The sequence below is a fragment of the Bos indicus genome, chromosome 13, assembly GCF_029378745.1.
Source record: "Bos indicus isolate NIAB-ARS_2022 breed Sahiwal x Tharparkar chromosome 13, NIAB-ARS_B.indTharparkar_mat_pri_1.0, whole genome shotgun sequence".
Lineage (NCBI taxonomy): Eukaryota > Metazoa > Chordata > Mammalia > Artiodactyla > Bovidae > Bos > Bos indicus.
The window spans coordinates 60,369,924-60,440,242 of record NC_091772.1 but is presented as its reverse complement, the minus strand read 5'-3'; the positions used below and the strand labels follow the sequence as shown (position 1 = coordinate 60,440,242).

The window sequence follows — 70,319 nt, the reverse complement described above, 5'->3', positions numbered from 1 at the left end:
AAGGTCAGCAGAACTGCCCAGATGAGTCCAGCCCAAATTGCTAACCCACAGAATTGTAGACAAATAAACAACTTGTATTTAGCTGCCAAGTTCAGGAATTGTTGGTTTCTCAGCAAAGGCTAACTGATACACAATTTCTTATTTCTCTCTTGGCAATGGGATTCCAGTATTTTTTAGGAGGCTGTGTGACAGTTCTAGGAGATGGGATATGATTGATCTACTCAACTGTGACAATTGTGTTCCTGCTGTCTTAGTTTTCTTTGCAGCTAGGGGTGGCTTCTGTACCTGGTTTGGGCCAAGGAGATCTAAGTAGAAATACACGGGGGAAGACAGCAGGAAACAGGCCTCTGAAAAGTCCTGAATTTATGATAGAAGCTGATCGGTCCAGCTGGCTGGGCCCTTTCTCCTCCCTGACTCCCTTCTTCCTTGGACATAGCCACGATTGCTGGAGGTACAGCAGCCATCTTGTGACTGTGAAGTGATAAGCAATGAGGGAAAGGCTGAAAGGATCAGAGATGTGTGCCCTAACTTTGCTGAGTGGTTTAACCAGTACCATTAGCCAACAGTCTCCAGAATTCATGCTATGTGGAAAAGCAAACTTCTCTTTGTTTAAGTCACTGTAACCTAGGTTTTCCTTCACTTGCAGATGAATGAATTCACATGATACAAGGACAGAAATGCAGAAGGATCTTTGTCCTTGGGAATCTGGAGCCAGGGGCATATGACTCTCCAAATCCGTCTCCTTTCTCATTTCAGCCTCTCAATAATTTCTCAAGAGCAAACACAGGACCCCATTTTCCCCAAGGTGGGAAGTGGGACCCCACACTGTTCAGTCATGAGTCCAAGGTCTTGAAGCTAGCTAAGAGGGTGCTTCACGCCAGACCCACCTGCCACGCACAAATGGAACGCACTCCTGCTACACCTTTGCACGGCCTAGTCCACTGGAGGCCAGGTGTCTTCCAGCTTCCTGGTAGTGGTGGCAAGTGCCAAAGAGGCTGCTACTGCAAGTCCGGCGTGGAAGCGCCCAGGTACACCCTTAGGTCCGAGAGGGTGGACTGGACAAGCTTGGCGGGGATGGTCTCTCGCTGCAGCTGCTGGTAGGCTGCATACCGGTGGCAGCCCCCAAAGGAGTAGAAGTAGTCACCGCCCTGGGCCCCTTTGATCCAGAGGACGTCGATCGGGGGAACGCTGTCTGGATTCTCCTGGCGGCAAGAGGACACAGGGTGAATGAGCGTGGCATGGTGTTGGACAGTTAACCTGGGCTGAACTCCTCCAGGTGCTCACGCTGGTTTGTGAAAGGCAACAGTTACATGGTCAGTTTTGTGAGCTGGCTGACCTTGGCAGCATGAAAATCAGTCATGGTAAGAGTATTTACACCAAGGAAATTGGCAGATACTACAAATCAGGGCTTCTTCCCACCCCCAGGTTGTTAACCATTTATCACACCACATGTATATTACCTGGCACTGTTCTAGACTCTGGGAATAAGGTACAGACACAGCCCCTGCCACCATGGGGCACATGGATGCTAGAGTGATAAATGCTAAGAAGACAATAACACAGGTTGTCATGACAACGATGGGAGTGACAATGAAGCAGAGACCTGAACACAGAGAACTCCCCTGGGGAAGACAGAGAGGTAGAATCTTTAGAGAAAGAGTCTGACTGCCAAGTTCAAATCTCAGCTCTGCTACTTAATTGCTCTGTGACCTTTGACAATTCATATTTGTGCCTCAGTTGCCCCAGATGGGGATGAAGATGACACAACCACCTCATAGAACTGTTGGGTTTAATGAGTTAACAGACATACAGTGCTTCAAACAGCACTTGGCACATGGACTAGGCTCAGTAAGGCACAGTGTGTATTACCCGTGGGAAGGGCGTTCCAGGCAGAGGGAATAGCAAATGCAAAATGCCTGAGGCGAGAACAAGCTCGCTGTATTGCAGGCAAGGCAAAGAGGCCAGTGTAGCCAGAAGAGACTCAAGGGTCTGTGGAGCAGAAGAGGCCAGAAAGGTTTTATTGAGATAGAACTGATGTACAGCACGGTATAAGCTGAAGGTATAAATACAATGATTTGACTTAAAACATCATGAAATGATGACTACAATAAGTTCCGTGAACATCCATCATCTCATATACATACAAAATTAAAGAAATAAAAAACTTTTTTCCCTTGTGACTAAAGTATTCGTCTCTCAGTTGTGTTAGTCTCTCTCTTTGCAACCCCATGGACTGTAGCCCGCCAGGCTCCTCTGTCCATGGAATTCTCCAGGCAAGAATACTGGGTTACCATTCCCTTCTCCAGGGGATCTTCCCAACCAAGGGGTTGAACTCAGGCCTCCTGCATTGCAGGCAGATTCTTTACCATCTGAGCCACCAGGGAAGCCTCCTTGTGATGAAAGCTCTTAGGACTTACTCTCTAAACAACTTTCATACATAATGCACAACAGTGTTTATTATATTTATCATGTTGTACTTTACATCCCTGGTACTTATTTATCTTATAATAGAAGTCAGTGCCTTGTGACCACCTGCATACAATTTTCCTTCTCTTTACTCTCCCCCTCCCACCCCTACCTCTGGTAATCCCAAATCTGGCCTTTTTTCTATGAGTTTGTTTGTTTTTGAAGTATAATTGATGTACACCACTATGTTAGTTCCTGGTACACAACGCAGTGATTGGATATTTCTATACATTTCAAAATGATCATCATGATTGAGTCTAGTTACCATCCATCAACATATAAAGATATTATGTAGTTTTTGACTATCTTTCCCACACTGCACATTTCATACATGACTCATTTATTTTATAAATGGAAGTTTATACCTCTTAGGTCCTGGAGTGTTTTAAACAGGAGAGGGTGACATGATATGAGGGACATTCTAGAAAGGTGTGACGAGAAAGCAGCCTTGGTGAGGTGGACAAAGACAAAAGCAGGGAGGACAGAGGCGAGTCCCCAGCAGGTACGCAGCAGAGGAGGCTGTCCTGGGTTAGGGCGTTCAGAGGACAGGGAGAGATGGACAGGTTAGCGACATGTTCAGGGGGCAGATCCCAGGGGAGGGGCGAATGTGAGGAGAAGAGAAGAAGAAAATCTAAGCTGACTTCCTGTTCAGGGCCTTAGTAGCCAGATGGAGAGTGGGTGGACCTCTACATAGGGAGAGTCTGGGGCAGGGTGGGATGGAGTAGGGGGAGATGGAATTAAGTGAGTTGCTAGAAGGCCTTCCACACTGGCCCTAAAGCGGTCTCTTCTTAGGCTGCATTGATGGATTCGTTTTTCCATTTATCCCAGAAGTTATTATTAAGCAGTAAGGCCCAGCAGTTATGAGCTGGGGTTCTTGCACAAGGCAAACCTGAATTTAAATCCCAGCTACTCCACAGAGCAGCAGGAGCGGGGAGGGAGGTGGCTGGGTAGGGAGGGAGGTGTAAGCAAGGGGCCTTGCCACTGGGCATTGTTCCTTATCTGTAAGATGGGAATAGATACCCTATAGGCTGTTGATGAAGTTGGGAAGCTGATATAAGTTAGGCGTGGAGCACAGCCTCCCTGACAGTTCAGCAGCAAAAGAGGCAGTTGTGCCAGGCAAGCCTTGTGCTGGGTGTCAGGGCTGTGATGATGGGTGGGCAGGATAACAGCCCCCAAAGATGTCCACATCCTAATCCCTGGAACCTGTGAATATGTTACTCCCAAGGGATAGGAACTTTCCAGATGGAATTAAGTTAAAGATCTTGAGATGGAGATATTATTCTGGGTTGTCCAGATGGGCCAAAAGTAATCACCAGAGACCTTAAACGTGGAACAGAGAGGAGCAAGAGGAGATCTAATATTGCTGGCTTCTGAGGTGGAGGAAAGAGGTCATGAGCCAAAATGTGGGTGGCCTCTAGAAGCTGGGAAAAACAAGGAAATGAATTCTCCCCCAGAGACTCCAGAAAAGAATGCAGCCCGGCTGATACCTTGACTTTAGCCCAGTGAGACTCATTCTGGACTTCTGAACTATAGAACTATAAAGTAATAAAATCTTGGCTTTAAGTCACTAAGTTTCTGGAATTTGTTACAGTAGCCATAGAAAACTAATACATGCCATAAGCAAAGACAGGCCTGGTTTTTGCCTCCCAGAAGGTATGGTGCTGGTGTGGAAGACAGGTGTCTGAGGCCATTACACCCCAGTTGTACCGGATCAGAGGTGTGCTGACAGGTATGGAGGTGGCTGGGGGCCATCAGGAGGCCCCTAACCTTACAGGGGCTGTCAAGGAAGACACTGACACTGAAAGAAGACCAAGAAGGAGTTAGAAACAGTAAAGAAGAGATGAAGGAGTGTCTCTGGCAGGGGGGAAGCTTGTGCAAAGGCCCAAGGGTAGGAGAGAGTATCCCTGGACAGATCTATCACAAACAGCCAGGCACCGTGCTCGTGCTATGACCAGATAAAACCCCAGCTCCTTGGAGTTCAAATGAGATGGGGGAAGGGAGACAATAAAACACAAACACATAGATAACATAACTCAGGTGTTATCCTGAATTATGCTTTCAAGGTGAACTACTCAGGTTAATGGGAGACCTAGAGAAGCCAGGGCTGCTGGGAGGCAGGCACCTGACCCAAGCGAGGGACCAGTCCCTGCGGCTCTCTGGGAAGCAGTTCCAGACAGTGGAAGCAGCAGTGTAAACTCTAGGACTGAAAGACAACAGGCAAGCAGTAGAGAGGTTTTGTGGGGCCTCGGGGTCTCCTGTGGCCACTTCTGAGGGTCTGGGGGCTGGGGATATGATGCTGCACAGGCCTAACCTGACACTCATGTCCCCTCCCTCCAGGATCACCCCGACCTTCCTGAGCTCTCTCTGAGATGTGGCTGACCCCATTCTCTCCCAATTCCAGTTCAAACAAGGTCTTCCCAGCACAGGACACCCCCAGTCCCACTGCCACAGCCAGAAGTGACCACACAGGTTATGTGGTGGCCATGCAGCTGGGCACTGGGGCCAGGCTGTGCCACTTTCTAAAATGCCTGACCTTGGACAAGCTGCTTGGATCCTCCTGGGCCTCATTTCCTTGTCTGTAAGAGGAACAATAGTAGTATCTACCTTACAGGGTTGGTATGAAGAAGCTGCTGCTGCTTAGTCGCTTTAGTCATGTCGGGCTCTGTGTGACCCTATGGGGTGCAGCCTGCCAGGCTCCCCTGTCCATGGGATTCTCCAGGCAAGAATACTGGAACGGGTTGCCATGCCCTCCTCCAGGGGGTCTTCCCAACCCAGGGATGGAACCCGGGTCTCCTGCATTGCAGGCAGATTCCTTACTGGGAGCCACCAGGGAAGCCCATATCAAGTGCTATCTTTATAGGAGTCAGAGAGAGTTATTTTAATGACCTCCTCCAGTCTCCTTGCTCCATGACGAAATAGAGACCCAGAGAGGCCCAAACTCTTGCTCAAGGTCACAGAGCAAAGGCTAAACTCCGGCTGAAACTGAACTAGTCCCTTCTCGCGTCCAGCGCGACTTCCCTCCTCCGAAGCCTTCCCAGCAGCCGGCTTCCCCGGGGCCTCACCCGGATCGTGTCCACGAGGCTTTGCACCTTGGCTTGGTCCAGCACAGACGGCAGAGGACGGATGAGCACGCTCAGCGGCACGTTGTGCACGGCGGTGATGCAGCCCGAGTGGATGCTGCCGCCCTGCGCGCCGCCGCTCGGCCCAGGTGCCTCGGGCGCCCCCCGGCCCGCCCCGGCTCTGCTCAGCGCTCCTCCCGCGCGGAGACCCATCATTCCGCCGTCGCCGCCGCCTGGGCCGTCGCGGGACTCGGCACCTCCACCCCCGGGCTTTAACCTCGGCCGGGCCGTACCATTCCGCGCGGGCGGAGGGGGGCGCAGCCGGGCAGCGCGGAGCGTCTCTCTCCCCTGGCCCCAGGGTGGTCCCGCCCACCAGCGAGCGCCCCTGCGGGACCTCTGCTCCGCTCGCCCCCGGCTGCCCGACGCGCGCGGGGCTTCGGCCCTCCGCTGGGGGGCGCCTCGCCGCCTGCCCTCCGCCGCGCGGCGTCCCGGGAGTGGAAGCGGCCGGGCAGGCTGACTCAGGGTGAGTCTGCAGGTCGTGGAGTGGGAGGGGCGCGGGTGACGCACATTCCGGGGTGACTCAGGCCCATGGCGGGGGCACAGGGTAGAGGGGGCAGGACCTGCCCAGCGAAGGTGAGTCGGCAAAACTCGCCGCTTGGCCGCCCAGCCCTTGGATTGCTAGTGGTGATAGCTGCAGAGGTGGTACTAATACCAAAGACAGTCATTCTAGGAATCTGCTGAATGTGGTGCTGTGTCAGGCACTGTTCTAAACACTTAGCATGTACATCACCTATTTAAACCTCAAACAACCCTACCAGCTAGGTATGATTATTATTTCCATTTTACAGATGAGGAAACTGAGGCACAGCGAGCTTTAAGTGGTTTTTCCCCAAGGTCATGGGCTTAGTAAGTGGCTGAACCAGGGTTCCAAGGAACATTTTGTAAGTATTTATTTGGCTGCTTTGGGTGTTAGTTGCAGCATGCGGAATTTAGTTCCTCAACCAGGGATGGCCCAACCAGGCCCCTTGCATTGTGCCCGTGGAGTCCTAGCCACTGAATCACCAGGGAAGTCCCAGGGAGCCTTTTGGAAGGATGCTGACAGTGTGTGGGCACTGCCCTGAACCTCCACAATAACTGCTTTCATCCTCACAGCGCCTTGAGGAAGTTGACACGGTTGTTGAAGCACTTGTCCAAGGTAGGGCCCTGGAAATGAAATGCTGAGCTCAGAGTCTCAGGCCACTAAACACCTGCTTACAGATGAGGACACCAGGGCTGCAAGGGGTGGTGGTGATGTGAAGTGAAGTGAAAGTCGCCCAGTCATGTCCGACTCTTTGCGACCCTATGGACTATAGAGTCCATGGGATTCTCCAGGCCAGAATACTGGAGTGGGTAGCTGTTCCCTTCTCCAGGGGATCTTCCCAACCCAGGGATAGAACCCAGGTCTCCTGCATTGCAGATGGATTTTTTACCAGCTGAGCTATCAGGGAAGCCCATGACTTAGGTCCAAACATGCCGACTGGTATCCCCACTCTCTTCTGTTTAAAGCTCTCTATTTCCTTGATCCCAGATTCAGCACCCAGTGTCCTCTGGAGCCAGAGGGAGGCAGGCAGAGGCTCCCGGTTTTAATCTCTGGTGTTTATAGCATCTGTGGCAACAGTAAGACTTTGGCACAGACTGGCCTGGGTTCAGATCCCAAATGGCCACTCCCTGGCTGTGTGGTCTCAGGGAAGATGCAAGAGCATCAGCCTTCTCTTTTGTAAAATGATAGTGAGGGAACTGTGAAAACATTTGGAGATAATGGGTGTTAGAGGGTGATGTGCGTGCTAAGTCGCTACAGTTGTGGTTGACTCTTTGCGACCCTGTGGACTGTAGCTCGCCAGGCTCTCCATCCATGGGATTCTCCAGGCAAGAATAATGGAGTGGGTTGCCATCCGCTCCTCCAGGGGATCTTCCTGACCCAGGGTTCGAACCTGCATCTCCTGCATTACAGGGGGATTCTTTACCACTGAGCCACCAGGGAAGCCCAAATCAGTGCTTACATAGTGATAATCAAGGAAGGTGACAGGTTTCATCACGACACCCAGAGTGCTGAAGGAGAACCAGGAAGGGCTTCCTGGAGGAGGGGTTATTCACACTGGAAAGTGGCTTGGTTCTGGAGAGGGAAAACAGGGAAGAAGCAGGTGATGGTTTAGGGTATAGGATCTGGAGTTACTTGAATGGGATGGATTTAAGTCCTGGCTCTGCCACCGACTAGCCAGTGTGGTGTGTGTGTGTGTGTGTGTGTGTGTGTGTGTGTGTGTGTGTTTGTGGTGGGATACCCAACTTCTCTGTGTCTTGGTTTCCTTTCTCAATTGCCAGGGAGAGTAAATGAAAATAACATATAGTGTTTAGAAAGGAATCTGGCACGTGTGTGTGTGTTCAGTCACTCAGTCATGTCTGACTCTTTGGGACCCCCATGGACTGTAGCCTGTTGCCATTTCCTTCTCCAGGGTGTCTTCCCAACCCAGGGATCAAACCCAAGTCTCTTGTGTCTCCTACGCTGGCAAGTGGATTCTTTACTGCTGAGCCACCTGGGCTTCCCCTCAGCCCCCAAATTACTGGTAATTAGAGAATTTCATCAAGAGGGAAGTTGTTCCTTTAGAACCACTTCCTTCTTTCAGAAAGTAAGAAGAAATGAGGGAACAGCTTCTGGGATGGGAAAATGGAGAATTGTCCTGAATCTTTCATCATAGTTTGCCCAGTGAGAACCCCCCACTCCTGGTAACAAATTCTGTATGTTGAGACACCTGTAGTTCAACTCAAAATTGAATTTTAAGCCTTAAGAAGACTTGTATTTCCACATAATTAAGATTTCTGGAGGCAGGTATATCCATGATTGGTAAAGAGGTAATTGAACAATGTCAGGTTCTTTCCAGCTTTTTGTGCCATCATCCTCCGTGTTCTTGTTTTTATCCTCATGCTTGCCCCTCATGGTCCCAAGATGTTTTGCTGTAGCTTCAAGCATCGTATACAACGGCTTTCAAAGGTGGAAGTTAGGACATTGACATCCCTTTGCCCCTCTTTTTAAGACTGAAGAAACCTTTAGTAACCATCCTCTGCCTGCCCACCCTTCTGCCCAGGAGTGTTTTCCTCATGTCTCATCGTACTTCCATGCCTAAACCAGTCCCAGGCAAGGAGACTGGAACTACCCTGATTGTGTACATGCATGCTCAGTTGCTCAGTCGTGTCCAACCCTTTGCAATCCTGTAGACTGTAGCCCACCAGGCTCCTCTGTCCATGAGATTTCCCAAGCAAGAATACTGGAGTGGGTTGCCATTTCCTCCTCCAGGGGATGGCAGGAGGAGGGATCTTCCCAACCCAGGGATTGAACCTGAGTCCCCTGCATTGGATTATTTACCCCTGGATTCTTTACACCTCGGAAGCTTTACACTGATTGGTTTAGCTTAATTGGTGTTCACCTCTGGGCTCAAGAAAGTTTACCCTCCCTTGAAGTTCATGGCCTCTGATCCTTGAACAGAACTGGCAAAGCCTGGTACTTCAACCTTGTTTTCCTGTGTGGTTTTGGGGAAGATTCCATGAGAAAGGAGGATTGATGGGGGAAGAGGACCTGGCTAGTCAGCAGTTCTATTATTTTGGCCCATCTATCCCTAAACTATCCATGGCATCACCAATGCAATGGACATGAACTTGGGCAAACTTTGGGTGATGGTGAGGGACAGGGAAGCCTGGCATGCTGCAGTCCTTGGGGTCACAAAGAGTCAGACACGACTCAGTGACTGAACAACACCACCCATAAACTAATGACATGAAGACCTGACCCTTGTGTTGGGATTAAGATGAGGTACCTTCCACTGAGGCTAATGTAAGCGTGCGACTGGAAGCTGGAGAAATTCTGGGATCTAACAATATTCTTTTGTTTTAGTTTGGGTTCTTCCAAAAGTAGACTGTGAGACTGGGACTTGTGTGCAGGCACTTTCTTGGGGAGCTGCTCTAGTTATTATATCACTGTAACACAAACCACTGAAAAATGCAGTGGCACAGTTCAGTTCAGTCGCTCAGTCGTGTCCGACTCTTTGTGACCCCATGAATCGCAGCACGCCAGGCCTCCCTGTCCATCACCAACTCCCGGAGTTCACCCAGACTCACGTCCATCGAGTCAGTGATGCCATCCAGCCATCTCATCCTCTGTTGTCCCCTTCTCCTCCTGCCCCCAATCCCTCCCAGCATCAGAGTCTTTTCCAATGAGTCAACTCTTCGCGTGAGGTGGCCGAAGTACTGGAGTTTCAGTTTTAGCATCATTCGTTCCAAAGAACACCCAGGACTGATCTCCTTTAGGATGGACTGGTTGGATCTCCTTGCAGTCCAAGGGACTCTCAAGAGTCTTCTCCAACACCACAGTTCAAAAGCATCAATTCTTCGGCGCTCAGCCTTCTTCACAGTCCAGCTCTCACATCCATACATGACCACAGGAAAAACCATAGCCTTGACTAGACGGACCTTTGTTGGCAAAGTAATGTCTCTGCTTTTGAATATGCTGTCTAGGTTGGTCATAACTTTCCTTCCAAGGAGTAAGCGTCTTCTACTTTCATGGCTGCAGTCACCATCTGCAGTGGTTTTAGAGCCCCCAAAAATAAAGTCTGACACTGTTTCCACTGTTTCCCCATCTATTTCCCATGAAGTGATGGGACTGGATGCCATGATCTTCGTTTGCTGAATGTTGAGCTTTAAGCCAACTTTTTCACTCTCCTCTTTCACTTTCATCAAGAGGCTTTTTAGTTCTTCTTCACTTTCTGCCATAAGGGTGGTGTCATCTGCATATCTGAGGTTATTGAGATTTCTCCCGGCAATCTTGATTCCAGCTTGTGCTTCTCCCAGCCCAGTGTTTCTCATGATGTACTCTGCATATAAGTTAAATAAGCAGGGTGACAATATACAGCCTTGATGTACTCCTTTTCCTATTTGGAACCAGTCTGTTGTTCCATGTCCTGTTCTAACTGTTGCTTCCTGACCTGCATACAGATTTCTCAAGAGTCAGGTCAGGTGGTCTGGTATTCCCATCTCTTTCAGAATTTTCCACAGTTTATTGTGATCCACACAGTCGAAGGCTTTGGCATAGTCAATAACAAACGACCATTTTTATTATCCTCACAGATTCTGTGGGTCAAGAATTCAGGCAGGGCACCGTGGGCACTGGTTGTCTCTTCTCTGCAATGTCTGGGCCATCAGCTGAGAGGTGATTCAATGGCTGGGGGTGACTTGATGGCTGGGGCTAGAATCATCTCGAGGTGTCTTCACTTACACATGCACTGGACCATCCTGCTTGTCAGCTGGAACACCTCCACGGGGCCTTTCCATGTGGCCTGGGCGTCCTCATAGCATGGCAGCTGGCTTTCAAGAAGGAGTGTCCCAAGAGAACTTGGCAGAAGCTTCATGGCCTTTTCCAGTCTAGTCTTGGAAGTCCCATGGCATCATTTCTGTGGTGTTCTATTTGTAGGAGCTGTCACACCACCACCCTGCCCCCAACCAGGCTCAAGGGAAGATATGGAGATTCCATGTCTTGATGGAAAGAGAAGCAAGGTCCTAAAAGAGCTTGTTCCCACAAACGAGATATTGTTGGGACCATCTTTGGAAGACAATCTGCTGTAGGAAGTGAGCCCAGGAAGGACTGGGGAAGGGAGAAATGCCAGTATAGAGGACACTGATGAGCAGTTAACATGATGGTTAACTGGGGTCACTTCTGCTGGAGACCCTGTGAGGAAACATCATGCATCAGAATCATCCCACCCTCATGACCTAATCACCTCCCCAAAGTCCTACCACCAACTACCAGCACGCTAGGGATTAAGCTTCAACATATGGACTTTTGGGGGATATAAACATTGAGTCAGGAAGCAACAGTTAGAACTGGACATAGAACAACAGAATGGTTCCAAATTAGGAAAGGCTTACGTCAAGGCTGTATATTGTCACTCTGCTTATTTAACTTATATGCAGAGTACATCATGCAAAACGCTGGGCTGGGTGAAGCACAAGCTGGTATCAAGACTGCCGGGAGAAATCTCAATAACCTCAGATATGCAGATGACACCACCCTAATGGCAAGAAGCGAAGAGGAACTAAAGAGCCTCTTGATGAAAGTGGAAGAGGAGAGTGAAAAAAAGTGGGCTTATAACTCAACGTTCAAAAAACTAAGATTATGGCATCCAGTCCCATCACTTCATGGCAAATAGATGGGGAAACAGTGGAAACAGTGAGAGATTTTATTTTGGGGGGGCCTCCAAAATCTCTGCAGATGGTGACTGCAGCCATGAAAGTAAAAGACACTTACTCCTTGGAAGAAAAGCTAATGCCAACCTAGACAGCATATTAAAAAAAAAAAAAAAGCAGAGACATGACTTTACCAACAAAGGTGCATGTAGTCAAAGCAATGGTTTTTGAGTAGTCATGTATCGATGTGAGAGTTGGACTATAAAGAAAGCTGAGTGCCCAATAATTGATGCTTTTGAACTGTGGTGTTGGGAGAAGACTCTTTGAGAGTCCCTTGGACAGTAAGGAGATCAAACCAGTCAATCCTAAAGGAAATCAACCCTGAATATTCATTGGAAGAACTGATGCCGAAGCTCCAGTACTTTGGCCATCTGATGCAAAGAGCTGACTGAATGGAAAACACCCTGATGCTGGGAAAGATTGAGGGCAAAAGGAGAAGAGGATGAGATGGTTGGATGGCAGACTCGGTGGGCATGAGTCTGAGCAAACTCCAGGAGATAGTGAAGGACGAGAAAGCCTGGTGTGGTGTGTAGTCCATGGGGTCACAAAGAGTCAGACACGACTGAGTGACTGAACAACAACCACCCGGACGTACCATGTGCTGAGTTGCTTACGTATGGGTGCTAGAACCTGTCACCCACTGGGATGACTCTGCTTGTGTTGGAGGAGACCAATCAGCCACACCCATGGGGTCAGCCCCCTTTGAGCCCCCTCGATGGGTTAAGTGATGAATACATGTCTGAACAAATGTGAGCTTTGTCGACAAGGAAAGGGTAGACCAAAGACCTGGATATCAGTGGGATGTCCCCTTGGATCTTTTGATCTCAGCTAAAATTGTGGTGGGAAGTACTGTGCAAACCCAGACTCACTAGCACTGCTGGCTTCCCAGCCAAGGCTTCCGGTGTCTTCCATATTTTCCATCCCTGTGGGAGCCTCCTAGAAGTGTTGAGGTGTTCACCAGTGGCAACCAGAGCTGGTGAGTAAAAGTGTGTTACGTTGTCACAGGTGGAGAATTGTGAGAAACATCCCAGACCGTTTGGACCTTTTTAGGATCCTTCTCAGAAAATAGCAGTACCAGACCCATTGCTACAGCCACAACCCCACTAACACACCCTCTGTCTCATTCTTCTTGCCCCTGCACTCCTGCTTCCTGAAATCAACTCCCAAATAAACTACCTGCACTCAAGACTTTGCTACTGGGAAGTCAAAACTAAGGCAAGGGGGGAGTTTCATGGATCATCCTCAATAGTTCTGAGCCTTGCCTGTGTTAAAATTATACATGTCTTGTTAGACAGCCGTGGACCAGGCACCTGTCTGTGCCTTGTTTTCCTAACTTTCAAAATGGCCTTCATAATGGTGCCTAACTTGTAGAGTTGTTGAGAGAATAAAGAGATGATGTAAGTAAGTTTCTTAGAACGGTGCCCAACGCACTGTAAGTGCTCAATAAATATGATAATGTGTCGATATCATATTGTCAAATATCAAATCAAATATGTTTGGTAACATTTTAAATTTATAATAGATCTCAAAGGTCTCTCTGTGTTTGCACTTTTAGACTAGTCCCAACATATTAGCCCAGGCTCCTGTTTGCAGGTGTAGAAAGCCAGTGTGAATCAGCTTAATGAAAATGGAACACTTGGCCACTCCCTTGACTGCAGGGTGGAACTAGGCCTTAGAGAAAAGTGGGTTCAGAGACTTTTTTCTGTCCCTCCCTTGGCAGAGGGATTACCTCTGTGTGATAGGAACGCGGCTATCAGCAGGGGTTATCTTTGGCTTTTAGTAATAGATACCTGACAAGCGAGGCTTAAAATGCCCCAACACGTTTCCTCTCAGGAAAGAGAATCTGGAAGTGGGCAGTCCAGGACTGGGGTGGCTGCTCCACCGTCACTAGGGGCACAGGCCCTTTCTATCATCAACTCCATCCTTTTAGAGTAGGGTCACCTCCTAGTTCAAGGGTGTTGCTGAAGTGCCTGCCTGGAAGAGGGTGGAGAAATGGAAAGGCAAAGGATATGACCCCCTCCTTTTCCGGGTGTTGTCTCAGAATTCCATGTAACACTCTCCTTGTGTGTCATTGACCAGAATTTGATCACATGGCCACCGCTGGTGGCAAGGGCAGCTGGGATATGTAATATTCCACAATATGCAATGTGGCAATGTGCTTGGCAAACAATGGAGTTCTCTTACTAAGGAAGGAGAGGGTGGATATTGATAAGTAGCTAGCAATCTGAGCCACAGCTCTCAAGTTACAGGTCTTATGATTTGGAGAGAAGGAGAGAGGAAATTTCCAAGTTCTAGTCAGATGCACAAATCTGAACCAGTCATCTATGGCCATGAGGGAACAAGACTCTTTTTTTTTTTTTTTAAAGCATGCTGCTGCTGCTGCCAAGTCGCTTCAGTCGTGTCCGACTCTGTGTGACCCCATAGACAGCAGCCCACCAGGCTCCCCCGTCCCTGGGATTCTCCAGGCAAGAACACTGGAGTGGGTTGCCATTTCCTTCTTCAATGCATGAAAGTGAAAAGTGAAAGTGAAGTCACTCAGTCGTGTCTGACTCTTAGCGACCCCATGGACTGCAGCCTACCAGGCTCCTCCGTCCATGGGATTTTCCAGGCAAGAGTACTGGAGTGGGGTGCCATTTATTGATTATGACTTCAACGTGTGTAGTTTATTAAAAAAAATTACTGGTTATCTGCTTTGGCTAGGTACTGTGGTAGACCCAGGAAATTTAATGACAAGCAAAAAGACTGTCAGTCCCTTTCTCATAAAGCTTATAATCTAATGGGGGAGACAGAGAATAACCAGATAGCACAGTAATTAATGGAAAAGTGTACATTATTGGTAAGTGCTGTGAACCAAGATCGTGTGGTCCTTGAGGAAGTGATCATCAAGCTGGGAGATGAAGACTGAAAAGAAATAACTAGTCAACAGTGGTGCTATTGGGTTTGCAAATGAAGTCTGTTACTGGTGGTCAGAACAGCTTATGCAAAGGCCCTGTGGCAGTGGGGAAAGCAAAACTGCTAAACAGAGGTGGCTGTAACTCAAACAGCAAAGGGGCTTATGTCTGAAGATTCAGCTAGAGTGATGGAAAGAGTCAGACTGGGTAGGTTTTTGAAAACAGCTCCCTCTCCCCATCCCCCACAGTGAGAAATCATTGAGGCATTTAAACACAGAAGAGGAACAGGAGTGACATAATCAGATCCGCATTTTAAACAAGATCCCTGTGGTCACTATGGAGAGAGGAAGGGAGGTGGTGGAGGCAGAACGGATCCAGGGTCACCAGTAAGAAGGTAAGAGATGATGGTAGCTATGGTCTAGGGTGGAGACTGAGAAGGCAAAGAGAAAAAAATAAACAGAACCTGATGGATTAGATGGAAGGGTAAAGGAGACAGATGCAGGAGAGAACCACATCATGGCTTCAGACTTGGGCTGGTCTGTGGTACTTTGGGGATATCCATGTGGAGGTGGTTTGCAGGGAGATGTGGATTTGCAGCTCAGAGAGGAGGTCAGAATTGAAAATGTAAATTTGCAAGTCATCTTCATGTGGGTGAAAATTGAAGCCGTGGGTGTGATGAGATTGCTTCATGAGAATACACAGTGAGAAGAGGAGTCGAGGAGAGACCTTGAGGAGCACAGACCAGGACAGAAGAGGGAACAGGAAGTAGGTTCCTTACTTAGGCACAGGAAGATGAGTCTGCAAAGTCACTAAGTGGAGCAGCCAGACAGGGCAGAGGAGAGCCAGAGTTGCATCCCAGAGGCCTTCTTTTGAGAGGACTGTGAAAAGCAGACTGGATATATGCTAATTGAGGTGCTCTGGGATGCAGGTAATGGGGACATGGGCTTTCCCATGTCTGCTCTGCCATCCAGGCTATGGGCTTCATGTAAGGCTGGTTCCCTTTAAGGTCACAAGATGATACATGAGATGTTTATTAATATAAGATGATATCTAGAGTGGGTTCTGGTCCCTGGTCCTGAAACAAATGTAACGGATGCAGTAACCAAACAGGAGCAGTGTGGATGGCCAGGGAAGGCGTCAGGTGCCTGGGCCAGTCAGACTCCCTCTGCAAACTTTGTGGGGGATTTCCACACTGCTGTCATTGCTGGAGACACCTAGCACATAGCTCAGGATGCAGTCAGCCTGTCCAGAGGTATATGAAAGGAAAGGTGGACAGACACCAGGTTAAGGGTATAAAATTTGAGTGCCCTGTCTATAAAGGGAAGAAAACTGAAAGGTGACTCAAAGGGAGACGCAGTTCCAGCTATACTCCCAAGCCCCCAGCCTGGCATTGGGTCCTCGGAGCACACCCGCACCCTGTGAGTCTGTGCTGGGGGTTGGAGTTAAATGGCACGATGCTAGTGGTCCCCAGTGAAGTCGTTTAATAAGGCGAGGAGAGATTTGCATTTTGAAAGCTCACCAAGCCAGCTGGCAAGTGGAATGGACTGGTGCTCCACCAGCTTACTGAACACTTTTGGTGACAGCCCACAGGCTCTAGGGGCAGCTTCTAGTTTTGGGACAACGTTGCTGGGCCAAAGTCAACCTTTCTGCATGCCTGCATTTACCACTTGTATGACCAGTAAGACTGGCCAGAACCCCTCCTCCCCTCCCCCCTAGAGAGAAGAGTGAAAGTGGGGAAGAATATAGGGGTTGTAAACTGGCTGTCAAGGGACAAATCTGGCCCACAGTTGTATTTGTTTGAGAGGTGCAGTTAATTTGAATTGCAATGCTTTAAGGTGAAACATGCTGTTTTCAGTTGCCAGCATCCCCTAATGTCTTAGGGCAGCCTGCCTCATTCACTTATGTTATTAATCTGGGTCTTGAACCCTTTCAGTTTGCAATCCCAGTAGATGAGGACCATTTAGGACTGAGGATGCCTGGAACCTTGTGGATGTCAAGGGAATCCTTGAGCTGTGTGACTGCTGGGGACAGCTACAGGCTGGTCAGGCTGGTGGGGCAGGGAGGGATTGAGTGGAACAAAAATCTGGCTGCTTCTTAGATGTCCCCCCACCCCACCTATCCCCATCAGAAGGTCTAGAGGCACTGATGAGTGGCCAAAGTCCCTTTAATATCCCTGAATTGCCTTACAAGTAATACTGCTGAAGGTGAGGAAGGGATGGGAGTCTGGGGTGGAAGATGGGGGAGGAGAAGGGAGGGAGAGCGCCAAGCGCTCATACAAAATATGGCCAAAAGGCTTAGCATGCATGGAAAATTATTGCTGTCGGAAGTTCCTATTTACAGGATCAACACCCTCCGTAGTTGCTTCTGCACCCCCTCTCCCTCCCCTCATCCCTGCCGCCTCCCTTCCCAGGTTGGCCTGGAGCTGGGAAGCCCTAGAGAAGTGCACCTGTTCCCAGTGGGGGGCCCCCTCCAGGCTCCACCCTCATTTGCAGCTTAGGGAAGAGGGGGGAGGGTCAGAGATTCTGGGACTCCTGCCCCCAGCTGGGCGCCTAGAGATGGGGCAGAGGCGTGTGCTTAAAGCAGAGGGGGCCAGGGCCCACGAGCATGGAGGTGTGTGCTTCGGTCCTCGCCCGGGCATGCAAAAGCGCGGCGGGGGAGGTAGTGGCGGCCAATGGGGGCGCTGCTGGGAGCCCCGGCCCCTCTGCCCGGGGAGTTGCATAGACGTGGCGGGAGGGAGAGCTCCTCCCGGGAGCGGAGCGGAGAGGGCCGGAAGCCCCAACGGGTCCGGGGCTCAGTCGGTCCCTGGAACTTGGGGTTCCTCAAGAAGAGGAATGAATAGGAAACATATCGGGGAGGCTCCTCTCTCGGGTCTCCCTGCAGTGGGAATAGAAGGCTCAGGAGGGCGGGGACCTGCCCCAAGACTGACCTCCTGATGTCCCCCCACCCCCCAAGTTGAGGGTCAGCAGGCTATCCCTCGCATTCTCACGCCCCCTTCCCCAGCAAGTTCAGGCTCTGATGAGGGTAGGGCTTCTCCCCACTCCCCGAAATGGGGTGTGTTGGGGTGGGGGACAGCCCTCTATGGCCTTTGCTGTCCCTCTCCTTGCCTGGCTCCCTGACCTCCCAGTCCAGCTGGGGAAGCCAGACCATTACTGGGTGAGGGCAAGTGATTAATTAGAATAATAAATAAATAAATACACAAATAAATACATTGGAGAGGCCCAGCCGGATGGGGAGAAGGGCATTTGTGAGGTGCCCCAGACCTCTCCCCAATACATAAAGAGGGTACCTGTAGTCCTGTGGGTAGGGAAAGTGCTCAGAGAATCTGCAGGAGAAGCTGGAAGCCCAAGGAGGGGCTGTCCCAGAGTGAGAGAGGGGCTACATTAGGTGGCCGAGCCCTGAACTGGCCCTCATGTCTGCCCCAGGTCAGGTGAACTCAGAGGGTTGAGAGCTGCTAGTGGGATGAGGGGTCTGGAGAGAGTAGGGGTGGGAATGAGTGAGAAGGTCCCCCAGAGGATGAGGAAGGTGGTGTGTGAATGGCTAGACTAAGGCCAAGGTAAGGGCAGGGGGATCTGGGACAGGTTGGGGCCTCCGAGAGTGAAGATTAGATTCCTAAGGCCTGCGTCCTGGTGTGGATGGGGAATCCATGGCAGGCGTGAGAGTCAAGGGAAGGTTTAGGCCTTAAGAGTGGGGGGCTCCAGTAGAGAACCGGCCTGAAATGCAGTTGGGAAGTGAGAGGAAAGGTCTGCAAGTTAGGGAGACTGCAGGGTCTGGATGGGAGAAAATTCCGGCTAGGGGGCCCGGCAAACGTGCGGGCCTGGTGCCTGAGTTGGGAGCCTTGAGGGCGCGGACAGCGGGTCAAGGTCCGAATCTTGGTAGCCGGTAAGGACGAGGCGGGTCGGGATGTACTTGGGGAAGACAGTGGCGGAAGCGAGTTCTGGGTTTGGGGGTCGGAGAGAAAAGTTCCGGTCTGGGAGCAGGGTCCCCAGGAGGGCCGTGGGCAGGGGGACGCAGCTGGGGGACCGGGGAGCGCGGTGGGAGGCTCAGCTGGTGGGGCCGGCGGGCGGCGGCGGCGGGGGTGGCTCGGCCCCCTTGACGCAGGCGGCCTCGCAGTGCTTGTGGAGGTAGGACTTGAGCGCGAAGCTCTTGTCGCACTGGCGGCAGCGGTAGTGCTTGAAGGCCGAGTGCGTCTGCATGTGCGCGCGCAGGTTGGAGCGGTCGGCGAAGGCCTTGCCGCAGTGCGCACAGCCGAACGGCTTCTCGCCGGTGTGTGAGCGCATGTGGCCCTGCAGCAGCCAGGGCCGCGAGAAGGCCTTGCCGCACACGCCGCACTTGTGGCGCAGGTTGTGCGTGAGCACATGCATGGCCAGCGCGGGCATGGACACGTACGCCTTGCCGCACGTCGGGCACTTGCGCGCCAGCTGGCTGTCCAGGCTGCGGTGCGTCTGCTTGTGGCGGCTCAGGTTCGACGACGTGGCGTACGTCTTGCCGCACTCGGCGCACGCGTGCCGGTGCCCGCCGCCCGCCGGCGTCCCCGCGCGCCCCGCGCGCCCCCCGCCGCTCCCGGCGTCCCCCGCGCCGCCCGCGTCCCCGCCGCGCCGCCGCCGCGAGCGCCCGTCCGAGATGAAGAAGGCGTCCATGGAATAGCTGTCGGTCACGGCCGCCTCCCCGCGGAAGTAGCGCGCCGACAGGCTGGACTGAGGGCTCTCGGGGTCGCTGTACTCTTCCGGGGCCGCCGGCGGGTACGCGGGCTCGGCCGGCGCCAGCTCCAAGCCTGGCTTCTGGTCCGCATCGTAGCTGCTGGGGGGCAGGCAGTGCGGAGCGTAACCTGGAGGGGATGAGACAAGGGCAGGGAAGGTGAGGCGCCCAGGAGGCGTCCCCGTGGCCTCTCTTTGGGAACTGAAGTCTGCTTTTATAGCAGCAGCCCCTGTCCTGCTTCTGTGCTTCTGGGGTCAGGATGCCCAGGTTCAAATCCTAATTACGTGGGCCACAATAAAAACCACCCAACTCCATCCTTGTGGAGCACGGTGAGGTCAAATTCTACTGATCTGGTGTTGACTATCTTCTTAAGTGCTCAAGGCCACGCAGGGAAGGTACTGTTGTAGGATCTGTACAGAGAGAGAAACTGAGGTATATAGTCCAAGCCCACAAGTATTTGGTGGAGCCAGGATCCAAACCTTGGCAGCCTGATGCCAAAACCCAGACTTTCTTTCTTCCAGCAGCATTCTGCCATTCCAGTCCTTTGACTCATCTGAGTCTCAGCTTCCTCATTTGCAAAATGGAACTTATGATCCTTCCCAGGGTCTTTGGAAGGACTAAGTGATGAAAAGAGCCATGCATTAATTGTTCCTGTGCACCAAGCTCCGCCTCCATGCTTTACTCTTGTTAACTCATTTAGTCATCACTGACCCTATGAAGTAGATCCTGTTTTAATTCTCATTTTACATATAAGGAAGTAAAGAAAGAGCACACAGCAATTGCTATATAAATGTTAGCTGTTACAATTATGCTTTTTACTTGCTTGAAAAAGCGACTTCGCTGAAGATTATTCAATTGTCTGCCCCCGCCCCCCCACCAGACTGTGAGCGTCTCAGGGTGACATCTGTGTGCCCAGCACGTGCCTGGTTCAAAGGAGGTGTACAAAGAATAGATATTGCATGAACGAATCACAGTCCTGTTAAATCCACCTCCCAGGGTTGCTGGGGGATTTAAAAGAGGTCAAGTATGTAGCATGTAATAAATGCTCTAAGAAGGGCATGTCCTTGTAACTTGCTCCCAAGCCTGTTTTGCTCCCTGCTCCACTGGAGGTCTTCTGGAGTCCCCTTGTGAGATTCATCCCCCCTCTGAGCCCCTCCTTCCTCTCTAGATTTTGACCAGAAGTCCTGTCCATTTTGGGATCTAATGACTGTTGGGTGGGTGGGCTGGCACCCTCCCAGGACATTCTACAGGGGCTTTCCAAGGGCAGGCACCACCCTGATTTGACTCTGCCTCCCTGGGCCTTGCCTGGTCCCAGCACCTTCCCTGAGGGCCCTGGGGCCTGGGCTCCCAGGAGGGTTTCTGGCAGATATTACACAAACTTAGCAACCTGGCACTGAGATACCAAGTATTTCCCTTGTCCTTTGATTGCAAAAAACAATGGGGGTTAGGCTTCTTTACCCAGAGTGGCAAAGCGGGAAATATGACCCTCCACCACCCCCAGCATCCTTGATTCAAATGAGCAGGTGGAGGAGGGCTTTGTAAGCAGGGAGCTGGATTCAGAGCTTTCATCCCCTGAAACAACCTGCCTGATTCAGCCTTTGTGCTTTTGCCTCTCATCTGGCCTTTCGGATGGTCACAGGGTGAAGTCTGTGCAGAAGGCACCCGGGCCCAGAAGGTGTACCTTTATTTTTTAACCCTGTCCCTTCAGCTGCCCAACAGGGACCTCTACACACAATGACTGGGGGTTGTGGAGGTGGAAGACTCAGTAGGGAGGGCACTGGTCAGATGCAGAGAGGGCAGTGGTGGTGGCAGTTTTATAATGGGGCCGGTGTACAGCCTCTCAGCACCCCATTCTCCCCTCCTGTCTGCCTTTGGTCTGGAGGTTCCCCTTCCTCCCACTCCAGGAATCAGGCCTGGTACTAAAGCCCCCAAAACTTTCAAGGAGTGTTGTTTCAGACTGAGTCAAATACCTGTTAGGTATGCCTAGACTCCCTCTTTCTTCTGTGTTTCTTCCTATTGTGATTATTGATGATAATGATAATACTAGCTGATATTTAATGAGCACTTACTAAGTACCAAGCTCTGTGCTAAGTGCTTCACTCCCATCACCTTGCTGAATCACCACAAAAATAACCTGTGTTACAGATAAGGAAACTGATGCAGAGTGGTGGTGGTACTTGCTCAAGGGTGGGACAAGAGTTGGAACCCACTGCACTGCTCCTCTTCCACACGCTGGGAGGAAGGGGCATGGCTGGGTTGTTCATCTACTGGCAGAGCCCCAGCTAGTGAGCACTTGATAAGTATTTGTGAAATGGGTGGTGAATGGGTGATAAAGATTTGCTAGGCCAGCCTCAATCCCTAGTGCAGCAGGGTCTGCCAGGACCATGCTGTCTACCAGATCTTGGGACAATTTGATTTCCTGACACTGATTCTAGCTGGGTGACCTAGACCAAGTTGTACATCTTCCTGCATCTCTGCTCTGTTCTCTGGGTATGGGGATAGTATAGCATCCATTTGGAGGGCCTCACTGATCATGTGACCTTGGATGTGCTATTATTAAGGATGGCATATTGGTTAAGAGCACAATTTTGATACCAAACTACCAGGATTGAGTTCCAGCTTTACTATTCCTGGCTGTGTGATCTTAGACAAAGTGTTTGACCTCTCTATGCCTCTGTTTCCCCAGCTGTGAAATAGGGGACAATAAAAGCACCCAACTCACACAGTTTATAGTACAGAGTCCATGAATAAACAAGCAAATAAGTGAGAAGTGAACAAATAATAACCAACATTGCCAGAGCACTTTTGTGTCTGATACAATTTAAAGGTTTTACACACGAATGCATCCCACCCTCATGGCTCTGAGGTTGGTACCATCTTACAGATGAGGAAACTGAGGCATAAAGTAGTTGTTAAGCAACATGCCCAGGGTTGTGCAGCTAGTAACTTAGAGCCAGAATTCCAACCCAGTGCCTGGCATGGTACATGTTGGCTGTTACTCTGAACAATAACAATCTCCCCAGGTGGGTTTCTGTGCTGGAAACCCACAGTGTTCTTGGCATCCGCACAGACACATCTTGCACCTCCAACCTGGGCCACTGTTTCCTCACCCAAGATGTGTAGGTTCTGGCTCACGCTCTGATGAGAAAGCTGGTGATCCAGAGAATTGGTAGCCCCTCAATGGTCTGGGCAGTCCTCGCCCTAGCGGGACTCTCTTTCTGTTTGCCCTCTGGTGGTGACTTGCAGTACTGCAGCACTCCGGTTGCTGGGGGTCTCTATGAAAATACTGGCACCTCAAAGGCTGAGCCTCTGCTTAGGGACAGAGGCGGAATTGCCTTCCGGTCAGGAATTGTGGGGCCAGACATTGTGGTCAGCAGCTGCGGAGTTTGGCATGAGTTGTGGGGTGGGGGTGGAGGGTTGTATGAGAGTTTATGTGGTCGTCTTGGTGGAGGTGGTTCTAACTTGCTTTGTGATTGTGATCAGGTTGCCTGACCTCTCTGGACTTTGTCTCTACCTGTAGAAGGTTGACTGAGATGCTAGAAAGACCCTTGTTGCATCGTGGCTGAACCGACTCCTCAATGATGCCCATTGTCTTGTGCCCTACCCCCCAATCCCTATCAGCTCCATCTCATTCTCGTCAGACTCACAGACCTCTCCCTAGCTATGTGACTTTGAAAGTGAAAGCTGCTCAGTCATGTCCGACTCTTTGTGACCCCATGGACTATAGAGTCCATGGAATTCTCCAGGCCAGAATACTGGAGTGGGTAGCTGTTCCCTTCTCCAGGGGATCTTCCCAACCCAGGGATCAAACCCAGGTCTCCCGCATTGCAGGCGGATTCTTTACCAGCTGAGCCACCAGGGAAGCCCATCTGACCTTGGGCAAGTTATTAAACCTTTTTGTGCTGCATCTGGATAAAGGCACTTATAAAAGGACTGACTGAATTAATGGTGTATAATGCTTAGTAATGCCTGGCACACAGTAGCCTCTCAAGCTGTTATTTAATTGTCATTATTATTGTTCCTACATTTTCTAGTGATACCCCCTAATCTGCTGAAGAGTGAAGGGGACACACGTGGGTCATCTCAGGCTGCTGCGTTACCTTGGGCAAACCGCCTCACTTCTCTGGACCTCAACCCTGGAGAATCCTTTAGGACACTATAGGCAGCGCTTTTCTGACTCTGTGCGTGGAACTCACATAGGTTTTAGATGCCTCCCTCTGTCCTACAGGTGACTATAGAAGGATGAATTACCTGTCTCCCTGCTGACAGGGTGAGATAGGCCTCTCTCGTTTGGAAACAGATAGAGGCAGGGAGGGCCAGGGACCCAGGGAGAAAAGACTGACTCTTTTACTCATATTCCAGCTGTGTGACCATGGGTAAGTCACAAAGCCTCTCTGGGCTCCAGTGCCCCATTTGAGGGATGGAACAGAGCCCTTCCAGTCGCATGGGGCTATAAGGAAGGCTCAGAAACACTTAGGAGAAGTGGAGATGTCATGCACATCACCCGAGAATGACTTTGGATTTTCCCTGCTCAAGAGTTTTGATATTTTAGACTGAAGGTCCAGAATACATTAAAAATTTTTTTTGCAAGGGAATTTTATGAGAAATCAGGTGCTGGGCATTTCACAAACATTGTCTCTTCCAATTGTCTGACCCCCTGGGATGAGGGTGGGGGATTCTCTGAGAAGCACTGCTGCTTCCAGCTACCATTGTGCCCACCCCCTGTGCCAGGCACTGCACTAAGCCCAGAGGCCTGGAGAGGGCAGAGGACTTGCTCAAGGTCACTGGAGGAGGAGTAAGGCTTGAAATCCTCCAGAATCTGTGTTTTTTTTCCCCAAACCCCTGAGCAGGCATGGAGACCTGTTGAGGGAAGGAAGATTTTCAACTGGTGGGAGGCAGGGGCAATGAGTTTCTTCAAATATCACCACCTAGTTGGCCTGTGTCTGATGTAATGATGGGGTATTGGGGGTGGGGAGAAGCTATTCTTCTAGAAAATGCACCAGCCCTTTGTAAACCTTTGTGAATAATTAATAAAAGTAATGACTAACCCCGCTTGAGCACTTACTGTGTACAAGGCACCCTGCTCGGTATTTGAGGTCTGTTAGCTTGTGTCTAAGGGAACGTAGTGGTCACTTGCTCCAGTGCCCTACTTCCGAGGAAGCTGAAGCCCAGAGAGAGGCCTTTACCAGGTCACAAAGCAAGTTCCCACCAGAGCTAGGCTGGCCCTCTGCCTCCCAGGCCAGTGCTCTTTTTCCCAGTCTCCCTCAGGTTCTCAGTGTCCCAGACTTCCTCCAGGGAATCTCCAGTCCAAATCCCACTTCCCTGTCTCTAGTTGGGTAGAAGAGAGGGGCCTAGTGATGGGCCAGTTTCCCAGGTAGCCCACTTTTCCGAGGAGGGCTGGGCCCTGCTAGGTGGGGGGCTGGAGGGGCTGCTGCATGAATATATTTAGAGCTGCGTCTTGCTGTGCCAGGGCCTCGGGCCTTGAGAATCAGCTCCAGCCAGCTGAGCAGAAAGCCAGGTCTGTCAGCAGCAAAGCGGGATAAAAATAGTTTCTCCTGTCTGCTCACAGAGCTGGGCAAAGGGGCTGGTGCCTCCCCCTCCCCTTATTATAGCATCTTTGTTCGCAGTTCCCTGGGCACTGGACCAGAAATGACACCCAGCTCCTCCAAGGGCCTGGCAGCTGATACACCTGCCCACTGGGGAGGGGGCCCCTGAGTCCAGATGAGGGGGGACAGAGTGGGGTCTGACCCAACATGATCAGGGCTGTAGGGTGTGGGGCTCGTGCCCACTGACTCAAACCAAGGGAATATTGAGAGCACTCCAGAGCCTCTCCCCACTGTCCCCGCCTCCTGAAATCCCCCATATTCTGGTTTCTCCTGACTGTGACCCAATTCCTGTGGCCCACAGGGAGGTCCACAGCTCTGCAGGAATCAATAGGAAAGATTTTTCAAGGGGTTGTGGAAATAGGCCTGGTGGCTGAGGGTCTGGAGTTTCTTAGCACTGGTCGGTGGACCAGCCTCCTGTTCCCTCCCAGGCACCTCTGGGGCCCTTTCTGGGCCTCCTTCTGGAGACCTGGTGTCTCGTATAATGTACGTTGTCTCTCTGGGCTCCCTGTTTCCTGCCCTACCCTCTCTGTGCCCCAGAAGAGGCAGAGGGCCCATTCCAACCTCCCTTCTTAGCCAAAGGCTGGCGGCGGCTACTCCATCTCAGGGGAGACCACAGCTGGAAGGAAGCCAAGAGTTCTGGGGCCTCATCTCTCCCAGCAGCATCTCACAGGCCCCCCCCCACCCCACCCGAGAGCGCCTCTAGGCTGAGGGGGTCCCGGGGATGTGTATGAAGCACCCACCTGGGAGGGGTGGTGCAGTGCACCACTTACGCCCTTGTCATCGCAGGCAAGTCACCTCTCCAATCTCAGCTTTGCCTCTGGAGGTTGAAGCTAACCTTCGCCTGCACTCTGAGCTTGCTGCCCTGTGCCCACTCTGTGTGTGTATGCGTGTGTGTTTGGGATGTATAAATTGCTATGCTGCCGTAGGGACTTGATATACTCTCCTGACCTCTATCAGGCACCAAAAACTGAGACTGTCTGAAGAGTGGACATTCAGCCTGGTTCCTTCATGTCCCCCTTGTGACCCCAGGCTTAACGGGGGGCATGGACCCTAGATTCAGTATCCCATCCCTTTTATTGCACATTCCCGCTGACGGATTTTTAAGAAAATTGAGTTTTGGGTCCCTGAAAGGCCAGAGCTGAAAGAGATCAAGTTTGACTGCTTATTTTTGTAAGAGGGAAACTGAGGTTCGGGCAAGGGAAGATTAGTTCAGAGCTTCAGAGGAAGCTGGCTCTAAGTCTTGAACTGGCTAGCTTTGAGAATGGACCTGGACATGACCTTGGACTAGAAATTGGATCTGGATCCAGATGCAGATCCTGGAGCATGAATGTTGACTTGGACATGGATTGAAACTTGAACATGGATTTGTTCTGAATTTTGAAGTGAGCCTGTAACCTGGGACACTGACCTTGGAACTAGACTTCAGACCTTGTCCTAGAATGAAGGTTGGACATGGACTTTGAACCTGAACCTCTGCCATGTCTCTAATCTCGACCTTGGACCTGGACCGAGACCAAGATGCCAGGGGCAGAGGTGGTTAAAGACACTCAGGCGGGCCTGCTCTGTGTCCTTTGACCCCTCTACAGCCCTCTCTGAGCTCCCTCTGCCAAGGGACCGGGGCTACCCTTTTGCATCCCTGCACCCCAAATAGGCTTTCTAAAGTGTAGGGTAGACATGTGGCAATTGGGGACTTTGAGCAGATTCCCAGGCCTGGCCTGGGGCGACTCCTCGGCGCCATCAGAGGGAGTGAGCGGAAGCGGGTGTTGGTATAATGTGGTCAACTAGAGAAGCCCATGGGCAGAAGTAGGAGCGCTTCCTCAGCTGCTGGAGAGGCTTAATGTAGCTGTGGAGGGCAGACAACTGCGTTATCGGATTGGCATTGATCCCTCATCTGCCTGGGTCGGATGCACTCTGAAGGAGTATGAGGGCAGGACGTGGTGGGGGTTAAGAGGATGGAGGACCTGGCATCCAGCTGGAGTTCAGAGTTAGGTTGTGTGGAGAGGTCGATACTCCGGGGCCAGTGAAGATGTCCACAGATCCTTGGAGACCACTGGTGTGCAGCTGGGTGGGCACCTTCCTTCTCTGAGATGAATGAGTCCCTAGCATTCCCCAGGATGGGGCCCAGGCCTGGGAAGGGGGAAGTTTGATGGAGTTGGAGGATGAGGTTCTGAGAGGGTTGGGAGGATGCGAATTACCACCTCACTGGGGGACTGAATCTGTGCTCAGAATCAACCAGGGGAAAGGAGGGGAAGGGAGGGCGCCACAGAGGTAGAAAGCAGTGGAGAAGCAAGAGGGGGAGAAAAGAGGCATTAGGATGGAGAGGATGGTGAAATTAGATCTGCTGTCCCTTCTTTGGGGAGCGCTGCAGAGAAACCTGGAACTTGCCCCGTTGTGGGGCTTCTTCCCTATTTAGGTGCATTCAGGGGGAGCCTGGAGCCCAGATGTACCTGCCACACCCTCTGCGGGGCCCACGGAGGCTGCTGTTGTGTGTGTGTGTGTGTGTGGAGGAGGAGGAGTCCTCCAGGAATTCTCCGGCACTCCCAAGCTCTCCCTGGGCTGGGGGTACTCTTTAATTTGGGGTCTTGCATCTTCATCAGTCAGGGGCCTGTGGTTCCCCTGACCTCCGCATTCACAGGCTCCCTTCCTGCCCCCACCGCCACCCCAGATTCCCCTCCTGTTGGTCTCACCCTGACCCTGCAGCCGTTGTTGCTGCTGGAATGGCTTGTAAGAGGATCTTTCTAATAACTGGAACTATCTCCAGCCCCAGGCTCTCCCCCTTTCCCTCCCTCCTTTCTCCTCCCCCCTCCTCCTCTCCCTCACTCTCCTCACCTCCCCCCCTCCTCTCTTTCTCCTTGTTTACCCAGCACACTTACACACGCTGGGAGAGAAAAACGTCGGCTCAGCAATTTTTCACACTTCCCTCAAATGCTCAGCAAGGTTATTTCCGGCAGAGCGGAGACAACGGACCACTAGATGCCGGCAGGCTCTCCGAGGACCCCCAGCACCCCTACCCACCCGTGGGATGAGGGAGCCTTCATTTCCCGGTCTGGCCACACCCCAGGGATGGAAAAGCACCCCCCCCACCCCGCCCCATAACAGAATAAGGCAGACTCTGTGTTTCCCAGGCGTACTCAGGCTTGAAGGGTCACCCCTTGGTCTCTGGCACTAACCATTTACTGCAGACACTGCCAAAGCAGCCAGGGCAGAGTACCTGTCCTCGTCCAGGGGCTGCCTGCAGAGACTGAAACCAAGAAAAGTGCTTGGCCTCAGAAACTCTGCCATCCTCAGCCAGATGTCGAATGGTGAACGGAGCCCTACAGAAACCCTGACAATGGCCCCCTGCATTCTGTTAGACCCTCATCCAGTCATCTCCAATGCCTCCCACCCCACACTTGACCTTCACAGAAACTGAGCTTGTCAAAGTTGGAAGGATGCTTAGATCATGCCATCCAAATTCTTTCACTGTTGAGGAGATGGAGGATCAGAGAAGGAAAGGCACTTGCCCAAGGTCACATAGCAAGTCAGAGACCTAGAGCCCAGGCCTAGGATATCTTCCACGCCAGATATCAAACTGTTAGGACAGCCTCATGATTCCCCAGAAGGAGCTGGTCTGGAGCCCTTTAGGGAAGGGGCCAAGGACAGGGTGGTTCTAGGGGGTTAAAGCTGGTAGAACATCCCTGCTGATGGCTTGGCCCTTACCTTGCTTCCCACTATTTGCTCAGAGGCTCCTTTCAAAGCTTTTTTGGACTGAATTCAAGGCAAGGCATTCCTGCTTCCCTCCCGAGGAACAGTCTGCAGTTTTGGCTGTGCAAGAGAAATTCTCTGGGCTTCTCTGGGTTTCCTCAGCTGGCCTGGGACAGGACCAAGGGGCCCTCAGTGGGCAGGAACCCAGGGCTTTGTGTCCATCCTCTGAGGGATCCACATTTCAGGCTTGCAGGCATTTCCATTTCTACCGAGGTCCCCAGCCCTGGCATGGACCCAGGTCCACCCTCTGTCCTGCCAGCATTCAGATAAGCCCAGCCATATCCCTGGGATTCAGTCCTCAACCCCAAGAGGCCCTGGGGTCAAGAAAGAGGACAGTAGAATAAGAAACACGTGGGGCAAAGAAAAGGGAGTTGGTTCTCTTGGAGATCTGGGGGAGGTCAGGGGGTGAGGGGCTGGAGCTGTATCCCTGTTAGCTCCTTAATTTCTTTGACCTTGATGAGGTCACAGAGCATTTTACCCAGCACCCTCTTGCTACCTGGCTTGGCGGAGTGATGGAATGTGGGTGAAGTGCTTGGAAATCCCTAAGGCAGAAGCTCCCACCCTCCTGCCTTTGCCATCTCAGCTACCCCCTCATCTTCAATCCTTTCTTTTCTCCTTTTTCTCTCCTCTCCTCTTTCCTTCCCACTTACACACACACACACACACACACAACACACACACACGCACACCCCAAAGGTGATGCCACATGTGATGTCAGATTTCTTCTGCCAAAGGGATGCCTCCTCTTCAGACACTTGTCCTGGGGGGGACCATCAGAGGAGAACCCTTTTATGATCTCCTTGATGGGGGATGGGGTCCACAGAACCAGTCTCTAATTTTCCCCCACAACCTCCAGAGATCACCCCTTTTTGGGCCTGAATGACCTCTCTTGTCCCCCAAACCCTTGTCACTATAGGAACTTGCTCTGAAAAGAAATAGAGTGTGTTGGGGGTGGGGGACTGACAAGAAACAGCAGGGCTGGCTCTAGAGGGGAGTGAGAAGCCGGAGTGGGGAAGAGGGTGCGACCTAGGAGACCAAGAGCCACTTTGGGGGAACCCCTCCTAGAAATTCCCTCTTCCTCTCAGTCCCCAGGACAGGCCCAGCCTTTGGCAGGCATGTGGCTGAGGGTAACAAAAGAGTTGCTGAGAGAGGGGGCTGAGAAGACTTGTCTGGCATCACCAGGGGGAGCAGACTTGAAGGGAAAGAGGGTGCCCCCAGCTACCCCTAGGGAGCCAACCCTCTCTCCCCAGGGATTGGTGGTCCAGGCCAGTTTACCTTCACCATCAAGGGAGCACTCTCGGACAACCAGCCTCCTTCCCTCAACCAGGAAGAGGGGACCCTTAGAACGCCTTGTGCATTAGCCCCCCCAGCACTAACCCTTAATGGACACCACTCTCTGTCTCTCCATTCTCTCACCATCCTTCACTCCAGTTCCAATCTAGGGCCACAACTTTCAAAGTCCAGGCTGACGCTCGCTCGGCGGCGGGATGGGCCGACACTGCGACTTTCCCTTTGTACGGACCTGGCCCTCGCCCCGCCTGCCTGGCCCTCGGGAAGCCCGGGAGGCGCACACAGCCAAGGAAATCTCCTCCCGGGGTTCCCTGCCGCGCGCACCCCTCCTCGTGGCCCGAGTTGGGGAGGGCCCGAACTCCCCTCCCCTCTTCTTCCCCCCCGCCGGGTCCCACTCACCGTTGTCCCCGGAAGGCCCCCGGGCTCCAGGCAGCACGTAGGCGGTCTCCAAGGGGTGATAGGTGGGGGCCGGCACCCCGCTGCACTGGAAGCCGTCGCCTTTGATCTTCTTTACCAGGAAGGAGCGGGGCATGGTGCGACTGGCGTGGGACTCGGCGGGGGCACTTGCGAGGGGCCCTGGTCGGGGGGAGGAGGCCAGCCGGGCGCGATTGGCTGTCTGCGCGGGGTTTCAGCACTGGACAGCTCCCAGCGGGCGGCGGGCGGGCGGCAGCGCGGAGCCGGCACCGGTGGCGGCGGCCCCGGCTGTAGCTCTGGCTCCCGCTCGGGCTTGGCGGCGGCGGCTCTCAGACAGGCGATCGCTGGAGCTGTGCTCAGCACTCCGGCTGCCGGCTTTATATGGGACGCAGGCTGGAGGAGATCAGGTGGTCCCCTAGCAATGGAACTGTTCAGCGCTCTAATCCATCAAATGTCCCCCAGGACAATCGCTCCGCACACGTTCCCCTGAACCGGCGGCGGTGGGGGCAGACCAGGCGCAGGGAGCAGCGGGCAGGCAGGAGGGGAGAAAGTGAGGGCGAGAAAAGCAGAGATACAGAGAGACGGAGAAAGGTGGGGGCGCCGGGGGGTGGAACAAGGGGGAGAGAGAGAGAAAGAGAGAGCGGAGATGAGATACACAGAGAAAGACAGAGACATACAGAAAAAGAGAGACACATACACAGTGAAAGAGATAGAAATAGGAGCAGAAACCAAGATAAGGACAAAAAGACACGAGAGAGAGAGAGAGAGAGAGAGAAAAGAAAGGCAGAGACGGAGAGAAGTAATAACACACACCCACGGGAGAAAAAGAGACCTCCAGACACACAAAAAGAAAGCACCCCAGGGATGCAAAGAAAGGGGAAGAGAAGTGCAAGACAGGAGAGAGGACAGGAGGTAGACCGGTCTGAGCAGGCGGGGTTCAGGCACATGGGGACACAAGGAAGGGAATGCAGAGAGGACTGTGAGCTCGCCAGCGGCGGACCCCCCTGCCTCCAGCCCCCTCCCTGTCCCCTAGTTCTGAAGGGGTCAGTTTGGACACTCAGCTTTAACTAGGGGAAGTCATCCCCCCTCCCCAGCTTGTCCTCCCACTGAAGCTCCCTGTTGGGTTTGGGGTTCAACTTTCTTCTTCCAGAACTGATGAGGGGAGCAAGTCCCCCATGCTGATGCCCAGCCTAGCTCAGCCAGTCCTGTTCCGGTGCCTAGCTCAGGCGGGCGCTGCAAGAGGAAGTGAAAATCGTCCAGTAATTAATTTCCCTGCTGCCGGGGGGTGGTGGTTTTGACACATCCGAGGCTGTGTCTTTCCCTGAAGCGGGGAGCAGACAATAGAGACACGTGGACTGGGAAGGGAGAGGGGGGGAAGGGAGGGGGAGCGGGGCTCCCGCTGGAACTCTTTGCAGGTCAGCTCCTTTGTCTCCAGGAGGATCTCAGCAGAAACCCCCTCTCCAATCCAGCCAAAACCTAGGGGAGCTTCCATATCTGGGTAGGACCAAGGAGCAGGAGAATGCAACCCCCTGCCCAGAGAGGCTGCTTGGCAAAGTGCCATGGTGGTGGGCTGGCCTTAGCAAGTATGTGATGTCCAGAGCACAAGAGTCCCGGAATCAGACTCTAGGAATGTCAAGATCTCATTGGTTAACAGCATTCTGTTTATGGTATGCTAGACTGATGGAGTGGGGTTGTGCTTTTGGGACTGGGTCATTTAATACCACTTGGGAGACTAAGACCCTTGAAGACTAAGAGAGGCCGCAGAGGTGCCCAGGGTCCCACAGGGAGTCAACAGAAATTTCCAGAGACTCCTGTGGTCCTTTGGGACCTCACGCAAATTCTGAGGTGTTGCTTAGAAATCTTAGAATAAAATTTGGACCCTTGATCTTGCCAAGGTCCTGAATGATATGGAGGGTCCTGCCCATCTTCTCAGAGATATTGTCCCACATTTTGCCCTCTGGGACTTTTTTTAACCTCAGTCACAGAGGGTTGAGGTGACCACACCCCTGGACTCATGATGTGCTCAGTATTCCCTGCTTTAGCCACACAAGCCGACTTCTCGTCTTGCAGACTTATTACTCTCTCCTTGGCCTCTGCTCTGGTTCTTCTGTTCAGAGGAACCCTGCATTGGCATAGCTGAGGCCTCACTTCTTCTGGGAAGTGTCCCTGACTTCCTACATGGTAGACTGGGCCAGCTTGCCCATTGGCCCCTGAGCTGTGTGACTCTGTCCTGTGTTTGGCTCAGCATACTCTTGCAACATGCAGTAGGATCTCCCAGCTCCTCTACTTACTAGTCATGAGATCTTAAGCAAGTTATTCAACTTCTCTGTGCCTCAGTTTCCCATCTTATAAAATGGGCTTGCATATAGTAGGTATGTAAGCCTGCTGATGAGCACTTACCTATAGGAGGTGCTCATTCTGTGTGTGTTCTGTAAGGACAGTTGCGCCGGGAGCACTCAGGATTCATCTAACACATGTTTGTGGGGTTCTACATAATAGGTGGTAACCTCAACAGTCCCTGGTCTCCTTGGAGGTGACATTCAAGGGACATAAAATTGGGTGAGCAATGGAGGGTGCTGGTTCCTAGACAGGGTGGCCAGCAAGGGTCTCCTGGAAAAGGTGACATCTAAGCAGAGACTTGAGTGATGAGATGGAGCCAGCCATGGAAGGAGCCAGAGAAAGAGAGCTCCGGGCAAAGGCTTCACAAGTTCAAAGACTCTGAGGCAAAAATTAGCTTGGGCCAGTTCAGGAACAGTAAGGAGTGGGAGGATATGAGGTCAGGAAGTTGGCAGGGCCAGAACCCAGAAGGTGTTCAATAAATCATGAGTGAATGACTATGGGGTGAGTTGTTGCTCAGTTGCTAAGTCATATCTGACTCTTTTTGACCCCATGGACTGCAGCATGCTAGGCTCCCCTATCCTTCACTATCTCCCAGAATTTGCTCAAAGTCATGTCCATTGGTCGATGATGCTATGCAACCATCTCATCCTCTGTCGCCCTCCTATCCTTTTGCCCTCAATCTTTCCCAGCATCAGGGTCTTTTCCAATGAGTCTGCTCTTTGCATCAGATGGCCAAAACATTGGAGCTTCAGCTTTAGCATCAGTCCTTCCAATGAATATTCAGGGTTGATTTCCTTTAAGATTGACTGGTTTGATCTCTTTGGAATCCAAGGGACTTTCAAGAGTCTTCTCCAGCACCACAATTCAAAAACAGCAGTTCTTTGGCACTCAGCCTTATTTATGGTCCAACTCTCACATCCATACATGACTACTGGAAAAAACCATAGCATTGACTATACGGACCTTTGTTGGCAAAGTGATGTCTCTGCTTTTTAATATGCTGTTTAGGTTTGTCATAGTTTCCCTTTCAAGGAGCAAGTGTCTTTAATTTCATGGCTGCAGTCACCATCAGCAGTGATTTTGGAACCCAAAAAAATAAAGGCAGTCACTGTTTCTACTTTTTCCCCTTCTATTTGTCATGAAGTGATGGGACCAGATGCCATGATCTTAGTTTTTTGAATGTTGAGTTTTAAGTCAGTGTTTTCACTCTCCTCTTTCACCCTCATCAAGAGGCTCTTTAGTTCCTCTTCACTCTCTTGTCATTAGAGTGGTATCATTTGCACATCTGAGGTTGTTGATATTTCTGGATTCCAGCTTGTGATTCATCCAGCCTGGCATTTCACATGGTGTACTCTGCAAATAAGTTAAGTAAGCAGAGTGACAATATACAGCCTTGAGAAACTCCTGTCTCAATTTTTCATTGTTCCAAGTCTGATTCTAACTGTTGCTTCTTGACCTGCATACAGGTTTCTCAGGAGGCAGCTTAGGTTGTCTGGTATTCCCATCTCTTTAAAAATTTTCTACAGTTTATTGTGATCCACACAGTGGAAGGCTTTAGCATAGTCAATGAAGCACAAGTAGATGTTTTTCTAAAATTCCCTTGCTTTCTCTATGATCCAAAAATTGTTGGCAATTTGATTTCTGGTTCTTGGGTGAGATTCAGCCTTAAAAGGTGGATCTATTCAAAGGTAGATCTTTAAAGTTGGAGAATAACGTTTCACTGCTCACATAGAAGTTGTTAATAGTTATTGGTGGTGTAGCCATATTTTCTTGAGTTTGTACTGGAATGTCTGTTCCTTAGTGGTGCTTAATACAGAGGAGTAAATAATGCAAGTGAGCACCCTTGAGTTCACTTCTACCTGCCTGACGATCCTACCGTTCCAACCTTTTCCATAAGAGATGGTAAAACTGAGCCCAGAGAGCTTCCCAGCACAGTGAGGGTCCAACAGTGAATTAGGCATAGGACTGGACCGAGACTGGACTCTCCCTCATCAGATCTTCTCAGTGGGCAGGGTGGAGAGGTAATCCCCCCTTGAACTGACAGAGAGAGGCCCACAGAGTGATGTATCCAAGGTCCATAGTTCACTATTGTTGGGTTGAAGATCAGATCCCAAGTCTCTGACCTCTGGCTAGTAGGTGGTGTGGGGGGTGTCCTTAAGCAAGGATGAAATACACAACCTCTGGCATGGTTTCAGCTCTAGGACACCATGGAGGGCCTTCTGTCTCCCAAACTTCCCCCCAGTACTGGCTCACTGTTTTCAGAAAAGCCATGTTTAGGAATTCATTTCTCCAAGTCACATCAAATAAGGAAAGAATTTTAATCCCAGGCATGCTTGCTACAGCATCAGAGACTGGAATAAAAGCCTCAAGTTGGAGAAAATGGGGAGGAGCTGTGAGGAAAACATTCCCTTGATGGAATATTCTGCAGCCATTAAAAATTATCATATGGAGGAAGACCTTGTCTTTCAATGAAAGACACAAAATCTTGAAATCCCTTACAGCACGTTTGCAACTACGGGCCAAAATAAAGATAAATATGCACAGAAAAGTGAAGAAGGATGGCGGAACTATGTGTTTCTCTACCTTCTTTTTTGTGTTTTCCAAAAAGACTATAAAATGTTTTGGTTCAAGAAACACTTATCTTGAGCACTTGCTAACTTCTCCCTTACTTCGGAAGAGAAGAAATGATAAAATTTCAAAAAACATGTCAGGAAACTCATTCTTCTGACTTTTGAGAAGATAGCATTGCCTATGGCAAATTTCTCCAATGACAACAATAATTATTACTATACCAACAGTGGCTTCACGTGCCTGGCACTGTTCTAAACATCTACCCTTCGCAGAAACTGGCCTTGCCAGAGGCTTTCTGTAGAGGGCTTTGGAATCAGCCTGTTTTCAGTTCTAATCCGTGCTCTGTCATTTCCCAGCTTTGCTTCTCCGTACCTCCACTTCCTCATCTGTAAAATGGAGATTTTAAAAGGGATTATCCCCGGTGTTGTGTACGTGCGTGCTCAGTTGCTCAATCATGTCCGACTCTGTGATCCAATGGACTTTAGCCCACCAGGCTCCTCTGTCCATGAGATTTCCTAGGCAAGAGTACTGGAGTGGGTTGCCATTTCCTTCTCCCAGGGATTGAACTGCATCTTCTGTGTCTCCTGCATTGGCAAGTGGATTCTTTACCGCTGAGCCACCTGGGAAGCCCATCTCCAGTGTTGCAGTGAGGATTAAATGATAATGTATCTATCTGTAAGGGATTTAGAGCAGTGCCTGGCACACAGTCATTTGACTTGATAATTGTTGTCTGTACTTTTGTTTATATATCATTTCTCATCTAAGCCTCACCATGTCCTCATGGGAGAAGGCTCTGTTATTGACCTGTTGACAGATGAGGGTGAAATGACTGGCCCAAGGCCATATGGTTATTGTGGGGAAGAGCTGGGGAGGGTCTCACATCCCTGTGCTGTACTGCCTGCCTCTCCAGGAGTCCCAGGCTTGGCATAACTGGTTTAGCTGGTGAAGGCTGCAGGCTCTGTCCTTTCTGCCCTACCGATCTGCTCTGCTGTCCTTCAGATTTCAACCCTGTCTTGCCCATCACGAAGGAGGGGAGCTACTAGTGTCTGGGTGTGACTCACAGTGCTGTGTAACCCCAGCTAGCTGGCAGAGCCACCTGAACCTCACTCTGGACATCTGTAAAGAGGGGACCAGGCATTATATTCAGGCCTCACTCCATGGTATTAGAAAGGAGCACCGCTCTGGGAGTCGGGAGCCTGATTCTTCTCTCTCTGCTCCTCCTCTGGGCTCCAGCCTTCTGGCCTGTCAAATGGGCATGGGACAAGTTGGTCCCTGAGCTGCCATCCAGTGCCAATAATGGAATTCTGTATGAATTCCAAGGAGGAGAGTGGCTAAATGCATCCACTTGATGTTGATGGGGCTTTTTCTCTGGTAAGCTTCCTTAGTCTGCCTGTTTCTCCAGTGTATTTCTCCAGGCCCTCCCTCTTCCGAGCCTAAGGAAAGAGGGTAGGAGAAGCCTGAAACTGACTTTTCACAGCTCTGTACACCATGACTCGGAGACAGTGGCCCAAGGCCTTGCGGGGGTGGGGCCTCTGGAATCTGATCCCTGTTATATTCTCTCTCTGGTCAATTTGGTCCCCGGAAGCAGATTTGAAAACCAAGATGGAAGTGCAACTTCCCATGGATAACACCTGCAAGAAAAAGAGGTGCGCCTTCAGACTAGGGCGCAAGTCTGACATCTGTGAAAGGAGAGAAGGAGACTGGGTAAGAGGAGCCCCAGGCAGTGGTGCAGCTTGAAGGAAGTCTGGCCAGAGCCACAGGGAGCTCTGGGCCCAAGACTTCCTGCAGAGGAATCTCATGCTGGGTGGAATACCAGGCCCTGGTTCCCCACGGTGCCCGGTCATCAGCCGATTGTCCTGGAAGGAGGGTGGCCTCAGCTTAGATGCTGTGGCCGACTGAGAGGGCGCTGCAGTGGGAGCCTGTCAGGGACTGCAGTCCAGAGTGGCGGGCACCTCCCTTCGACTGCTGCATGTTTTTCTTGATTCATTTAATAAACATAGCTCTGGGCTATGTGCCAGGTACTCATCTACACACTTTATAAATATCACCTTAGTTAATCCTCACACTCGCCTTTTGACTCATCAGTATCGTGAGCCCCATTTTCAGGGGAGGAGACTGAGCCCAGAGAGGTTAAGTAACTTGTCCAAGGCTTTACAGCCAGTAGGTGGTGAGCCAGGGGTCCAGTCCAGACAGCCTGTCCCAGAGGCTGTGGTCTCACCACTGCCATGCCGCCTCCTCTCCTGGGAACCTTTCAATTCTCATTTTGTAGAGGGCTCCGGAGCTCAGAGCCTCAACAGACTTCAGGAAAGGGCCTGACTAGTGCAGCTGAATGTGTGGCAGGGTCCCACATGCTCCTGGAGCTTCTACCCTATTCCTCAAAGCTTCCCACCTCAGGCCTTTGCAGATACTGTTTCTGCTGCCTGGAGCATGCTTTCCCTCCCTCTTTGCCTAGTTAACCCCTCCTCCATTGCTGCCCTGCTTGACTCCAAGATCTAGCCCAGGACAGAGATGATATGCAGTGGGAAAGAGTGTGTTGTAAAGACACAGATGAGAATAATGCTAGCTGACATTTATTGAGCACTTCTTATGTGCCAGGAGCCAAATCTAACCCTTTCTGTGGATTACCTCATTTAATCATCACAACAGTCTTTGAAGTGGGGGCCCACAGCTATCCCCATTTTACAGATGAAGAAACCAAGGCTCAGAGAGGCAAAGTGACTTGCCCACGGAGATCCAGCTAGGTGTCAGGATTCAAACCCTGATCTTAAATATACAATCCCTCTTTCTAACAGGGCCAGAGGTGCCAAAGGGAGTCTCCCTCCTCCACACCCCCCAGGGCTGACTGCTCCTTAATGCGGGTAGGGGCCCATATCTCTTCCATTCACTGCCACACTCTTATTACCTACATAGTGCTGGGCAAATAATAAGTGCTCAATAAATATGTATCTTAAATGAATGAATAAACTGACTGGAAAAACCTCCTTGTGATGCATCTCCCCCAACTCACCTTGATCCTTTTTGGCCTGAGCTTGGGTTAGTTCATCAGCTCTCAAGGTTTTCCTCTCCTTTGAGGGATGCTGCTGCTACTGCTGCTAAGTCGCTTCAGTCGTGTCCGACTCTGGGCGACCTCATAGACTGCAGCCCAACAGGCTCCCCCGTCCCTGGGATTCTCCAGGCAAGAACACTGGAGTGGGTTGCCATTTCCTTCTCCAATGCATGAAAGTGAAAAGTGAAAGTGAAGTCGCTCAGTCGTGTCCGACCCTCAGCTACCCCATGGACTGCAGCCTTCCAGGCTCCTCCATCCACGGGATTTTCCAGGCAAGAGTACTGGAGTGGGGTGCCATTGCCTTCTCCACCTTTGGGGGATAATTGAGTCCTTATCCTGACTACCACAGTCCTTGACCTTCCCCCATTAAAGCATCTTTCCTTCCAAATTTGAGATGTTCCTGAACCATGGCAAGGTCACCCTTTAAGCAACTCCCTGAAACCTCTGAAAAGGACTGGTTGCAAGAATCTGATCACTGGGCTCCCTGCCAGGTCAGGGGGCCTTGGGACAAACCCTCAGCATGTGTCAGGGATGGAGAGGCTAAACAGCGTCTCACAAGAGCCTCACATTGAAGCAAATGAGATAGCTCAGAGTTTGGGCCTGAGTCACCCTGAGCCAAGTGTTAATCCCAGCTGTGCGTCTTCAGGCTGTGTGATTTTAGGCAAGTCACTTTGCCTCTATGTGCCTCTGTGTCAACTTTGTAAACTGAGGCTAAATAGGGCTCTATGAGGCCTGGAGCATAATCAGCACTTGATAAATAGAAGCTCTACTTGAACAGGCTTTAGGATATCAGCATCATTCCCTGCCTATCCCTGTTTGGCAGTTGGGGAAACTGAGGCATGGAACAAGCAAGTGCCTTCTTTGGGACTTTTAGGCTTCTGTCTGCCAGATCAAGGCTGGCTCCTTTACCCCACGGTGGCCTCTCCTGCCTCCATCTCTTCCCTACCAGCCGAGCTGAGAACCATCCCTGGCAGATGCTAAGGCGGCTGCTGAAGCTGCAGAGTTGGCATTTCCGGGCTCCCAGGGCTCCTGGCACAGAGGAATCAACCCTTCTCTGCACCCTCTAGCTCTGTCTCCTGCTTCTGCCTCTGCTCATATACCAGCTGGGACCCATCAGCTTCCGGAGAAAGTCAGGCGGTGGCCAGGTGCATGGAGGCAGGGGGCTGTCAATATTGACCTATGCCTGACCCCAGACTAGTGGACAGACTCCTAAGAAGTCAGAACACCCACAGGCTCCAAGTGCACCCCTTCACAGCCTCCCCTCTCTCTCACTCTGGCTGTAGAGGGCCAGGGGAGCAGAGAGGTATAAAGCCTGAATGGCCTGGGTTCAGATCCCTCCTCTGCTGCTTATGGATGAGTTATGTACCCTGGGGAACTTACCTATTCTCTTTGTACCTCCATCTCTTCAGCTGTCAAAGACGATGCTAATGGTACCTCCTTCACAGAGCAGGTGGGAATCCAGTGAGATGTTTAGGATGCTCGTTCACACACAGTTGGTACTCAGTAACATCAGCCATTCTGAATGTGGAGTTCACTCTCTCTGTTGACCTCTTAAACCTTTCAGGCCCAAGAAGTATCTCCTGTCAACTCCTGAGGCTCCAATGGTCAAGGCCCTGCAGTGAAATCCCACTGACCTGGCACATGGTAGGGGCTTATTAAAAGGTCTTCTTGGCTGTGACACAGGAGCTTCCCTGGTGGCTCAGAGGGTAAAGAATCTGCCTGCAATGCAGGAGACCTGGGTTCAATCCCTGGGTCAGCAAGATCCCCTGGAGAAGAAAATGGAAACCTGCTCCAGTATTCTTGCCTGGACAATCCCACAGACAGAGAAGCCTGGTGGGCTACAGTCCATGGGGTCGCAAACAGTTGGACATGACTGAGCAACTTCTCTTCCTCCTTGGCTGTGATACAGCATGAACTCATGGAATTTTCATGACCGCTTTTGGATGTAGTATGATGACACTCAGGTTATAAAGGGCCACATAGGCACAGACAAGTTAAGAAATTGCCCAAGGGCTCACAGCTCGTAAGTCTTCAGATATTTACTGAGCATCTACTCTGTGCCAGGCACCATGCTCAGAACTGAGGATGCAGCCGTGGACAGAACAAAAACCTGCTCTCAGGCAGCTCATGTCCACCCTACTGTACTGACAGATAATAAATAATAAACAGGTCGATATGCCAGCTTCCTATTTACAAAGTGTCAGGAAGACAAGTGATGTGGGGCAGAGATAGAGTGGGGCTGTTTTAGATGGGGTGTGTAAGGAACCTCTCTGCAAAGATGACTTTTGCATAGAGTCCAGAAGGCAGCAGGTGCTTGGTTGGGACACAGGGAATCCACACTCACGTTGGCTGTGGAGGTGCAGTCTGCAGTCCTGGAGATCCCAGGTCTGGGGGCACCTAGAACTCACCTGTTTGGGTTGGCGTCAAAGTGGATAGTGATTCCCTCTGCTTCAGCTGGCCCACCTCTGTGGAGGAGTTAAAAGAACAGGGCAAATGACTTAATTTCTCTGGGTCTTTCTTTTCTTACCTGTCAAATGTGCATTGGTAAGCACATCACACCCTGGGGAGAGAGGAGATGCTTAACAGAGACAATCCAAGGAAAGTGCTGAGCACAGAGTCAGGCACAGCAGAGGAACCCAACCCTTGGTGACTGGAGTGGACAGGTGACCTTCCTTTCAATTGCCCACAACCTTCCAACTACCTGGTCTGATGAGTACCCTCCTCCCACTAGCAGGGTCAGTACTGGCCTCCCCCATGTCCTCTGTAGCCAGGGGCAGTCATATAGTCAGCCCTAAGCCCATGACACACTGGCTAGAGTATGTCAGCCTCTACACTGAGTGTCCAAAAGCACCAGGGACAAAGATCAGGGACTCAGCCTCCAGCGTTGGCCTTGGGGCCCATTTAGCAGGGACATCTCCCTCAGGCCAGGCCTATGACCTATTTTTTTCTTCTTTTTTATTTTGGACACAAGAAGCCTCTTATCCTGGTGTCTGACCCTCTTGGAGATTCTTCAAGCGTGTTTGCTACCATGGATCCTTGATGACTCAGCAGCCATTGTCTGGAAACTCCAGGGTACATGCTGAGTTGCTTCAACTGTGTCTGACTCTTTGTGACCCTGTGGACTGTAGCCTGCCAGGCTCCTCTGTCCATGGGATTTTCAGGTAAGAATGCTGGAGTGGATTGCTGTGCCCTCCTCCAGGGGATCTTCCCGACCCAGGTATCTAACCCTCAGTCTCTAATGTCTCCTGCGTTGGCAGGTGGGTTACCACTAGTGCCACCTGGGAAGCCAGAAACTCCAGTAGTAGTATTTTCCCCAGATTGAGTGGAATACCACAGGTTCCATCCTTCTGGTCCAGAATGGCTCCTCAGGGATAGGAAGACACCCAGTTCTTTCCAAGTTCACTCCAAGGGCCGTGGCCTGGGGCTGCTCCTATTGGTGTCCCCAGCTCCCAGCACAAGGTGACTCAGAGGAAAGTCTTAGAACCTGTTGACATGAGTAAATTAGTGGTACAGGATGTGCTTTCCGCATATCTGCCCATCCTGGTTGCTTCCCTGAACCATGTTCCAGTTTTTTGATGTTTTTCTGAGAGTGTGGGGCCCAGAACTGAACACAGAACTCCCCAAAATATATAAGCAGAGCTGAGCAGAAAGGGACTGTCACCTTCCTCAATCTAGATATTGGACTTCTAATGACTTGTCCAGATATTTCATAAGCTTTTTGGTGACCGTTTGCCCGGCTGACGTACATTAGGCTGTTCTACTTTTATGCTTTCTCCCTGTACTGTTGTTGCTGTTCAGTCACTCAGTCATGTCCAGCTCTTTGCAACCCCATGGACTGCAGCACACCAGGTTCCCCTGTCCTTCACTATCTCCTGGAGTTTGCTCGAACTCATGTCCCTCGAGTTGATGTTGCCGTCCAACCATTTCATCCTCTGTTGCCCCTTCTCCTCCTGCCCTCAGTCTTTCCCAGCATCAGGGTTCTTTTCCAGTGAGTTGGCTCTTTGCATCAGATGGCCAAAGTATTGGAGCTTCAGCTTCAGCACCAGTCCTTCCAATGAATATTTGATTTCCTTTAGGATTGACTGGTTTGATCTCCTTGCTGTACAATGGACTCTCGAGAGTCTTCTCCAGCACCACAGTGTGAGAGCATCAATTGTTCGGTGCTCAGCCTTCTTTATGGTCCAACTCTCACATCCATACGTGACTGCTGGAAAAACCATAGCTTTGACCAGACGGACCTTTGTTGGCAAAGTAATGTCTCTGCTGTTTAATGCGCTATTGCTGTTTAATACGCTGTTGCTGTGCTCTCCTGCACTGATGCTCGACCTCATTTTACCGCCTCTTTGCCCTTAATCTCATTCTGACAATGGCATTGCCCCCTCCCCACCCCAAGGAATGGCAAATTGACTTCCGCTTAAGAACCCATGTGGATTGGTTGGTAGCTGTAGCCCAAAGCATAGTGTTGAGATAGATTTTGGAACTGAGTTTGGACTCAGTGTGGGAGACTGCTCTAATTGATTAATGATGTCTGCCAAGATGCAGGAGTGGAAATGTTAGTCTACTTGAGATACACTTGTCATTCCCTGTCACAGGTGTTCCTAACCTGGGGTCCATAGAAATAATACAGGAGGCCCACCATTAACTGAGATAGAAAAAGGATTGCACCTTCAATTTCACTAGCTTCTTTCTGAAACTTATCATTTCTTCTGTAATGAATGCAGGTCACAGATCATAGTGGCATTAAAAGGGCCTGTAACATTGTCACTAATAGATATCACAGATATTTTCTTGTCACATTACAGATGTTCCAGATAACTTGAAATACCATTTACACTCATCATGACTTGGAAATTGCAACAATTTTTTGCTAAATCCTTGTGCTATAATGCATAATCAAGAAGCATATATGTTACTGTAATGTAGATTTATTTTTAATATTTTGATAACTTTAAATATAATTGGTTTCCTTTGTAATGCTATATATTTTATGAATTTAAAGACATTATTCTGAGAGAGGTCCATAGGCTTCATCAGATAAAAAAGGGTTTCATGAACTCTGGACCATCGGGTTTTAGGAGCTCTCTGCCTTTCCAAGGGAACCTTTCTGAGTTCCCTCTGGTATCCTGAGTCTATGAGGGGAGCAGGAGGGTGAGATGAAGTTCTTCAGGCCAGGAGAAGCTGACCACACAGCCAGCCTCTGGGTCAGCTGCCCTGAAGTGCTGTGAGAGGTGATAGACCAGCAGAAGTGGTGGGAGGTGATGTAGGAAGTGAAAGAGAAGAGGTTGTGTAGGTGACTTCCCGGCCAAGGCTGGGCTATCTTGTCTCGGGGGGAGAAGCTTGTGTTTGCCAAGGTGATGCAAGGGAAAGAGCCTGAGCCTGACCTTCTAGAGGGGGAGGGAAGTTTTAGCCTTAGAGAAGTCCTAGATCATCCTCCCTTATGAGCTCAGAGGCCCTGGAGTGCAGGAACCTACAGCCTGGGAGGGGGAGACACTTGTCACAGGGGAAAGGGGGTTCAAATCCCTTCATGCAGCACAGACAGCTTACCAGTCATCAACCTCATTCATTCACTTATTCATTCATTCATTCACTCATGTAAGTGACCTGGTAATGTGCCAGGACCTAGGCTGGGCACTAGGCAAAGGGACATGTATGTGGCTCAGTCCTCCCTTCATAAGACACAAGCAAAGCCAGTGGCAACGTAGAGGCTTGATGCTTTGATGGGTCCATGAGGTTCCCTCACACAGCCTGGAGGGATTAGGGAAGGCTCTCTGGAGGAGGTGGTCTCTCAAGTGAGTAGACATGAACAAGGTCTGTGGACGCTCAGGAAAGGTTCTCAGGAAGCAGGGGCAGCAGCATGTGCAGAGGAGCTGAGGAAGAAAGAGGACACAGGGGCATTCTGTGTGGGGGTTGGAGCTGGTGAGAGATGGCTGGAGAGGTCATGCAGGGAGCCTGGGAGCCACGTGGACAGCTCCCTGGCTGTGGTAAGGAAGGTGCGTGGGCCCCTGCTGCCCCATCTGTCAGTGGCAATGAGCTGTGACTTCAGTGGCCTGGGGAAGTTCAAGGTCACCGTCTGGGGTAGCAGAGGTAGGGGAACTAGGGGCCGTCATCTCACCAGGGCTGGCAAAGGCCGACTGGGAAGCTGGGGCCCATGCCTGCCCCACACTGCAGCCTCCATGAAGGTCCTTCTGCTCCGAAGGCCTGAGTGGGCCCTGTTCCTTTATTTATGGGCAGTGTGAGCAATTTGCTCCTTGCTGGCCGGCTGGCTGGGTGTGTGATGTGGGGATTACTCACGCCCCAGTTGTGGTCCGGCCTCTGCAGGCTGCGGGGTAATGAGTGAGGTAATTAAGTGTAAAAGACAGGAGCAGGCAGGGGAGGGCTGAGGGGGGTGAGCAGTCACTGGTTCTTTTCAGGAGCAGGGGAGTGAGATAATGTAGGATAATAGCTCAGCCAGGCCCTGCCCAGGCAGCCCGGCCTGTGCCGAGAGGTGCCCCCCAAACAGCCAAGACAATTCAGCTTTTTCAGGGGAAATGGGGGGGCTTGGGCAGGGCCTGGCTCCTGGGGACAGCTGTATGGAAATGACAGTGCCTCTCCTTGGATCTGTCCTGTGTTGGCTGAGGGTGCAGAGCCGGTGCCTTTGGCTGGGGTTGAGGCTAAGAAGAAGTGGCTAGGACCAGGAAAGTAGATGAGTCAAGATGAAGGGGCCACGTGGGGCTGGGAGACTGAGCTGTGTGTGGGGAGAGAACAGTAGGTGTACTGAGAACAGTAGGTGAGGTTATTGGTGGCTCCAGAGTCTGACTCACTGGATGGGAACTGTGGCTTTGTCATTGATTAGCTGTGTGACATCAGCCTATTGTGTTTCCTCTCTGGGCCTCAGGGCTCTCATCTGTAAAGTGGGGGCGTCCAAACAGTCTTTACCCCACAGGGGCTTTGGAGGATTAGCAAGATGATGCATAGCACTTAGCACACAGTGAATGGTCCGTTGGTGCTTGAGACTCAAGTCCACAACCAGAGGGCGTTGGCCATTCTTTTAGTGAATACGTATGTACTGAGTGCCTGACAGTCTGATGGTTCTGGATGCTGGGAAAACAGTGATGAATAGAACACAGTCCCTGGACTTCTTTGGTGGTCCAGTGGTTAAGAATCCACCTGTCAATGCAGGTGACATGGGTTCAATCCCTAGTCTGGGAAGATGCCTCATACTAAGTGGAGCAACTAAGCCTGCAAACCACAGCTACTGAGCCCATGCTCTAGCCTGAAACAAGAGAAGCCACCGTATTGAGAAGCCCATGCACCACAATGAAGAGCCTGCATGCCCCAACTAGAGGACGCCCGCGGCTGCAATGAAGACCCAGCTCAGCCAGGGGGATAAAAAAGAACAGAGTCCCTTTCCTCTTGGTGCTGACGTTCTAAGAGGGGAGACCTTTCATCATTAAACACATAAATATATAAGGTCACACCAATGATCCCACTTCTGAAAATGTATTCTGTGGATGTGTATGGACACATGTGAAATGAATACATTCAAGGTTATTCACTGCAGTCTTGTTTAGCTCAGTTTAGTCTTATTTCACCTCAGATGCGTCTAAATGTCTATCATTTAAATAAAGTTAAATGAGGTTAAATGAAGTATGGACTAGCCAGAGGAAGACTATACAACTACTACAAGGGTGAGGTCACTTTTCGTGTACTGATACAGAAAGATCTCCAAGATAAATTGACAAATAAAAGGGATGTCAGGAATACTTTGGGTAAAAGAGGAGGGACATAAAAAATATTTTAATACCAGCTTGTGCATATAACAAACTAATAATAATGCTTGTTAGCTGTGGACAGGACCAGGATTGGAATGAGATGGGTGGGAGGGAGATTTTTCACTATGTTATTTTCTATAGTTTTAATTTTTGTACTAGTTCAAAAAATTTTTTTAATTTCAGCTTCCTCTTTCCTCCTTCCCTTTTCCAATATTTGTTGCAGGTGGTGGGCGGGACGTGGGACCAGTCATGGAAAAGCAGCTAAGTGAGCACGGGTCAGAGAAGGGAATCACAGATATGGAAATGGGAAAGGCTAGTGTGAACCCCGTGGTGCTGGGGGAATCAGTGTGAGCTAATGGCATTAGATAAGTGTAGACAGATACGCGTAGATGTAAATGTGTGTGTCTGTGCCCCAGACATGTGTTTCTCAGCTCTATCCACAAAGAGAGCCTAGGAGCACTAATACCCACATAGCAATGAGTACTCATAACACCAAATCTTGGTTGCTAAATGTAGCATTGTCCACTGAAAGGAACCAGGAATCCTTGGGGAAATGACTGACTTGAGAGCCGGGCCAAGGAAAGTACACAGAAAGCCTGGAACATCTACTTTGTGCTATAAAATAAGTAGAAGCGCTCAAGTAATGCTGGGGACATGTCAACAGAGCCTAGGAACTGCTGGGACGATTTGAGCATCAGAAAAAATGATGACAGTGAATAAATGATTACAACACACTGGATAAAAATAGGGTTCTATGGAGATTTCCCTGGTGGTCCAGTGGCTAAGACTCCAAGCTCCTAAAGCAGGGGGCCCTGGTTCAATCCTTGGCCAGGGAACTAGATCCTGCATGCCACAACTGGGGATCCCACAGGCTGCAACGAAGACCTGGCATGCATGCTAAGTCACTCAGTTGTGTCCGACTCTGCGACCACATGGACTGTAGCCTACTCGGCTGCTCTGTGCATGGGATTTCCCAGGCAAGAATACTGGAGTGAGTTACCATTGCCTTCTCCTGGGGATCTTCCTGACCCAGGGCTTGATTTAGTGGCTGAAAACAAGATCCATTTAGCTCACACCTCTGTGAGTCCCAAGTCTGGCACAGTCAGTTAATTCAGTCGCTCAGTCACGTCGGACTCTTTGCGACCCCATGGACTGCAGCATGCCAGGCCTCCCTGTCCATCAACAACTCTTGGAGTTTACTCAAACTCATGTCCATTGAGTCAGTGATGCCATCCAACCATCTCATCACACAGTCAGCTATGCCATATAACCTAACCTAATCATGGGAATGAACTCCATCATAGTCACAGCCCAGGGGATTATGCTGGACAGGCCCACCTAGGGGGTTGGAAATCTTGGGTGCCATCTTAGAATGCTTCCTGCCATGGTGGGAGTTGAGGAACAAGGAAACCAGTGGGGCTATACAAGCGTGAGCAAGGGGAGGAGGAGTGGGAGACAGCCGAGTATCTCGGGTGGGAAGACATACATGTACCATAGAGACCACTGGGAGACTGAGGTCGAGAAAGTGACCTTGGGTATTTTTGCTCCTGAGTAAGGGGAGGGCCATGCCAGTTCCCCATGGACCCACTTGAGATACAGAGCAACCCTGAGGTACGACCCAAAAGATGATTTAAATCAAAGGGATGCAGGCCTAAAGCAGCCCTTGGGGAATCAGTGCACAGCTGGGCGTAGGTGCTGAAGGGGCCTGCTCTACGCCTTTGACCTGGAAGGGGCAATGCAAGAAGCCATAGGATCCTGAAACCTATAAAAGTTTACTGGAAAAATATTTTCAAAACTTCCCAGGGACTTCCCTGTTGGTTCAGCAGTTAAGACTACGAGCTTCCAAAGCAGGAGCCCGGGTTTGATCCCTGGTCAGGGAACTAGACCCTGTATGCCACAGCTGCGATACCACGTGCCACAATTAAGACCCGGCACAGCCAAATAAAAAATAACGAAAACTTTCTAAAATTCAAAGCAATAAAGTTTAATTATGTGTCTACAAAGCAGCATTATGTCAATGGTGATCAACAACAAATTGGAATCACCTAATAGTTACATTGGTGTTATATTTAATATGATTGCATTTTGTTTCCATTTTTTAATTATTGTATTTATTTCTCCATAGGATCATATACAGCATACAAAATAAAAAGGTACAGAAAGGGATGGAATGAAAGGAAATCTCTCCTACTGTTGATGGCTAGCCACTCCTCCTCCTCCCTGGATACCAGTTTTCTGGGCTCAGAGGTGTTTTCTGCACACAAATGAATGCACGTATACACACTTTACAAGGGTAGCTGCTCTGCCTGCTTTCTTCCCCTTAGCAGTGTATCTTAGAGATGCTTCTGATGACTTTGTATCGAGCTGCCTGGTCTTTTGTACAGCAGCGGAGTGGTCTGTGAGCCAGCTCTGCCTGCAAACCTACCACTTCTCCCAACACTCTTGGCCTCTCCCTGGCCCCTGGGAGAGTCACTGAAGCTCCCGCTCATCTCACTACTTCCGCTCAGTTGATGAGTCTGAGATCTGCTTGCCCATCCATGGCTACCCAACAAGGCTGAAGGCTGAATCACAGCACCCAGAATTGTGCAAGAGTTAGGGCCCAGCCCCAGGGCAAATGAAATGAAAGAAAGCCAGAAGGCAGGGTGGAAAGGAGATGAATTCATCACGTGCTTTAGGCATCTTTGGCTCAGATGGTAAACAATCTGCCTGCAATGTGGGAAGTAGGGGTTCAACCCCTGGGTCAGGAAGACCCCCTGGAGAAGGGAATGGCAACCCGCTCCAGTAGTATTGCCTGGAGAATCCCAAGGATAGAGGAGCCTGGTGGGCTATAGTCCATGGGGTCACAAAGAGTCGGACACGACTGAGTGACTGACACTTTCACTTTGAAGGGCAGGAGGCTGAGGGCTCTGTCCTGCCAACCTGAGCATCATTGCCCACCTTTCCTGTGCATAGGTGTAAGTTTCTCTAGAATGTACCCAGGAATGGGATTGCTGGGTTGTAGAGTAAGTGCAGAATAATGACAAGTTGTTCTCCAAAGTTGTATAGATTGACCCCCCCTAAAACCAGTGTCAAGGAGCTTTCCTTATTCCATGCAAGTGATCACATTTGGATTTGTTCAGCCTTTTAGGTTTTGCCGATCTAGTGGACATAAAATGAGCTTTTAATTTGGATTTCCTGAATTACTAAGAGGTTGAGGATCTTTTCATATGCTCATTGGCTGTTCATGTTTTCTATTTTCTGTGTTTGTTCAAATTTTCAGCTTATTTTTCTTTTTGATTGTCTTCATCTTATTGATTTGTAGGAACTCTTTATATACTTTGAATACTAATCTTTGTCAGATTGTTACAAACATTTTCCAGTTTGTGGCTTAGTTTTTCAGTTTTTTATGGTGAACTTTGAACAGTCTTAATTCTAATGTAAATTAGTTTATTAATATTTGCCTTTTATGGTTTGGACTTTCTGCTTCTTGTTTGAGAAATTTTCTCCAACACAAATCCATCCTAATCTTTCTACAGTACATTTGTACATATATTAAAAATAAGACATATTGTATGTCCTATTTTATAGCTACTTTTCTATTTATGGGGCCTTCCCTGGTGGCTCAGATGGTAAAAAGTATCTCCTTCTTGCAATGCCGGAGATACGGGTTCTATCCCTGGGCCAGGAAGATCCCATGGAGAAGGAATTGGCAACCCACTCCAGTATTCTTGCCTGGAAAATCCCATGGATGGAGGAGCTTGGCGGGCTATGGTCCATGGAGTTGCAAAGAGTCAAACATGACTGAGTGATTAATACTTTCTACTTAAGAATATAACATGAACATTTTTCTATGTCTAAAATTCTACAGCATTATTGGTAAATGGTTGCATAGTTTTTTATTGCATGAAACATACTATTTACTGAATCCCCTATGCATGTTGTCATCGCCTATGTTGTTTTCAGCTTTTCATTATTATCAACAGATTTGTCAACAACATCCTGCAGCTATTTGGTCTACATTCATGGTGATTTCTCGTAGATAAAGTCCTAGGAGAGAAATTACCCCTCCAATTAAAGATTTCTGATCCATTGTACCAAATTTGCCAGAGGTCTTACTTGATTCCCTTCCCAGAACAACATGACATTGTATTAAATTGCCCTTCCCAAGAGTCTAGAATCAGCAAAGTAGATGGATGGCACCAAGTAGGGGGCCTGGAGACTGTGTTTTGAGCTGGGAGTAGTTAGGAGGTGGGTTTGGTTGCAGGCATGGAGATGGTCCCTCTACGGGAAGAAGACTTTACCCCTCTCCTTCCCACTCCCCTCACAGGTAAGACACCTTTATTAGGTGGTTTTGAACAGAAAGAGCCAAGAAATACCTGTTGAGACTGGCCTGGGTGTTACTTCTCTGCTAACTAATTGTATTTCTTTCTTTCTTTTTTACCATGTTGCATGCCTTGTGGGATCTTAACTCCCTGATCAGGGATCAAACCTGTACCCTCTGCAGTGGAAGCTCTGCAGTGGACTGCCAAAGAAGTCTCTAATTAATTATATTTTGAATGGTGTGAGTGGCTGCCCCAACTAGTTTTTCTGTGTGTTGAGCTGGTAATAGTGTCACTTACAGCTGCTTCCAACTGCGACTGGGTAAGCTTTCTCATGAAGTATTTTTTCCAGTGAACCGAAAAATAAAAAAAATCCCCCAGAGAATGCTCAGCTTGAGAACTTGAAAACCTTAGAATAGGACTCTCATCTTGCTAGGAGTATCAAACTTTTAATAGATAAGTATTTATGTTAGCAAATATCAACATATATTTAAAATTATTAATTGATACTAAATTTTGTTTATGGCAGTGGTGTAAAGTTTTCCACTAGTGGGAACTGGCTTTATTTATTAATTTTTTAAATGAGACAATTTAAAGAAAAATATTGAGTAAATTATATGAAATACAAACAGAAAGAAAGTAAGAGTTGGTGGGGGGAGGTGGTATAGTTGTGTCGAAACTTTGAGAAACTCTGCCTTGATGGAAACCCCCTCCTTCGAAGAAGTCTAAGACATGGCTGGGTTGGGTCAGGGAACAGCAAAGCCTCAGGACTCTAGGGAGGACTCTGGGCAGCTCCAGAAGATGGAGACATCCTATTCAGAGGAGGGGCAAGTCATTCTTTATGTTACTGAAAACATATGTAGGGACTAACAAGTGTCTTTCCCTCTTCACTGTCACTTAATACTTGTAGCAAATTTGTGCAGTTTCAGGCTATGGGGGAGGTTACCCTATTCCTTTACAGAGAGGAATGGAGGCCTGGAGGGAAGAAGCAATTTGCTTGTGCTGCTCATGGGGTGAGCAGGCTTCCCTGGTGGCTCAGATGGTAAGAATCTGTCTGCAGTATGGGAGACTCAGGTTCAATCCCTGGATTGGGAAGTTAGGGAAGATCCCCTGGAGAAGGGAACGGCAACCCACTCCAGTATTCTTGCCTGGAGAATCCCATGGACAGAGGAGCCTGGCAGACTACAGTCCAAGGGGTCTCAAAGAGTTGGACATGACTGAGTGACTAACACACACACACGCACACGCACGCACACACACACACGCTCATGGGGTGAATACATGGGAGAGGAGAACTTGGCTCTAGTGGTGGCTTTGGAATTTGTGAAGAAGTATATCAGGACTTGGACCTCTGGGGCCAGTACACCCACAACCCTTTGATGACAACAGTAACAATGATAACCATTAGCATTTATTGAGTGCCTGCTGTGTGCTGGCTCTCTGCTAAGCAACCTTGGCTGTCTCCATGAACACTTTACACTCACCCTCTGGTGTCGGATCCATCACTTCCCAGAAAGTGTCGAGGGAGAAATTATCAATTCATGGTGCCTGCTCTTGTAGAAACTTGAATTCCAGTAAGGCAAAAGTAAGGCAGAAAACAACCACAGAAAGACACATGAATGAGGTAATTTCACATAATGGTAACTGCTATGAAGAAAACCAACAGGGCAAAAAGATATGCTTTCTGGAGGTAAGGAAAGGACTGTGCCACATGAGGTCATCAGGAGAGGCTTCTCCGAGGAGGTGACATTGAAGCTGGCGCCATGAATGAGCTGGATTTGTACCCAGCCCTATTCATGACCTCAGACCTATGCCACTCAGTCTCATGTGGCTCACAGGTGCTTCTGCCAGAGTCACCTGGCTCCCTTGTTAAGTGTCCTAGAGTTGTGGCTTATGGGCAGGAGTGTCTGGGACCTAGGAACGGAAGGATGATAAGACACCCCAACCAGAAGAGCTCGTACCCATGGGACTGCCCTGTCCAGTTGTAGAGCCTCTGTGTTCGAGGAGTTGTACAATACCCAGAGGTCTCTCCAGGTGATCCCTTGGCCAGAAAGGTGACCAAGTCCCAAAGAGGAGCTGGGCCACGCTTGCGTTGTGCAAGTGCTGGGCTCAAGGGTACCCAGCTAAGAGGGTAAGCTAAGAGGCCACCTGGCACCAGGAAGAGGGGGTGGCTGTTCCTAGTTCACACCAAGGGATGCTGTGGGCTAGTGGTGACCCTGAGCTTGGTGGGTTATGAGGGCAGAGATTGGCCCATGTTGCTTGCCCTTCTCTCTGCTTTGAGGCTTTGCCCCTGCCAGCCCAGGAGGCTAGAATAGGAGGCTCAGGAAGTAGAATGTCACCACTATTTGAGGATTGCAGTCCTTCTTGATTATGGTGAGGGGGGCTTCGCAAGCTCATCACAGGCGTTCTGGGGCAGGGAAGGGGAAGGCCTGGGACGCCCTGGAGTCTTTGTGGAGCTGACAGGCTGAGGAGTGGGCAGGGCCTGGGGCGGGGGTGGCCCAGAGGGGCTTATCTGCTCTGGGCCAGTGTCAGCTCAGGTCCGCAGCCTGTGGTACAGGCTGGAGCTGCCAGCCTGAGACTAGGGACCACAGCGAATTTGCATTTATATTGGAGACTTCTGTTTCCAGGGCCTGGGGGGAGGAGGGTAGCCACCATGGTCAACTGAGCAAGAGGCAGAGAGGAGGGGCCTCCAGCCTTGTCCTGCCAGGGACACGGGAAGTGGCTGGTGGGCTGGGCCTGCCTGGCCGAGGAACAGTGGCACAGAAGGTTCTCTGGGCACAAGGCCGGCCCTGACAGCCTGCCGGTCCACCCTCCTAGCCGCTTGCCAATGTCAGCTGGGAGTTGGCTCTGCCTCATGGGCCTGGGAGAAAGGTCAGAGGCCTGTGCCAGCAGGGGACTGGTGGAGACAGAGTCCTCCTGGGACTGGGCACAACTGTTGTTCTGTCCCACCCTCTTCTCAACCTGTGAAGTGGTTTCAGCCAAGAAAACCAGGGCTCAGCGGCACTGAGCAATTAGGCCAAGGCGATCCAGCTCATAATCCAGTGCCCCTGAAGCTGCCTTCTAGTAACACTCAGGGTACTCATGTGCTCTGGGAGATGCCCTCTGACTCTGGGGTAGAGAAGACTTGGCAGATACAACAGTATCTGATTTGGGGAGAGTCGAAGGAGCTCATCACAGATACGTGACACCCTTAGGACTGGCTTTGTGATGGCTCAGCAGACATGCTTCATTTTATGACGAAGTCCATGGTCATGACCAGGTTAGGACCAGATTGACCCTTGCCTTTGGGGAATGTAGCTTCTCCCTGTGAGATTTCATAAGGGGGAAGGAATGCCAGAAAGGCAAGAAGGAGGGAGAGAGGAAAAGAGGGGAGCATGGAAATAAGGCATGGAAGAAAGGATAGAAGGAAGCATGGAAGGAGGGCTGGCTGGAAATAAGAAAGGAAGGAAGGGAAAGAGAGCAGTTGAGAAGAGGAGTCAAGGCCAGCAGCACCCCACTGGCAGTGGGAGAGAGCCACCCACCCCCCCACAGTGTGCTGCCTCCCTTACGCACCTGGAACTGTGGTGAGTCCCCTCCTGGCTGGGGTATGGAGTGGTGCTCCCTCCCCATCCTCCTGCTCCTCCCACTACACCGAGTCCTCCTGGCTTCCAGTGGCAGGCTGAGTCCTGCTCCAGGCAGGGGACAAGTGACCGCCTGGTGGGTGCTCCAGGGAACAGAGGTCAGAGCCCCCCTGTGATCTTGAGGCTCAGCTCTGGTGACCCAGGCTTTATCATCATCCCTTAGTGCTTTGCTGCCTCTGGGGTTCTGTCTTGTTCTTTGGGCTCTCTTCACTGCCCCCCTCCCCCATCCCTCCAGACGGAGGTCTTGGCCCCCTTCCCCCAGCCTGTGACTGTGGGCTTGCAGCTGACAAACCTCCTGGTCCTGGCTCTCTATCCAGTAGCATGAGCCCTCCCTGTCTGTCACCAAACAGTCAGGATGGCCTGTTCCACCTGGCAGGCTGGCTAGTGCCCAGCTTCGTCTTGGGAAACGAGGACCAGCTCTGACAACCTGCTGCCCAGCTCTGACAACCTGCTGCCTAGGTTCAAATCCTGACTGTGCCTCTTCCTAGCTGTGTGGACTCGGGCAAGACCCTTCGCTTGTCTGGTATGAAGGTATTAGTCACTCAGTTGTGTCCGACTGACTCTTCAGGACACCATGGACTGTAGCCTGCCAGGCTCCTCTATCCCTGACATTCTCTAGGCAAGAATACTGGAGAGGGTTGCCATTCCCTTCTCCAGGGGATCTTCCTGACTCAGGGATTGAACCTTCATCTCTCATGCTTCTGCACTGGCAGGCACATTCTTTGCCACTAGCACCGCCGGGAAGCCCTCGCTTCTCTGAGCCCTGGCTATTCATCAGTAAATGGGTGGGAAGCTAAGACCTGCCTCTTAGATCATTATGTGGATTATATAAGATCATGCATGGAAAGTACTTGGCTCTGTGCCTGCCATCTAGTAAGCACTCAATACCTATTAGCTCTTATTATCCAAACTCTGTCTTTCAGCCTAGTGGGGATGTTAGGTTCCAGGGACCTGTTTCTGTGCCTCCTCCATTAACTTTTTTATGCCTAGTGTCTTATGGCTATTTCAGTATATACAGGATTGAACCCTGCCACTATTTCACTACTGCCACTTCTTCCAGCTAACATTTAATGTGTCCTTATGATGAGCTACACATTGTTCAAGCATTTTAAAAAATACGACTCCAAATTCCTTGACTCTCTTCCTGTCAAGGGGCGGAGTCTATGACCCCTCCTGTGATGGTTTCTAGAAATAAAATATGGCTGAAGTGACACGGTGTGACTTCTGAGGATAGGTTAGATGTGGCCATAATCACCTGTGCTTGGGTCTCAGGGGACACTCGCTCTTGGAACCCAGCTGCCACGCTGTGAGGAAGCTCACGACCCAAGGAGAGGCCGCATACAGCTGTTTCAGCTAATAGCCTCAGCTGAGCTAGGCTTGGCTGCCAGACATGTAAGGGCAGACTCCTTTTGATGATTCTGGTGCCTGGTCTTCAGTTCTTTCCAGCTGAGGCCCCAGGTACTGTAGAATGGGAGGAAGCCATCTCCCATGTGCTCTGTCTGAATTCTTGACCCATACGAATCTGTGAGCTTAAGAAACTGGTTAACAACACTGTATTTGGGGTGGGTTGTTACTCAACAGTCAATAATCGGAACCCTTGCACTGACTCAGGAAGTAGTTGTTATAATCATTTCCATTTCACAGAGGAGGAAATTAAATCCAAGATGCTTCAATGAGTTCCTCAAAGTCACAGAGCACCTAAGAGAGGGGATTTGTCCTCATGAGTCTCATTCAAAGCTGCACACCATCTTCAAGGACATGGTGGGCCAGAGAGGAGATTAGATGCCAATTTGAAGGCCTTGGGGGGCCGCAGGAGGGCACTGTGGTGGAACCTGTGAGTTTGGGGAAGGGCATTAAGAAGGGTGCCATGTGGAGAGGCTGAGAGGCTGAGAAGGGGCTTGAAGTGGCCACTGGGATGGACAGTGCCATCCTGCCATTGTCTGCTGTCTTCTCTCTGCCCTGCCTCTCAGAGCTCTGAAGCGCTGAGAAGGACTCTGAGAAGCCCTTCTCTGTGAAGGACTCAGTAGGAGTCCTAATCTTAGTTCCTCATGAGCTTAGCCCAGCCAGGGATACCCACCAGTTGGGCTGACCTGGGCTGTGCCTTTGGACAGGCAGAGCTTGGCTGCAAAGGCCGGGGGCTTCAGGGCCAATATGAGCAGAAAAGAGACCCAGGTGAGTTCTCTGCCCTGTGCACCTCAAGACGGGCCACAGTGCTCCAAGATCACCTGTGCCAACTGCATCTGTTTTGGAGTTGGCTGTGAGTGGAAGAGAACTCCAAAGAAGAGTGCCTTAAAGGAGACAAACACTGATTTCTCCTTCTCATAAACAGTCCGGAGGCCGGCAGTCCTAAGCTAGCAAGATGGCTCTTTGGTTCACAGGGACCCAGATTCCTTCTATCTTACTGTTCCACACTCCTCAACACCTCACGGCCCAAAATAGCTGCTTATTCCCAGTCATCATATTTACATTCCGAGGGAAGGGGGAAGAGGCTCTGCCTCTCTGTAAGGACCTCTCTCAGGAATTGCACGTGGTGTTCTACTTTTCCCCTCTTGGCCAGGATGGAGACACATGGCCATACCTGACTGTAAGAGGCTAGGAAGTGTGGTCTCTATTCTAGTGTCCATGTGCTCAGCAGTATCTACAGGGTCCTAATACTAAGCGAAAGGGAGACCGTAGGCTTGGAAACCACCAGTAATCCCAGCCACACCTGAAAACTGGCAGCCAGAGTGAGTTTTTAAACTCATATCATCTTGTTTCCCTGCTTTAATGCGTCCTGTAGCTCCCCCTGCTCCCACTATAAAGGCTAACTCCTTATCCAGCTCTCAGGACCGCCTGATCTTATCCTGACCTTATACCTCTGCTGCCTCATCCTCTCCAGCCCACCCCCAACACTGAACTCAAACCATACCCACACCCACTCTGACCCCGAGTCTCCTCTGTGCTCTGATGATTTGGGATATCCATAATCAGGATCAGCCACAGAGGCAGTTGAAAACTTTAAGGGCTGTGGTTGTAAAAGTCCCTACCATGTGCCAGGTACATACATAACATTTTCCCATCTCAATCCAACCTCAGTGACCTGTTAGGTTGGTACCCTTAGGACTTCCTTCTATAGATAAGAAACAAACATGCTGGGTAGAGGCGTGTCATGATCTCCTTGCTGCACTGCCTTGCTGATGAGAAATGACAACTGTGGGCATGGTGCACAATGCTCCCTTCTGTCATCTTGTGGCAGTCCTCACAGTGACTGTGTCCCTTTTGCAAATGAGGAAATGGAGGCTCAGAGAGGAACAGTGACTCCCCCAAGGCCATGCAGCCAGGTAATAGCCATGTCCTGATTGAAACCCAGGTTTCTCTGCCCCTTGCCTCCTGGGGCTTATCCTGTCCGATTTCAGGCCCTAATCCCTGGAGCTCCACCAGCTGCCCCGTTTGCCTCCCCACGGAGGAGTGAGGACAGACTGCACTCTCCCTTTTGTGGTCCTGGTGAAGGTGGCAGGGATTCCAAAGTCCAGGCTTCAGATGAGGAGATGGAGATGGAGGTCCCCAGAAGGAAGGAACTTGCCCAGGATCCTACCCACCATCAAGGGGATTACTGGCAAGGAAGCCAGGTCTCCTGGCTTCCAGTGCAGGATCTTACACACTCAGCTCATTCATGCACAAATATTTATTGAACGCCTACTGTGTGCCAGGCACAGTGCTAGCCTCTGGGAATCACAGAGATAACAAAAACAGGCATAAATGCCCGTACCCGCCGCCCCGCCCCCCTGCCCACCCACCATGGAGCTAACATTCTAGGGCAGAGTTGGGGAGGGGGAGGTGGTGGAAACTAACCAAATAAATCTTCGGCAGCTACTGTCTTCCCTCTTTATTTCTTTCCTTCAACAAATATTTATTGAGAACTATATTTCTATAAGACAGACGTGGTCCTGACTCTCCTGGAGTGAGGGTCTAGTGGTGGAGACAGGCACTAAATGAGGAGACACATAAATAAACAAGATAAATTCAGATTGTAATAATGGCAGAGAAGACATCAAGGTTAAGTGCTAGCGAGTGAGGGGGAAGGGAGGCAGAGCTTTGGAGGGTGTGGTCAGGGAAGGTTTGAGGGCTGGAGCTGAGATCTGAAGGGCACGAAGCAGCCAAGCAGGGTGTTCCAGTTGGAGGAAACAGCAAGTTGCAAAGGGGCCAGGTAGGACTGAGCTTGGAGGTGTCGGGGAGGAGCAGAGAGAAGGCCAGGTGGCTGGAGCAGGGTGAGAGGTGGCAGGTCAGACAGGGACGTGAGAAGGGCCAGGGTGCCATCGAGGGATACTGAATCAAGAGAGGGATGACTAGACCCACAGGGGGCACCGCTCAGGCAGGCCAGTCGTCCCTACATCTGGGGGTTTCCCAGCCAGACCCCCGAGGGGGAGCGCTGAGCACCTGCTGGCCTGGCACTGTCTGCCTCTGCAGAGATAAAGCCCCACAGCCCCCTGCAGTGGAGCCCCCCTGGGCAGTTGCTCCACCTGCACAGCCGGCCAGGGCATTGTGTGCTGGCTCTGACAGGCACACCTGGTGCTCTCACTAGCCTGCTGTCTGTCCTGATTTAGGGGCTCATCCTGGCTGGTTTCAGGGCCTGTTCCCCAAGGTCCACCAGCTGGGATGAGGCTGGCTGAGGAGGAGGAAGCAGGCTCTGGTAGTAACCCAGGTAGAAAGCATGTCTCACCCTGGCAAGCCCATTGGACCCAGAGAGAAGTAGTCCTGAGCACCTATGAAACTCCAGACTTCCCTTTTCTGTTCACCTTTCCCCAGACGGCAAAGAGCCTGGGGCTCATGCAGGAAGCAAGGTTCAAGTGCCAGTTTAGCTGTGGTGCTTAGAAATTTTCAATCTCCCTTTCTGGGCCTCAGTATCCTCATCTGTACAATGGAAGGGTTGACTTGACTAAATTCAATGTAGACTCTAGAGATAGACTGTCTGAATCTTCACTTTCCCATGTAGTGGCTATTTGAACCTAGGTAAATTATTTTCCGTGCCTCAGTTTACTCATCTATAAAATGGGAGTATAATAATAGCGTCTATTTCAAGGGTTGTCTGAAGACTGAGTTATGTGTGCTTGGAAGACTGTGCCTGGTGCTTAGAACACTGCTTGTCCCATGGTAAGTGCTATATTTAACTCTGATTGGTATTATTATTCAAATCTTTAGAGAACATTGAACTGGAAAGACTTAGAAAGACTCTAAGATAACCGAGTCTGTTTGTTTGCAAACTTTTTGGTCTTTGTTTTTAACAAGAGGCTCTGCATTGCTCAAGAGAAATTTTACTCAGAAGCCCAGCTGTTCAAGGGGATAGAGGGAGGGGGTGCTTGCTCCACCTGCTTCCCCGTCTCTGTGTCTGCAGCCCTCAAGGGGGATACTGGAGCATAATTTGAGAACTCCTGTTCAGTTTGTCTCCTTCAGCTCACAGTCAGGAAACTGAGACTCAAGAGAGGGACAGGGACCAGTCCAGGTCCCACAGGGATTGAGTGGCTCAGCCTAGCCTAGAACCAAGATCCCCTGGTTTTCTCAAAGCAAGACAAGGGGCAGGAGCTGGGAGAAAAGCAAGGACCAGAAGCCACTTAGGGGACTGGGTGCATTGTGGCGTCAAGTTATTAGCATGTAAATTACATGCAAATAGATGCAAAACAGCATGTTTTATGCTAATTTGCAGAGTCGAGAGCTACGACATTTTTGGTAATAGGGCAGCAGCCCTGGTCCCTGGGCATTGCCGAACACGCGTCCCTTTTTTCTTTCTTTCTTTCATTATTATGATCGGGCCCATAAATCTTGACTTGGCTGTAATCCCGCCCCTTCTCGCCTGCAAGCCTGGCTCTTGTCACCCTCAAGGGCTTCCTCTCCAGTCTCCTGGTCCTGCCTGGGCTCAGGGACAGGCCTGGGCAACGGATCAGAGAACCAGGATTCAGGAGCCACTAGTCAGCTCCAGGGCGTGGAAGCTGCTTCTTGAGGAGGGGGTCTGGGTGGAAATCTGATGGGGCTCGGGTCATGGCTGCCAATCCTCTGTGCCAGTTGTCCTGGGCATCTGGGGCATGTCCACCATGCCTTCCCAAAGCCAGCCCTAAGCCCAGGTTTGGCACCTCTGCAGAGCTCCCATGGCCACTGTGGCATTCCTGCTATTGTCTGGGGTTGGCCAGCCTTGCAGGATGACCCCCTCCAGGAGGGCAGGGCCTGCTCCTTTTCTTGTACACCCCGTACCTGGGACACAGGTTTTGGATGTATCTGGTGTTGGAGAACTGAAGCCGTACACAGAGATCTGGCTGTGCACCTGGGTGAGCTCGCAGTTTCTGAAACCGTGCTGCTGGAATTCAAATCCTGACACCTCTGCTTCCTGAGAAAATGCTAGCACTCGTACTAACAGGAATGATGCACCTACCGTGACCCAGGTGCTTTGCTTGGTGCTTACTGTTTAGGCTCTCACTGATAATAATACAGCAAGTCCCCCACATACAAACTTTAAGTTAGGAACTTTCAAAGACGTGAACGTGCCCCTATATGCCAGTTGCTGTACTGTTCCACTGTACTTTTCAAGATACTGTAAGATTTAAAGTGTTTTATTGTTTTTTTTTTAATGTATTATTTATGTGAAAAAAGTATTATAAACCTAGTACAGTACAGTATTATATAGCTAGGTGTTAGTTGGGTACCTAGGGTGACTGTTGTACTTACGAACAAACTGGACTTACCAACACACTCTTGGAAAGGAACTTGTTTGTATGTGGGGGACTTACCATATCTTATAGGGTGGGTATTTTATTATGGCTCCCGTTGTATGAGGAGAGGTCAGATGAGTTGCCCAAGGTCACAACCCCAGGGGAGCTGACTAAAGGGGCATTTATATTTATTGAGGACGAGGGCCTCATAAGGCAGTGGTTCTAAACCGCTCAGCAAAGCTGCTGTCACAGGAAATCAGAGCTTCTGCCTTACCATCTGCCAACCTTTTGACAATGTTAAACTTTACCTGTGCCCATAGAAAATATGGATGGTTAAGAAATCTCAACCTTTTGTTTTTTTGCAGTCCCTCTACCCATTATGGCAACCCACTCCAGGATTCTTGCCTGGAGAGTCCCAGGGACGGGAGCCTGGTGGGCTGCCGTCTATGGGGTTGCACAGAGTGGGACACGACTGACGTGACTTAGCAGCAGCAACCCATTTTGTTCTGGTAAATGGCTTACTGCAAGCCACCACCTTCTCCATAATACTTAGATAAGACTCTATCCATCTTTCTCATGGCTCCCCTAAGACTAGACTCCCCTTGTTTGTCTGTGACCTTTTCGCTTTTGCCTGAGCCTGCTAAGGCCAAACAAAGACCTTCCCATTCTTTGTCTCTTGGTTGATTAGCTGAGGTTAGAACTGTTTGTGCCATCTGAAACTAGACACAGAGATAAACATTTCCTGTTCAGCTGGTTGAAACGACTTCCCCTGATTGTAAAACATCCCCCACCTGTAACCTGTCTACTCCACCCTATAAAAGTCAGGCAAACCGGCCCAGCCCAGACACCGTGGTCTTGGGCTCGCGGGTGCTTCTCCATTGCAGGAGCTTGAAAAAAAAACAAAATCACCTCTCCCATTGTCTAATGTATTTTGTCTTTGACACTCTTCCACTGTGCCGTTTTTCAGCTAAGGCTCCCGAGCCTTTTTAGGGCCCCGCGTGTGACCTTGGATCACTTCTAAGCATCTCCGGGCTCCGGGCTCCTCTGCTCCAAAACGTGGTGATCACCGACCCTACCTCCCCAGGTTGAGAGTGGAGATCACGCCCGGAAACGCTTGGCGCGGAGCCTGGCCGGAGTGAACGCTCCAGAAATGTCAACCTTTGTGTTTGCAGGAAAGGCGAGCGGCGCTTGGGACACTCGGCCGGAGGAAGTGGAGGAGTGGAACGCGCGTCTGGAGACCTCTACCCACCCCTGCTCCGGCGCTGGGGGGCTGTCCTGGGTCCCCTCCCCCGGCGCCCCCCGGGATCGCAGTCTGGGTCGGGGGTCGGGGAGGGGCATACTCCCCACTCCCGCCCTCCCCGCCGCCCGCCTTTGATTACGGCTAGCAGCGAATCGCCGAGCAAATTAACTTTTTGCACACTTCATTATGCGCCGCCCCGCGTCCCCCCGGGGCCGCGGCCCCGCCCCCGCCCCGCGCCGACAACTTGATTGGGCAATTAATCTTCGCGGTCCCCCCAGCCCCCCGCGCCCGGCCCGGGCCTTTGTGCGCCTGCACGCGGGCCGCCGGCGCCCGCCCGGACGGCCGGTCTGCTAGCGCTGATAAGGCGCGCGCGCCGCCCGGCCCCCGCCTTTGTCCGCGCGCGTGGAGGCGCGGCCGTCGCTGCCGTCTAGCACCCCGTCAGCGCGCCCCCGCCCCCTCGGCTCGGTCCATCTGTTTGAGCTGCGCAATCCTCCAGCGGCCTGGCGGGGGAGGGGTCTCGCTCTCGGGCCGGGAGCCAGCACCCCCTCCACCCGATCGCTCCATGTGTAGGAGAGACGCCCCTCAGCCCCCGAGAAACACACACACGCACACACACAGCGCCCAATTAAGCAGCGCGGTAGTAATTAAGAAGTGGGGGGCGCGAGGCACAGCAGCAGTCTAAGGAATGGAGGGGTTTCCGAGCTGTGTCCAAAAAAAGAAGGGGCCCGCCACCCATCCTGTACTCGGGTGTGTAACCCCTGGTTACACGCTTGGGGCTCTGCAGACTCGGATGGCTGCGGTTGGGGTAGGAAGAGAGAAGGAGAGGCCCTGGGAATTTGTCTGATAAGTCATGCTTCTTTGTGCATTTTTTCCTGGTGTTTTGCCAGCAGTTGACCCAGCCTCAAAAAGGCAGCCTGTGATTAGTGAGTGTTGAGAACCCGGGTCCTAAATGGAGGCTAAATGAAGGACGATTGTAGAGACCAATAGCAAGGTGGTTCAGAAAGGGCTCCCAACTCACTGTGGGAGGCTGTGTTTCAGGTAACAGCTCTGTGCCCAGGGGTGGTGGAGGCCACGGGCTGTCAGCGCTGGGCACCCAGCATGTGCTGGTTCTTGGGATTTTCTCTGGCCTTCCCTGGACGACACAGGACAGGGACTGAAAGCTGATGGGTGAAAGATGATGCTGGAAACAGGCTCTTGAGTTTCCTCCTGCTCCAGGGGTGCAAAGCTTGAGGTCTGTGCAGAGCTTAGAGCTGGTGTGTGTGTGTGTGTGTGTGTTCGTTCCCTGGGAAGTGTCTGCACCAGCTTGTGAAGGGTTCGAGTTTTGTTTGAGTAAAGGATTCTTAGCCTTCACTAGTGCTCATAATAAGGGTGTGACCCAGTGTGCACAGAATCCCCGAGGAGAGGGCTGGCAAAGCAGCTTCATTCGGGTAATCCACCAGCAATGCTGACCGAACACTCACTGTTTGCAGAGTTCACAAGGGCACCCCCAAATGCTAGGACAGCATGAGCAAAGCAGAGCTGCTTGTTGTCCTCACAGGCTCACAATCTAGTCTGAGAGATGGATGAGAAAGAAGATAAACACAGAAGTCATGAGATGATAGAGCTGGAGATAAAAACAAAGCAGAACAACAGTTGGTGTGTGGGCCCCACTTGCTGGACATGCCCTCCCCACCACCACCAGGATGCCCCGATGCCCCGGGAGTGAAGTCTGCACTCCGAAATGCAGGGACCTAGGCTGCCCTGACTCTCTGTAACCTATCTCTCTACTCCCTGGGACCTAGACTCCCCAGCCAGTTCTGTGGCCATCCCAGGGCAGGGTCCCTGGGATGATGGCCTGGCTCAGTCTGCTGTGGGCTCTCCCCCTTATTCCTGTGCAGGTGGTGGTGGTGGTTCCTTCTGATAATGACAGCCTCCAGTCTTGCATGACGGAAAGGCCTCACGGGTTTATAGTCCAGAAGGGGCCCTGTGAGCAAAAGCTGAATTAAAATGGAGAAATACAGCCTCCCCTTCCTCCCCTCCTTTCCCTCCCCTGGCCCAACTTCCCTCATTCCCACAGCCCCTGAGGCCATGGGTGAATAGTTTCTTAGTCCATTTGCCTTGCTAAGCTGAGTTAGAGAGCTGGGTATATACCTCTCTATGCAAAGAGTCAGACACACTGAGCAGCTGAACTGAACTGATGGGTATAAAGTTAGGAGACACCCAGAACCAGCAAGTGAAATAAAGAGAATACTATTTGACTCTGAATGCACCACCCCTCCACTCCCCAGTACAGACTAAGTTTAGATCCCTTGTCAACTCTAGTCCCCGAATCTAATGTTCTGGCTCTAAACATTCTAAGACCTCAGAGTTGTAGACTCTGACATTCTAGAATATTAACATCCTATACATCTTACATGAACATTCTGGATGTCTATGATTTCTGCCCTTGTGTTCTAGAATTCTGGGACCCCAATATTGATTTTTGTTGGGGTCTACACATTGAAGTAACAAAAGAGAAAGACTCCATGCAGAGTCACATGATTTGTCATAATGATAGCAACTAACAGTCTTTCAATCATGCTTTTATTCAACAGTTCTTTTTGTTGTGGTGGTTCCAAATAGGAAAAGGAGTATGTCAAGGCTGTATATTGTCACCCTGTTTATTTAACTTACATGCAGAGTACATCATGAGAAATGCTGGACTGGAAGAAACACAAGCTGGAATCAAGATTGCCAGGAGAAATATCAATAACCTCAGATATGCAGATGACACCACCCTTATGGCAGAAAGTGAAGAGGAACTAAAAAGCCTCTTGATGAAGGTGAAAGTGGAGAGTGAAAAAGTTGGCTTAAAGCTCAACATTCAGAAAACGAAGATCATGGCATCCGGTCCCATCACTTCATGGGAAATAGATGGGGAAACAGTGGAAACAGTGTCAGACTTTATTTTTCTGGGCTCCAAAATCACTGCAGATGGTGACTGCAGCCATGAAATTAAAAGACGCTTACTCCTTGGAAGGAAAGTTATGACCAACCTAGATAGCGTATTCAAAAGCAGAGACGTTACTTTGCCAACAAAGGTTCGTCTAGTCAAGGCTATGGTTTTTCCTGTGGTCATGTATGGATGTGAGAGTTGGACTGTGAAGAAGGCTGAGTGCCGAAGAATTGATGCTTTTAAACTGTGGTGTTGGAGAAGACTCTTGAGAGTCCCTTGGACTGCAAGAAGATCCAACCAGTCCATTCTAAAGGAGATCAGCCCTGGGATTTCTTTGGAAGGAATGATGCTAAAGCTGAAACTCCAGTACTTTGGCCACCTCATGCGAAGAGTTGACTCATTGGAAAAGACTCTGATGCTGGGAGGGATTGGGGGCAGGAGGAGAAGGGGATGACAGAGGATGAGATGGCTGGATGGCATCACTGACTCGATGGACATGAGTCTGAGTGAACTCCAGGAGTTGGTGATGGACAGGGAGGCCTGGTGTGCTACGATTCATGGGGTCGCAAAGAGTCGGACACGACTGAGTGACTGATCTGATCTGATCTGATCTGATTTAAAGAATCTTTTAAGTGCCAGACACTGTTCTTGGATTATACAAATAAATAAATTTAAATGTTAATAAATAAATAGATACACAATTTGTTAGAAGATAACATGTGCAGGAGAGAGGGTTAGGGAGTAAGGAAGCACAATTCAAATTGATGGTCAAGGTAGGACATACTAGGAAGGTAATATTTGATTTCCTATTTGTTCTTTCATTTATTGAAATTTGAAATCTCAGTGTATAACTATGGATTTGTTTCTCCTTGGAGGTCTACCAGCTTTTGCTGTACATATTTTAGATCTCTGCCATTAGGAATATAAACATTTAAAATTGTTTTATGCTCTTAATTAGTCAATCCCTTGCTTGTTATGAAATGACCTTATCTATCCCTAGTAAGATTCTTTGCTCTGAAATGAGCTTTTTCTGATATTAACCTAACCACTCTAGTGCTCTTTTAATTAGTGTTAGTGTGGTATATCTTTTTCCATGCTTGTACTTTTAACTTGTGTCTTTATATCTGAAGTGGATGTGTGGTTTTGTTTTTGTTTTGGTAGATGGCATGTATTTGGGTCTTTATAAAAATTCAATCTCACAATCTCTGCTTTTTAATTGGGAGTGTTTAGACCATTTACATTTAATGTGATTATTGATATGATTCGATTTAAGCCTATTATCTCATATTTTCTTTCTCTGTCCCATTTGCTCTTTCCTTTTCTTCTTTTTCTGCCTCATTTCTTTCTTTCTTTTTTGATGTGGACCATTTTTTAAAGTCTTTATTAAATTTGTTACAACATTGCTTCTGTTTTATGTTTTGATTTTTTGGCCCTGAGGCATGTGGGATCTTAGTTCCCTGACCAGGGATCAAACCCACACCCTCTGCGTTAGAAGGCGAAGTCCTAACCAATGGACTGTCAGGATAGTCCCTCTTTCTGCCTCATTTCTGATTAACTGAGTGCTTTTCATTATTCCATTTTCCCTCCTTTATTGGCTTATTATCTATAATTCCTCATTCTGTTATTTCAGTTGTTGCATTAGAATTTATGGTATATGTCTCTAACTTGTCAGTCTACTGTCAAATGATATTGTACCACTTCATATGTAGTGTAAGAACCTTATAATAGGGTACTTCCATTTCTCTCTTCCTGACTTTAATGCTATTATTGTCATGCATTTTACTTCTGTAGATGTTACAAACTCCACCAAATATTATTATTTTTGTTTAAACAGCAAATTACCTTTTAAGGACAACTAAATGTACCTCATGAGAAACGCTGGGCTGGAAGAAGCACAAGCTGGAATCAAGATTGCCAGGAGAAATATCAATAACCTCAGATATGCAGATGACACCACCCTTATGCAGAAAGTGAAGAGGAACTAAAAAGCCTCTTGATGAAGGTGAAAGAGGAGAGTGAAAAAAGTTGGCTTAAAACTCAACATTCAGAAAACGAAGATCATGGCATCCGGTCCCATCACTTCATGGGAAATAGATGGGGAAACAGTGGAAACAGTGTCAGACTTTATTTTTCTGGGCTCCAAAATTACTGCAGATGGTGACTGCAGCCATGAAATTAAAAGACGCTTACTCCTTGGAAGGAAAGTTATGACCAACCTAGATAGCGTATTCAAAAGCAGAGACATTACTTTGCCAACAAAGGTTCGTCTAGTCAAGGCTATGGTTTTTCCTGTGGTCATGTATGGATGTGAGAGTTGGACTGTGAAGAAGGCTGAGTGCCGAAGAATTGATGCTTTTGAACTGTGGTGTTGGAGAAGACTCTTGAGAGTCCCTTGGACTGCAAGGAGATCCATCCAGTCCATTCTGAAGGAGATCAGCCCTGGGATTTCTTTGGAAGGAATGATACTAAAGCTGAAACTCCAGTACTTTGGCCACCTCATGCGAAGAGTTGACTCATTGGAAAAAACTCTGATGCTGGGAGGGATTGGGGGCAGGAGGAGAAGGGGATGACAGAGGATGAGATGGCTGGATGGCATCACTGACTCGATGGACGTGAGTCTGAGTGAACTCCGGGAGTTGGTGATGGACAGGGAGGCCTGGCGTGCTGGGATTCATGGGGTCGCAAAGAGTCAGACACGACTGAGCGACTGAACTGAACTGAACTGAACTGATAATATAGAATCTTATATATTTACTCACGTAGTTAACATTTTTTCCTTTGCTCTTTATTCCTCTATAGATTCATATTTCTGTCTGGTATTATTTTTCTTCTGCCTGAAAAGACATGTGCAGGGGAGAGGTGCATTTATCATTTTTTGTAGTGCAGATTTGTTGGTAAAGAATTCTTTCAGCTTTTGTGTGTCTGAAGATATCTTATTTCACCTTCATGTTTGAAAGATATATTCACAGGGAACGGAAATCTATGTTGACCCGTTTATTTTTCTTTCAGTAAGTTAAGATGTGGCTCTACTATTTTCTCCCTTCCGTGTGTCCAATAAGAAATTTGCCATTATCCTTATCTTTGTTCCTCTGTACTTAACATACCTTTTTGTTTTGACAGTTTTAAAAATATTTTCCTCTTTGTCACCAGTTTTGAGCCATTTGATCATGATAGGTAATTTTCTGTTTTTTTGTGCTTGAGGTTTGTTAAACTTCTTGCATCTGTGAGTTCATAGTTTACATCAGATTTGGAATATATTCAACCATTCTTTTTCAAATTTTCCTTTCCTTTGGGGAACTCAGTTTCACATATATTACACTATTTGAAGTTGTTCCACATTTCTTGAAACTTTTCTTGTTTTTATTAAAGAATTTTTTCCCCCTCTACATGTTCCATTTTGGATGATTTTTCTTTGCTGTGTCTGCAAATTCATTAATTTTTTTCTTCTGCCGTCTTTAGTCAGCCATTAATTCTAGCACATTTTTCATTTCTGATACTGTAATTTTCATTTCTAAAAGTTTGATTTGGATCTTTTTATATCTTCCACTTGTCTCTTGTCTTCCACTTGGGAACATATAGAATACAGTTTTTTAGATTGTTTTAATGTTCTTATCCACCACTTCTGTGTCAGTTCTGGGTCAGTTTCAACTGATTCATTATTGTCCTCACTATGGGCCATGTTTTCTTGCCTCTTTGCTTGCCTGTAATCTTCATTTGGATGCCAGACATTGTGAATTTTACCTTTGGTGGATGCTATAGATTTTTATATTTCTATAAAAGACGCTTCCTCCTTGGAAGAAAAGCTATGATCAACTTAGACAGCATATTTAAAAGCAGAGGCATTACTTTGCCAACAAAGGTCCATCTAGTCAAAGCTATGGTTTTCCCAGTAGTTGAGTATAGATGTGAGAGTTGGACTATAAAGAAAGCTGAGTGCCAAAGAATTGATGCTTTTGAATTGTGGTGTTGGAGAAGACTGTTGAGAGTCCCTTGGACTGCAAGTAGATCCAACCAGTCCATCCTAAAGGAAATCAGTTCTGAATATTCATTGGAAGGACTGATGCTGAAGCTGAAACTTCAGTACTTTGGCCACCTGATGTGAAAAACTGACTCATTTGAAAAGACCCTGAAGGCGGGAGGAGAAGGGGATGACAAAGGATGAGATGGTTGGATGGCATCACCGACTTGATGGACATGAGTTTGAGTAAGCTCCGGGAGTTGGTGATAGACAGGGAAGCCTGGCGTGCTGCAGTCCATGAAGTTGCAAAGATTCGGACACAACTGAGCAACTGAGCCGAACTGATAAATCTTGAGTTTTGCTCTGAGATTCAATTAGGTTACTTGGAAATACTTTGATCCTTTCAAGTCTTGCTATTATGATTTGTTGACTGTGTCTAGAGCAGTGCTCTGTTAAAGGCTAATTCTGTACCAATACTGAGAGACGACCTTCCTGATTACTCTAACCATTACCCCATGAATTATGATTTTTCTCTATTTGGCACTATATTTTGTCCTGTGTGACTGCTAGGCACTGCTCTCTAATCTTTAACCATATTTTTCCCAGCTCAGAGTAGTTTTGTTACACAAAAGCACCAACCAGTACTCCGTGTAATATTCTAGGGTAGGGGAACTTCCTGAAGAGTTCTAGAATTCTCATTTTGTGCAGCTCTCTCCTGTCTGATGTGAAAGTGAAAGTGTTAGTTGATGGCACCCCACTCCAGTACTCTTGCCTGGAAAATCCCATGGACGGAGGAGCCTGGTAGGCTGCAGTCCATGGGGTCGCTAAGAGTCGGACACGACTGAATGGTTTCACTTTGACTTTTCACTTTCATGCATTGGAGAAGGAAATGGCAGCCCACTCCAGTGTTCTTGCCTGGAGAATCCCAGGGACGGGGGAGCCTGTTGGGCTGCCGTCTATGGGGTCGCACAGAGTCAGACACGACTGAAGCAACTTAGCAGCAGCAGCAGCAGCCTGCCAGGCTCCCCTGTCCATAGAATTCTCCAGGCAAGAATACTGGAGTGGGTAGCCATTCCCTTTTCCAGGGTATCTTCCCTATCCCAGGATTGAACCTGGGTCTCCCGCATTGCAGGAGGATTCTTTACCACTTGAGCCACCAGGGAAAACTCTGCTTTCCTTGGTCTTCGTGGACTCTCAGCTGCATTTCCTTAACTCAGAGCGTCTGCTGGGCATCACCTCCTTCCTGTACTAGGATCTGTAAATGCCTCCCAGGCAGTAAACCTGAGTAACCACAGGGCTCATATTGTTTGCTTCTCTTCACTCAGGAATCACTGTTCTTCATTGCCTGATACCCAGTGCCTTGAAAACTGTCATTTCATGTCTTTTGTCTTGGTTTTTGGTTTGTTTGTTTGGTTGGTTTTTGTTCTTTCAAGTGGGAGAGTCAATTCAGTTCCTGTTACTCCATCTTGGGT

The 70,319-nt window shown here is 49.9% G+C and overlaps 2 protein-coding genes and 1 long non-coding RNA gene across 3 annotated transcripts in view; 1 reads left to right on the top strand and 2 right to left on the bottom strand.

Annotated features, from left to right (window-relative positions):
* Positions 1 to 5,977, bottom strand: part of SRXN1 (sulfiredoxin 1) — a 7,088-nt gene extending 1,111 nt beyond the window's left edge. Inside the window, exons 1-2 of the mRNA XM_019972184.2 lie at positions 5,529 to 5,977; positions 1 to 1,202 (exon numbers count right to left, since the gene is read on the bottom strand). The exon at positions 1 to 1,202 is cut by the window's left edge and continues 1,111 nt beyond it. Of these exons, the coding sequence (XP_019827743.2) occupies positions 999 to 1,202; positions 5,529 to 5,741 (417 nt within the window). The 5' untranslated portion in view covers positions 5,742 to 5,977 and the 3' untranslated portion in view covers positions 1 to 998. The remainder of the gene's footprint in view (positions 1,203 to 5,528) is intronic.
* Positions 5,978 to 18,593: 12,616 nt separating this feature from the next.
* Positions 18,594 to 31,037, bottom strand: SCRT2 (scratch family transcriptional repressor 2). Its single transcript, XM_070801441.1, has 2 exons — positions 30,418 to 31,037; positions 18,594 to 19,508 (listed from the first exon to the last, which is right to left on the bottom strand). The coding sequence occupies exons 1-2, from the start codon at positions 30,548 to 30,550 to the stop codon at positions 18,724 to 18,726; spliced, it is 918 nt and encodes a 305-aa protein (XP_070657542.1). The 5' UTR covers positions 30,551 to 31,037; the 3' UTR covers positions 18,594 to 18,723.
* Positions 31,038 to 58,168: 27,131 nt separating this feature from the next.
* LOC109567810 (uncharacterized) lies at positions 58,169 to 65,843 on the top strand. Its single transcript, XR_002182108.2, has 3 exons — positions 58,169 to 58,244; positions 59,118 to 59,188; positions 61,908 to 65,843. It is a non-coding gene; the product is annotated as an uncharacterized lncRNA (long non-coding RNA).
* The last annotated feature ends 4,476 nt before the right edge of the window (positions 65,844 to 70,319 follow it).

Bases quoted from the DNA above. Each gene is read 5' to 3' on its own strand.
- SCRT2 (XM_070801441.1), bottom strand. From the start codon at position 30,550: ATGCCCCGCTCCTTCCTGGTAAAGAAGATCAAAGGCGACGGCTTCCAG. The intron at 19,509-30,417 runs GTGAGTGGGACC...CATCCCCTCCAG, and splicing joins GGGGCCTTCCGGGGACAACG to GTTACGCTCCGCACTGCCTG.